Here is a 72,089-nt window from a genome sequence, read left to right on the forward strand (position 1 = left end):
TGAATGCTGTATGTGAAAGTAGAATATTGTTGCTAGAAATGTTCCTCTAATACAATTGATAGCACTATGTGAAAACCATAATTTGGTATTCTGTTTGATAGAGGATATTATTTCTGCTTTAAGAAACTATTGTCCACAACCTCATGATGCACTAAAATTAGGATCTCTGTTCCAGGTTACAGAAACCCAAATAGCAAGTCAAATGAGGAATTTATTAAAAAGATAACATGTCTCACAGAGGCCACAGACAGGAACAGATGAGGCTAAACTTTGAGAATACATGTACTAGGGACTCAGACTCTTAGGAAAGTTGAATCTTATATCTCTGTTCTTTCTAATCAGCTTCCTTTGCTTTTCTGATCCACATGAGGAAAAACATGACTGCCTATAGCTTTGAATGGGAATGACTCCAATTGGCCCAACTTCATTAAATATTCCCCTTAGACCAGCCAAATGCTGGAAGTGGGGTCAAAAATATGGGCAGGTTGTTGGGCAGACAATCCCATAGGTATGTCTACCACACTTCCAAGTTCTTAGTTTCTAAGGAAAACATCTGGTCAGAATGGACTATTTCAAATTTAATAATGGTAGTCCCTATAAAATATAAAGTTTTTGAAAGCACTAATATTCAAATGTAATTCTCTTAATAATACGTGGTACCAATAGAAAATTCCTGAGTATATATGCGTTTTCTTTGTTTTAAAAATAAATTAATTTTATTTTTTATAATATTGACAATTTATATCCAAGTTCATTTAATATATGCAAAACAATTATAAATACATTTTGAAAAAGATACGAAAATCCTCAGTTCTTTCTTGACATCAGACCTACCAGTTTTCAAAAGACACCATTAACATCTTAGGATCAAAACAAAATCCCCCGTCTGAATTGTCTTGAGAGATTCCTTTGGTCAACCAACATCAGTTCAGGAGAGAAAAAACATTTACGCCTTCTTTTTTGTTTTAAATGCTCAAATAAGCATTTGTTTCAAGTGTTCTCAGTATCAAAGAAGACTGAGAAAGAGAAAGGGCATGAAATGAGTCCAGAAGACTTGTAAAGAAAACATATACAACATAAATCAGCTGTATATAATCCTATTGTAAGAATGTCTAAGTCAGGAGGAAAAAAAAATAGGATTAGAAAATTATCAGTTGTTGACTTAGCTCTCATTGATATTTGAGCTAAATCCGTATTACATAGAAGCACAGCCTCAGTCTCACTCCAAACACGATGTGTAATAGAAAGTGATATACAGCTTTACCTTTTCTCTCAATACTCCACTTCACTCTAGGTATGGCATCTACACCGTAAATAAAATTTACAAAGATTCTGGAAAAGGAGCTGCTGGGCTGACAGGTGCAACAGCCAAAGTGCAGCAATTTGGGGATGTCCTCCATGTGTTTTTGTAAAAGACCTAGCCTGTCAATGTTGAAAGTTCAATATTCTATGGGATGTTGGTAAATGTAGGTTTTGCTTCTTCAGTTGTAAAGAGTCCTTATTAAATATACTAGGGAGTTAAAGGAGCATGTGGGAGATGGTCTCAAATAATAGTTGTATACACGAAATTTCATTGCAACAATATTCCACTGAGAGCAGTCACAGGTACTGCTTATTAGAAGGACAAAAACGAGGATAGGGTCACAACCAGCTTCTGCCTGGGCTCTGCTATGCTGTCACTGACCATTATCCTGGGGATAACTAGATCTTCCAGTGCTATTGTTGATACTTCAGTGAACAGACACACTTACCTGGGGCTTAATGACTGCCAGGCACTTCCTTTCCATAGCTCTATGCATTCTACTAGCTAGCGGGCAAATCTGTTTGCTTTACTAACCTAGAGTTTATTCATGTCTCTAAGCATTATAGGAAGGAGCAAAGGAACATAATAAAAGTCAATGCTGCAGAAAATATGGTGGTAACAGTAACATATATTCAGGACCCTGCATTCTGAGTTTCTGCAGGAAAATAGCCCCAGTATCTCAGAGTCATGACAAAACACAGTTCAGTAGAAAGTGTTGGGTTATCTAGTGAGTTAAGTTGTACCAACTGTGAGAAGCAAAAATGATGGTTCAGTGCACATACATTGAATGGGGTAAATCTTGGTTCCAGTTTCAGCTCCACCAATTCCCAACTCTGAAAATCTGGGTTAGATTATTTAACTTCTTTGGGTCTGTTTCCATATATGGGAAATAAGGATCATAATAGATATCTCAGAGATTCTTGCAAGGATTCAAGGAAATAACATATTTCAAACTCCAAGCACATGGTGTTAGATAAATGGTAGATGTATTATTAATGCAACTTCTAGGATCTAGAGTCCTTCCCACTATTTTTTTTTTCTTAGTTAACTAGTAATCCTGGTGACAAAGCTTAAGTGGAAGTTTAATAATATTCCCTTCTTAACTGGGTACTTTTTCCCAATTATTAAACAATAATAAAATTTATTATTATAATAAAAACAATAGTAAACAACACAAACTGTTACAAACAAAGGTAAATACATGATTTAAAATTCATTTTGTTAGCTGTTTTCCTGAGACACATTCTGTCATTTTCAGTTGAGCATGGCATTTTGTAGCTTGCAACCAACCTGGAGGTACCTTCAGAGACTGTAGGAAACAAAAAAGAGCAAGCATTTAAAAGAAAAATGTGCTATGAATATCCCCCCCCCCAAAAAAAAAAATATCTAGAGAGCCAGCATTTTTGTTTTCAATTCATTAGTGTTATCCTGGTAATAAGTTCAGAGAACATTATAATTTCTTGAGAGGCATTTACTGTACCCCATTAATCTGGGCATTTCTGGGAAAGGAGGTTCTTTGTGATGCTGGGAGACCTATGGAAAGTCACTGCCTCGCTCTTGCTGAAAGTGAATAAGGAAGCCTGTGGCCCTGATTGCTACCTGCCTTGGCGGAAGTCATCAAGGATGAAGTCGCCTCTTTAGACAGTGAGCAGAAAGAGAGAACTCGTGTTTCCCTACGTGGGAGTCTCGGATTGCCAGTTCATGTGCGCCAAACACTCCTTTGTTTTAAACCAGCTTGGTTGTGTTTGGCACTATCACAGCCAAACCGACCCAGTGATGGTTGTTTGCCCCTTCAGAGTCATTCTCTGCCTGCTGTGCCCTCCAAGGGGCTGACTCTACAGATTGCATCACAAGGGCTCCCTTGCCTTTCTGGTTCTTAGGTTTAGCTATTGGAAGGCTACTGCTGAAGATCTGAAGGCAGAAGGAGAGGAAGTTTGGGGTGTTTTTCTCCATTTCCTGCCTCCCTCCTTGTTTAGGTTCCAGCAGGGGCTAATTCCTTCCACAGCAACAGCTCCTGCCTGGTGGGCCCTCCAGCAGCCCACCTCTCAGGGCCAAGGGAACATAACTCCAGCCCTCGTGGGCATGGGAGGGGTACAGCCTCCTGCCATTGCTAGACTCTGGAGCCTCCATGTTCCTGTGAATTTCCTCAACCCTATCCCCCCCACACCCCACCCCTACCCCAGTCCCTTCATCAAAATCTTTTTATTGGTTCTAGCTGGTTTGGCTCAGTGGATAGAGCATTGGCCTATAGACTAAAGGGTCCCTAGTTCGATTCTGGTCAAGGGCACATGCCTGGGTTGTGGGCTCAATCCCCAGTAGGAGGCATGCAGGAGGCAGCCAGTCAATGATTCTCTCTCATTATTGATATCTCTATTTCTCTCTCCCTCTTTTTCCTCTCTGAAATCACTAAAAATATATTTTTAAAATCACTTTATTGGATCATCCCAGAGGATTTGTGATTCCTACTGGGAAGCTAACTGATACAACATTTAAAGAGCATAGAACAACAGTGTTTGGCATGTGGTAAATGCTTGATAAATGAAGCTATTAATAAAACATTACTATTGTTATTTCCTCTCAATGTGAGATGTCTTTCAACCTGTTCTTTGTGTCCAAAAATGAGGAAGAAAAAATATAAAATAACTACACAACTATGTAAAATTAGAAAACCGCTCAGCAGGCATGGCTCAGTGGCTGAGCATCTACCTTTGTACCAGGAGACCATGGTTGAGTCCTGGTCAGGGCACATGCCTAAGTTGTGGGCCAATCATTGATGTTTCTATCTCTCTCCCTCTCCCTTTCTCTCTGCAATCAATAAAAATATATTTTTAAAAATTAAAAACCAATTGATCTGGGTACCTTAGAAAAAGTATATGAAAGTCCTCTCCCCACATGCATGCATCTCTGTGATAACATGTGAGAGAAAGATATGAGAACATTTTATTTGACTTCAGAGTTTATGAAAAATTCTATTTATTTTTAGATGTTTTTAAACATAATCAAACTCCAATCAATGATTTATTAGATGCAATTAAGCCCCCGTTTTCCCAGATAAATGCCACCTGATTAGTTTCCCATCTACCAAGTTTATCATACTCACCATTAAGCAATACTAGTCTCTTGAATATCTTCATTTACAGGAGTTATATCTTTACCAAGATTTGGCATATCTTCTTTCTTTTTCCTTCGAAGGGGACTTGGAAAATGGTGTTAGAAATTAGCATGGGCCTGTTAGTTCATTCGAAGACAAAACTAATCATCAAGAAAGCTGGGCATGATTTTATTTGTAGACTGTTAAGAGTGCATAGGTTCCTTTTTTTCTTAAATATTTGAGGTTTTCTCTTAAATCATCTCTCTCCCTACGCTCTGTTGATCATTACAATAAGCAACAATGGGATAGAGTATGGCAGTAGATAGAAAGAATATGGCACCTGAGTGTTGATGGAGTTTGGTTAGCACAAGAACATTTTCCAAAACAAGTCATTTTACAAAGTAGACTGATACAGCATTATTTAGTGTGTATATAAGATATAGTACACATTGGAAACAAACGTAAGAAAACAAAGAGCACTTTTGGAATGTTAATTAAGTTGTCAGATACATTAGAAACCTGGACTGTAGTCCCATTTTTTTAAAGTATAACTCAAAATTAATGTAATGAAATAGGCCACCTCTGAGCTCTGTCCAACAGACACTCTGTCCCAAACCTGGCATTATAAAAGTTCCTTTTGCTATAAAGTAGGCAAAATAAAAAATAGTTTTCAATTTTATAGCTAGAAGGAATCCTACAGATTATCCTCTCTGCTTTAATCCTCTAATTTTATAGAAAATGTAACTAAAGGATTCAGATGTTAAGAAAGTCCTCCAACGCTTCAAAGACACTCAATGGCAGAGCTGTACAAAAATCAGTCACCCAGAAGCTCTGCTTGTGTTTCTCATCCCTGATGGCTGTGAAGAAAGGGATCATGAGATACCCTCTTCTGATGTAGACCGCAGACCAGAAGTAATTGTAGCAGTTTAGGAGGCTGCACTAGTTTCTCAAGACAGAAAGATAGCACTTGAAGACTTTTAGCATACTACCTGGGAGTTCTAGTCTAACAAACCATTCGATGGGTTTCCAAAAGTAACTATCTTAAGTAATATACCAAGCCACTCTCTCTCAGACAAAAGCAAAGTGTTTCTTGAGTTCCAAAATTGTGGCATATAATGAAAAGTAAATGAGAAGAACAAGAGTGTGATTATCTTTCATAAATTAAATTCATTATTTTGATGTGGAGAAAAAAATGTTTTGTTCATTTATTTCAATCTTTCAAAGTTAGTTTGTCATGGTGCAGCTTGAGAAAAGGAGTCTGATTTAGCCCAACAAACTCACATAAAATATAACAAACTTTAGGACTAAATAATAGTTTTCTTTAAGTTAGGAAATTTATACAAATTTGATTTTAAATTATAATAATTGTGCTCAGTAAAGTGACAAATATCATGTGTTTTACTATAAATAGTTTAAATAATTGATGGCAAGCCTGGAAATTGATTTATTTAAATAAAAGCAAAAACAAACAAAAAGTTAGGAAGGAGGGAAAGAATTAGGAAGATAGTTTCTCAGATTTACTTAAAATTAAATTAAAAATACTTACTGACAGCATGTGCAGACACCAATCACCAAAATGATCAATGTCACCATAACTGCTGTCAAACAAATCACCAGAATCTGTCCTGTGTCTCCTCTCAGGTAAAAAAAATCAACTCTCTCACATCTCGCCCCAGCATAGCCATCATCACAGCTGTAAAAATAAAACAAGAACAAAACAAGGTGAAAATGGGAGTTTTCTCAAAATCTCTACTATTTCTTTTAAGAAGAAACTAACACTGTTTTCATTCCTTGGAATTAATAAAAGACATAATTCCTTTAAAATGTTAAGTAGTTCATGTTCCTATGTTCACGAGTAATTTCTCTTTCTTTGCTTTGCTGAAAATCTGTCATCACTTGAGCAATATTAACAATATGCATAACATAAATAAATAGGGATGCTGACAATTTACTAAACTTTAGTTTGAAATTTGAGATTTTGCTTTTGAATAGAGAAGATGCTAAAATTCCTTCCATAACATTCCCAAGCAGTTAAATACCTACATGACAAGGGTTTCCCATTTCATCACAGGGCAATATGAACAATTTCAGTGTGCCCAAGTTCTCTTAATATAATTTATTTAAAAATTATACTGTCTCATATCATCAAAAATGGTAATGTGCATGAAAGTTCATAGACATCTACCTACATATAGAAGTTCCATAAATATTATTCAACAGAATTCCTCTCTCTCTGTGACTTCCACCCATCAGTTCTAGTTCTACGGCTTGCAGGTGTCACAGATGAGGTACTGCTCTTCTATTCCTCTTCTAGTCACCACCTCCCCAACTACACTCCCAAACACAATAGGTCATTATCCTCTCTGGTTCCTGGTTTCTGGTTCCTTTATCTGATCCTCTAAGGCCACATTTTCAGATCTGGTCATAATTCCCTCTACTCTCTTCCAAATGGCCTCCCTTTCTCCATGGCCTAATAAAGTGCAGTGACCAGAAATCAGCAAGTTTTCCGAGTGCAGCTATCACTCCCCTCCTTCTCTCAACTCTCTATCAATACAGTCCTAGGATTCACCTGAACTCAGCAGATGCCCCAAGTCTCAGTTACAGTTAAGGGTATATTTGACCAAGCCAGGGCTTGTCTGAACAACACTCAAGAAGCTCAAGGCTCAGTGATTTGGAGACTATTCCTAGTATTCTCTGAAGAGTGCCTATGCTTAAAAGGTATTTAAGAAGTCTGAGGACATTTGAAATTGAAATTATATGTTGTAACATCAATTACTTTCCCTTTTTCTCCTTAGACTCATTCAAAATGCAGAGATGTTGGTCATGATTATATACATCTGAAAAAGGGGAAATTATGCTTCTTGAAAAGACTTCCATACAACCTCTTTTTGTTTTGTTTTGCTTTGCTTTGCTTAATTTGGTTTTAATTTTGTAAAGAGAGATGAATTGCCAGGCTGTTCTATGGTTTATGTTTGACCAAAGAGTCAAGTCCGTTAATTCTCACAAAGCCTACATTGCACAAGTAAAGAGATTCCCTAAATGCCAATACTGCGGCTGATACAATACTACAAAAATTTAAACAAAAAAGCAAGCTTGGCTGGAGTGGCTCAGTTGGTTGAATATAGTCCTGTGCACTGAAAGGTTGCTGGTTCCATTCCTGGTCAAGGCACATACCTGGGTTGCAGGATCCATCCTCTGTTGGGATGATCATAGAAATCAACCAATGGATCTCTCTCTCTCTCTCTCTCTCTCTCTCTCTCTCTCTCTCTCTCTCTCTCTCTCGGTGTGTGTGTGTGTGTGTGTGTGTGTGTGTGTGTGTGTGTGTGTGTGTGTCTCCTCTCCCCTTTCTCTCTGTAAGCATGTCCTCAGGTGAGGATTGAAAAAAACAACACAAAAACAAGCTCAATCTCAACCCTGAGTTGAAAGGTGAGGCTCAATGCAGGCACAGGAGAAAGACACTTAATCAACTGCAAAAGGACCCCAGGACCTATGAGAGAAAACTGCTTCCTTCAAGAGAGCTGGGTGACTTTGTTGCAAAGTTAAAATCACGGAAAGAAAGCTTAGAAATATCTCAAAACATCAAAAAAATCTCCTGTACATGGGCCTGGAACTGGGGGAAAAATCACTTTTAATTGCATATGTGGGATGAAGGTTTTTAAGAATCTTTTTTTTTAAAGGTCATAATTAAAATCTTACAAATATAGTCTCTCCTAATTAGCTTAAATGTTTCTCTAACAAATTCACTAAAAGTGGCATTTTAAAACAATAACTTTGCCCATAAAATACACTGCAATTACTTAATGCTCTTTAGAATGCTTTTCTAATTATAAACTCCAGGTTTATAACTGAGATCCTGTGGTTTAATCACACTTTAGTTGAATTTCTCAGTGAGCAGTAACCCTCCCCGCAAGTTAGAACCCAGTGAGCCACGCTAGAAGGTGAAACCCTAACCAGTTATAGTGGCTCTCATGTTATTTCACTTCTCGTCAAATCAATAATAACCTTTGCCTCGGTGAAAATAAGGCAAAGGGAACAAGATTCCAGTAGATGTTTATAAAATGCTGAGTAACTAAACAAATGAGATTTAATAAACATGAAATAAAAATTTAAATAATTTTTAAAGATGCCCATGGCCCTTGAGGACTGCAAAATCAGATTTGGGATCACTTTTCTGGAGTAATCACCAGACACAATTCTAAAAGATTTAGAAGTATTAACTCAATTGATTCTTTTTTTAATATATATTTTTTATTGATTTAGGAAGGAAAAGAGAGGGAGGGAGAGAGACAGAAACATCAATGATGAGAGAGAATCATGGATTGGCTGTCTCTGGCATGTGCCCTGACTGGGAATCGAACCTCAACCTCCTGTTTCATAGGTTGATGCTCAACCAGTGAGCCATGCCGCCCGGGCTCAAATGATTCTTAAAACAACCTTTGCAGTAGTTGTTATTATTAACCCATTTTACAGATGGAGTAACTCAGCTATAGAGAAATTGAGTGAGTGGGACTGGGGCTCAAATGCAGGAAGATGGCTACCAAGTTAATGCCCAACCCCATGTAATACTGCTTAAATGAAATGTGCTGCATAAATAATTAAAAATTATGTATCTGGAAACAAATTATCTCCATCCCAAGAATATACAGAAGAGACTAGTAGAGGATTGAAGTTCTTTGAAACACTGTGGTATTTATGTAAAAACAGGAATCCACAAACTCCTGAGCTCAAGCAAAAGGAGATATTTCTGGTTCCCAGAATAGCATAGGCACCATGGGCAGGGCAGTTTCACCTGAATCCGTGGAAGTTACCCAAAAGGTCAGGCCTAGGTTCCATATTTCTCACTCATCTCATGGTACAATTTATGAAACATTTACTCTGTGCTAGGTACCATAATAAATATGTTTATTAATGTTTATTTTGCTTAGTTCTCAACACTTCAGATAAAGATATTATTATTCCATCTTACAGATGATAAAACTGAGACTTGGGAAAGATAACTGGTCCATTGTTAAACTTGCTTATTATTGATGGAAACAAAATTTTAACTTAGGTCTATTTGATTCCAAAATCTGTGTCCTGCCCCATATGCTTTCCCACCTCCTATTGATTCAGTATCATTCTACCACTAAGAAGGTGTTCCTGGTTCAGATTAAGGCCTTGGTTTGTGTTTTTTTTAATTGATTTTTTTAGAGAGAGAGGAAGGGCAAAGGATAGAGAGAGAGAAAGATCAATCAGCTACCTCCTGCATGCCCACTACTGGGGATTGAACCCACAGTAAGGGCATGTGCTCTGATCAGGAATTGAGTAGGTGACCACCCGGTTGTGGGTCAACGCTCAACAACTGAGACATATCACCTGGGCAAGGACTTGGTTTTGATACTTAGCATAGCATTAGATGAATTATAATAGAGGGACTCAGTCACTAATTCATCAGTCATTTCTTGAGCACCTAGTAAAATCTAGGTGTGATGCTTGGCACCGGAACACAAAAAGGAATAAGCCATGAGCCCTGCCTTCTAGGTATTCACAGTCACAGAAGTGACATTTACAGAAACCATTTATGCTCCAGGGGAAAGAGTTTTTATAGAAGTGAGACTAGATCCCAGAGAAATGGCATCTAGCCAACACCTGAATGTGTCTGAGAAGAGGGAAGATAATGCACGGGTCCAGGAAGAGCTGATGTTTGAGTTGCATGTAAAACACCAGTGAGAATGAGCTTTGCACCTTATGAAAAGAGCTTGTGTGATATACCATGCAAAGGAATGCAGGATTGTAGAGGGACATTTGACTCTATAATGAAGATGTGATTAGAAAGTTAAAGCGGGATCAGAGTAGCTGTGGAGGCTGAGGAAATGAGTTGGCAGAGGGAGCATGCTGTGTGTTGATTGATCTTAGGGAGAAGATTACACACTGTGGTTTTCATTTTAGAAGGCAGCAATATTAAAGAGCAATAAATGTACAGACATAGAGATCAGTTAGAAAAATGTAGTGCATTAATGGGCATTAATATTTAAAAGACTCAATATATTCTCCCAAACCAGTGAGCAATTAAATGAAATTGAAAAAAAATCAGCTGTCTTTCCCAACACACACACACACACACACACACACCCAGGCACATTTTTCTTATTCCCTTTGTCCCCACTAATTATGATCCTTATATATTTATTTTTTAATTAAATTTAAATATAATTAAATTTTGAAGAAGTCCAAAACTCATACATTTCACTAAATTAGGGATTAGAATTACTGTCCTGAGGTAATTATGAAAAAACAAACAAACACAAAAACGTATGCTGGGGGGAAATGCACATAATATAAATAGTCTATGAATTTTAGATCAAAATCATACTTAAGAAATCACCTTGCTACCCTATGAGGTAAGCTCTAAGAGCATTTTAGAGGGACATCTCTTTAGAAGAAAATGAATATTTAAATTATGCAAAAATGTTTATTGTGCCTGAATAAATTAAAATTTGGACTCTTAATGTACTAACAGGTGAAGATTTTTCTGCCAATTGCCTGCCCTATTAAACAAACTTTGAAAATCTATATTTATGGGTAAGATGGGGTTCTTAGCACTTAATTGACACCTGCAAAAGTAACTTTTAATTTGGCAGAAACTCTTTCATATTTAAATGAATTACAAACCACATAACTAATGCCAGAAAATGTTATTTCCATTCAAACCACATGGGAGATAAATTGAGCTTTTAAAACCATCCTTTAAAAAAATTATCTTTATTGTTGAAAGTATTACAGATATCCTGCCTTTTTCCCCCATTGACTGCCTCCACCCCACTTCCACCCCCTCCCCAGGCCTTTACTGAACTATTGTCAGTCCATGGGTTATGCATATATGCACATAAGTTCTTTGGTTAATCTCTTCCTGCCCTTGTGTGAGGCTCATATGATAACCACTACACCATAGACCAGGGGTGGGCAAACTTTTTGACTCGAGAGCCACAATGGGTTCTTAAACTGGACCGGAGGGCCGGAACAAAAGCATGGATGGAGTGTTTGTGTGAACTAATATAAATTCAAAGTAAAGGAGCGGAGGGGAGAGCAAGAGAACCGGATAGAACAGCCGGATCCGGCCCGCGCGGGCCGTAGTTTGCCCACGGCTGCCATAGACACAAGATGGGTTAAGGGTAAGGAATTACAAGAAGCACACAGGAGGATGTCACCAAAATGGAAGCAAGTCCCATGGAGATCCCCGGATTCAAAGTCAATAGTGTTAACCATTACACCATGGGGCCATAGAAGCAACCCAAGTGACCATCAGTAGATGAGTGAGTAAAAAAGCTGTGGTACATATATACAATGGAATATTATTTGGCAATAAAAAAGAATGGAATCTTACCATTTGCAATAGCATGCATGGACCTAGAGGCCATTATGCTAAGTGAAATAAGTCAGCCAGAGGAAGACAAATACCATATGATTTCACTTGTTTGTGAAACCTAAAGAACCATACAAATGAGCAAACAAAACAGAAACAGAGTCATAGATACAGAGAACAGTCTGATGGTTGCCAGAGGGAAAGGCTGGGGGGTTGGAGGGAAAAGATGAAGACATTTAGAAGTACAGATTGGTGGTTACAAAGTAACCAGGGGGATGTAAAGCTCAGAATAGAAAATATAGTCAAAAATATTGTCATAAGTATGTAAGGTGCCTTGGCATAGGGGGGACACTTTAGAAAGTATATGATTATCTAACCACTGTGCTGTACACCTCAAACTAACACAAAATAAATTGAATATAAACTATAATTGAAAGAAAATAATAAAACTATAGTGAAAGAGAAAAACACATTCTCAACTCTGGACAGAAACAGTCTTGCTTGTCTAAGGCACATCTGGACCCTCCGATGTGCGTCAGTTTCTCCATAAGCAGCTTTGGAAGGAACCCCTGAACAAGTGGCTGGGGTAGGACCAGGGGTCTCTGTGCTGGCAGATGGCTTGATTAGCTCAGACTTTCCAGTCCTGCAGAGCACCCGGCCAGCACCATCCTGCTCCCCTTTGCTTGCAGGCTCAGGGGGATCCACTTACAGGCAGGAGGGTGTCTGCAGGGCCCCCACGAAGCGACATTTCCCATTGATGCAGTAATGCTCATATTTCTTGGGGCATGGAGAGAAGTAGTCATTCCACTTTGATTGTGTGGTGGTAACTAAAAAATAAGAAAAAGTTCAATAAGTCACTTACCTTAAAAACACATTTCTAAGTAGTAGTATATTCTTATCTTTACTGCCAGGTTTTCTGTAGAATATACTCCCATTTCTCTTTCCTCTTCTCTACACTGGGATAAAAGTTACACTTTTGTGGCTCCAAAATAACGCTAGAGATTGTATAATGGGAACTGTGGTGGGAACATTTCATATTTTAATTAGATTTATGAACATTCTACCTCTCCGAAACATTGGTGTTGTTTAAAGGGTAGAGCAGAGTTGTGGTAAGAGAAAAGGTTACTCTTCTCATGAAGATTATTAGAGACGTGGGGCTGATGGCATTGAAGAGAGGTACGTATTTCTGTCCTTTTTAAAATTGTTTTAATTTAAACACAAAGCACTTACTGAAAACCAGATGCTGGTCTGTATACTTTGTTTTTATGAATGCATTTAATTCTCATAACACTCTTATAAGTAAACACCATTCTAATGTCCTACTTATTAATGAGCAAATCTCCTATTTATTAATGCGAGGCTAAGGCACCTTCCAGAATCACACAGCTAGTACTGGGCAGGCCTGGGGAGCAAACGTGGGCCATCTTGCCCCACAGTCCATGCTCTTGACCACTCCACTCAGCACTCTATCAAGCCAGCTGTTCATAGGTGGCTGTCATCTGCTCTACAGCTGAGGCCCCCAGAAGTCATGCTTCCTGAATGGGAGATTGTCTCTCTCATTTGACCCTTGGAAGGATGCTCATGCCCTGAAGAAGGAGGAAGATTCTGAAAGCTTCACATCCAGGATTTCAATCCTGTACTGCCCTGACCCTCTTGTCTCACCTTTAGGGTAGTGATTGCCTAATTATTTACCTGGACAGTAATATGTAACAATTTTCTCATCATAGAAAGTTTCAATGAATAAACATTGTCAAGAGGAACAGTACAGAAATACTAACTGGCTGTGTTCATTCACAGCAGATATGTGCTCACACCCAGAGAGAGCAGCTAACTAGCCAGGCCCAGCCCAGGGTCGGACTTTCCATATTCATGTCATGACCAGCAGCTTGCAGGAGTCAGACACCTGTGGAGCCAGAAAGACCACAGTGTTCGCTTCTGGAGGGCCTTTCACACTAGGTTTGGTGTGGCACCTGCCACCCCAATGACATCAAACAATCCTTTTATTATTAGCAAAGACTGCTAAACTTCTTCCTTCATATTATGTAATGAGCACATATAATTGCTCAGGGCCACCAGAGAGAGGAATCGCAAAGAGCTCTGATGATCCACACACAGCAAGTGCCTGCGATGCCAGGTCACAGTGTTAGTGGGTGGCAGAATGTTGCTGAGGAACTGGCTGACCTGGTTTTGGTTGGTGGCTTAATTACCAGCCATGCTCACTGCTGGTCCGTGCCAGATATTTCTGCCAGAAATAAGTGCAAATTGCCTCAAAGGTAAAGATCTGTGTATTTTGGCAAATAAATTGATTAGTCAACTTCCATTCATCAAGTACTTTCTATCTCCAGAGGCCTGTAGTAGACATTAGAAAACATCAAAGAAATAAGGGATATCCTATCTCTCTCTTATAATAAACCAAATTCAAGACAAGAATAAGCAAGCAACAAGCAAGAGCAACCACAGTAACTGCATAAACAGACATGGTCCACTGGAAACAGTGGAAAGAACAGTGGATTGGGAGGAAGGAACTTAGTGTTTCATTTTCAGCTCTGCCTTTCAGTTGCTTGGATGGATCTGGGAAAGCAAATTAAGCTGCCTGAGCCACATGGATCTGGGAAAGCAAATTAAGCTGCCTGAGCCTGAGTTTCCTCATCTGCAAACTGAGGATGATAACATCTACCATGTTCAGAGGCTCAAAGAAAATACATGTGGAATTCCTAGCAGAGTGCCTGAGGTATAACGCTCTCAGTAAATGGATCGATTATAGAATTTTGGCAATTCTAAGAAAAATATTGCATCAGTACAAAGGTGCTTATTTAATTAAGGGATCATTTCTGGGACATGTCGATATTTTATTTAGGAGGAGGTGAGTAAGCAAATGTCAAGGTCAAAAGGTCAGGGTCAAGAAAATGCAAGCCTTATACAAGGGGAAGATTTAATGGAAACAATGGAAGGGGCATGAAGGGGAGCAAAGATGGCTGTGAATAGAAGTTAGAAAACTCAAATTGTCTGAAGTGTTTGCACTGAAATTTAAGGCAGGAGAGAGCTGAAGAAGGTTCTTATGCAATAAATTCAATGGTACATGTAAAAGCCAAATGAGAAGCCTTTTATAAATATATTAGATAGGAGAGTGCAGACTGGATCTGAGTAGAAAGATACCAGTGCAAGCAGTCAACCAAGGCACAGCTGAGCCACACAGACATATGTGATGCAGGTCTGCAGCAGGTGAATAGAGGGCAAGGAGAAGAATTTAAGAAGCAATAACACTTAGTGACAGATCTGCTGTGCTCCAGAAAGGTCTTTTCTACTTTGCAAAACACTCCTGGCTTTAAATATTAAGCTGTATCATTCTGTGCTCTGACCACGACTGAGTCACTTAGTCGTTGTGCGTCTAAACATAGCCAGAGTTCTCATAAGCACCATACAGACCAGGTTCCCCAAACCTTCTTAATAGCAGCTGCTGGACACAGTGATTTGATCAGCCTTGGTTCATCCAACAACACACACCCGTGCCAGAGAAATGGTTGCCAGGCCCTGTTTTCACACCTTACAGAGCTCTCTTTTTTGCCAATAAGCTTGCTCTTAAATATTCACAGCATTATTTGGATTTAAAAACAGTTCCATACCATCAGGCAGAAAATATTCAATGATTTCTCTATGGAACTTTAAAACCTGGACGAAAATAACTCACACATACTGCCCCCCCCAAAGCCAGAGTGATCCTCTCTTCCTCTCTCCTGGAAATTAAAGGCTGATCAGCATCTCCCCTTTGGAAATGCATCTACAAGCCCAGTTGCTTTTATCTAAAGTTCATGAAGGTCACATTATTTGAAAGTTGAACAATTGTGAAATCTAACATTTTCTGCCTATTATGAGACCTGATGAGATAGGCAGGGGATGGCAAAATTATACCATTCCATTCCAGGAATGTGTCTCAAGAAGAAGAAAAAGTTAATCCTATGACAAAAGTAAAATTAGTTCCATGTATTGGGTTTCTCTTTTGAGAATTAAATGGCATGGTTTTGAACATGTCACAGGCTTAAAGCCTTCCTTGATTCTGGGTATGGTGGAATTAATTGTTTTTTGTCCTCCCACCTTCCTCTTTTCCAACCCATATGCCACAAAACCAAAACATTCTTCTGGGAGTGAGTCTGTCTCACAAAATTTCACTGGAAAACTACATCCATTGGTGAGCCAGGTTGCAACAGTCTCTTAACTGGATGGGCACAGGTAATATATTTCAATCTCTTCATGAGACACCACATCCCTAAGATTCTAATGCCAATTAAGTAAGAAACCACAAGGGTTACTGCAGGTCAGTGTATGTCAAAATCTGATTTAAGAGTTAGCACAAGGGATCAGAGTAAGAACATCTTTCTGTGATCAACTGGGCAGATAGACAAGAAGTGTATCTTCGTTGGGTGATATGGATAATTAGATGAGATGTAATGGATTCTCTCTAGCCAAACTCAAGTGTAGGAACACAGCAGACACCCAAATCACTTTGTTTAAATATAAATTTCCCCTCAATTTGATAGATGCTTTGATTAAGCAGCATTTTTTTCCCTTGGTCTTTCTGTGCATGATTCTTACTCTCAAGCCAAAACAGGTTTTGTAATATCTTGGTGATGAAAACTCTTCAGATTTGAAACATTAGGTCATTTTTTCATAAAACCTACCCTTACTTATTCCAATAGTGCTTAGTACAAATCTAAGTAATGATTTTGTAATGATGTTAATATCAACAGCTCTTCTGAAACAACTCTAAGGGTAATGTAAAATATTACAATTGTCATTACAATGTTTATAACCTCATAGTATATGTGACCCCTATTTTGACACAGTTAAATGTCTGTGTAGGGGACTTAAAAGGCGGTGTTCAATATGGAGGAAGATATCCCATAAATGTTTACAAGGAGAGAGGAAGAAAAACAAATACCTAGAAATTCATCTTCTGACTCAGATACCTGACCTCAAGATGGAAACACCGAGGACACAGAAAAGTTTAAGTGGTCCCAGCAGAGTTTAGAGAAAAGTTTCTTCTTAGTCTGTGAAGTAGAGCCCAAGGCTTCAAACTTCTGTCCTTGGATTCCAGACATCTTCCCAGTAGGGGTTTCTTAATATTACAACATTTTTAAGCCAAAAGGTGAGGAAGAAAGTTATATATTTTAAATGTTATTTTTTCTTATCTTTGTAATGATCTCCCTGAGAAGAGGAATGTAAATTCATGATGCCCTTCAAGTGCAAAATTTGACATTTATTGTAACTGAGGAATCCCATTTGTCTTACATCCAATGCCATTTCCTATAGAAATGTGAAAGGGTTGGTTGCTCCAAGACAAGAAGAATAGAAAATAGATCTCACAGATGTGCTGTCACTCCTCCCGTGCTACCAGAATATGCTTGAACAGAGGGCTAATCAGACCCTATAGCGTGTTTTTTAACCTGAGGACTGTGCTAACCATTCTGACCTGACAGGAGTGGGCCATCACTTAGAGTTGCCCTTTTTCATTCTATACCTTTCAAGGAAGAAAAGACAAATCTAGTGTTGAAGAGTGTATTTACATATATTTAAAATTATTCATAGCTGTAGGCAAATGAAAAGAACAATGGACAGGAAGAATACTTGTATTTCTTTTTGTTTTTCAAGAGTGCAGACTATGGAATTCTTTTGCCTATGATGCCTCCTTTGCTCATTCTCCTTTGCTGGTTCTTTCTCAGCTCCTCCATTTTCTAAATTTTGCAATGCATTGGGCCTCAATGTTCTTTCATCTTTTCTCCTTTCCTCACTTCCTCCCTCAGTATTTCTTGGCTTGCAACACCTTTAAGCTAACAACTCTCAAATTTATGTTTCCATCCTAGATCTCTTTTCTCAATGCCAACTGCCCAACTAACATCACTACTTGGATATCTGACTGGCATTTCAACTTAACACTTCCAAAATGGAACACCTGGTTTCCCTCTTCAAATCAGGTCTTTGCTCATGTCAGTAAATCTGTATCTACATTCTTTTATTATTCAGGCTAACAATTTTGGGGTTATCTTGATTTCTTTCTCTTTTACTCTATATCTACTCCATCAGAAAATTCAATTGGTTGTATTTAAAACATGCAGAATTGTCCCTTTATCTCCAATAACCTGATCTAAGCCCAACATCATCTCTAGGCTGGAAGTAGTCTCCATGGCAATCATCTGTAGGTAGTCTTCCTGTTTTTACCCCTTTAACTGTCTAATCTGCATACACAGAAACTAGACAGATGATATTAAAACTCACTCAGAGTAAAAGATGAAGGCTTTAACCTTCTCAGCAAGACCCTATATTATACTACCCATTACTTCTTTTTCCCATAACCTCTCCGATTTCATCTTTGACCATTGTGTTCATTGCTATATTCTTGGTATCTGGAACAGAGCCTGCTGCATAATTGTTGCCTATAAGTATTGGTGGAATGCATAAATTCCTCACTCAAAATAGAAAGTGATAAACTAAACATGGAATGCTTAAACTCGTAGTCATTTAGAAGTAGGAACTGCTCCTAAAGATCATATGATTCGCTTCTTCATTTTACAGGTTAAAAACCGAGTCTTTGAAAGCTTAAGTGATTTGTCAAAGGTCACATGGTTAGTCAATAGAGACAATCTGCTCCTGTTCCACATTAATTCCTTTCTCAAGAATTTTTGGCCCTTATTTAGACTTTAAGCTATTATTTTTCAAACTTTCCTTCATTCCTATATTCAGCATTCTGATCTTCCCACATGATTTTAGCAGTTTAGCATGGTGATTAACAACACATTCTAGAGCCAGTCTCCCTGAATTCATGTTACATGAGGTGGAGCAAAATTTTGCTGTCCCCAAAATATGGCTATTGTGATACTGATTTTAAGCTGGTAATTAAGGGAAATACAGACTCAGGAAGAACTTATGACCCTCCCTCTTTATTGCCTAAAAGGAATTTAGATAGAGGATGTGCTCCAGGAAGGGAGATATATGTCATCACAGATAACCATGGTTTAATATGGATTAGTGAGTGATAGACAGGGAGGAACCCAACAAGGCCTGCTTGATCAAAGTCCTCTCTGTGTCCCATTGAGAAAGATGGCCCAGCAAACATTTATTTACCAAGCATTTGCTTTTCTATATTCATGCGAATTGCTTTCCTTCCCTTTAAGTCCCAAACCTCAACATTTTTCTTTTCCTTAGCTCCAGAATGGCATATAAGCCTCAATTGCCATAGCAATGAAACTTGGTTCTTTTCTCCTGTTAATCTGTCTCTTGTAAATTTGGTTATTAGCCCAGACAGAAGAAATTAAAAAGGTGGGAAGAAAATTAATTTTTTGATCTCTACACAGACTACTCTGCTTACTGTGTGACCTTAAACAAACTAAATATCTTCTCCATATTAAACAAAGAATCAACGGACTAAAAAGGCAACCTATAGCTGCTATGGAAAATAGTATGTAGTTTCTTCAAAAAATTAAAAATACATCAAACATATGATCCAGCAATCCAGTTTCTGGATATTAATCCAAAAGAATTAAAATCAGTATAACAGTGATATCTTTACTCCCATATTTATTGCAGCACTATTCACAACGGCCAAGATGTAAAAACAACCTAAATATCCATCATAGATGAAGAAATTGTGTTATATACATAAAACGGGATATCATTCAATATTTTATTTATTTTTAAAATATGTTTTTATTGATTTTAGAGAGAGAGGAAGGAAGAAGGAGAAAGAAAGAGAGAAACATTGATTAGTCGCCTCCATAAGCACCCCAACCAGGGATCAAACCTGCAACTTGGGCATGTGCCTTGACCAGGAATCAAACCAGTAACCCTTCAGTACAGGGGATGATGCCCAACCAACTGAACCACACCAGCCAGGACTCAGTATTTTTTTTTTTTTAAGGAAATCCTTCAATATGCAACAACATGGGTAAGCCTGGAGAACATTATGCTAAGTGAAATAAGCCAGTCACCGAAGGGCAAATATTACATGATTCCACTAATATCTGGTATCTAAATGACTAAATCTATGGAAGCAGAGACTAGAATGGTGATTGCCAGGGAATGGGGAGAGGGGGAAATAAAAAATTTTTGTTCATGGGTTAAAATTTCAGTTATACAAGATGAGTAATTTCTAGATATCTGCTATACAATATTATGCCTATAGTTAACAATACTGTATTGTACATTTAAAAATTTGTAAAAAGGTAGATCTCATGTTAAATGTTCTTTATACAATAAAAAAATAGAAAATACATTTAGGATATGATGAAGCAGATTGTTTAACACTGTCAATCATCAAATTATGGAATAATCTCCCAAAGGATATGTGAAAATGCCATCATTTAAACCACTTGAAACCTAACTGAAGCACACAAACACATAAAGTTGACTTTGTTCTTCTCCCTACATGGGTGACAAGACCACACAAGCAGGACCTAGAACACGGGTGGATTCCACAGACATTCTCCACACCACCCACTAGTGTGAGGAAGAAAGAAGATAGGGCTGGAATTGATGACTCACATCAGGATGACTTGCTCAGCAAGTTCCTGGCTCAATTACAACTTCCTGAAGTCACCACACTCTCGGAAGTTTCCAGGAAATACAGGAGGTCCTTCTCCATTCTACCCTACATTTGGAATTGGCCTGTGTTTTGTTTTGTATCAGAAACAACTGGTGTAGAAGACCAGACCACACAATCTATAAAGCGCAGACAGAACCTTAGACCAGGGGTCAGCAAACTATGGTCCAAGGGTTAAATCTGGCCCACAGCCTATTTCTCTAAATAAAGTTTTATTGGAACACATCCAAGGCCACTCATTTGCATAGTGTCTATGGCTGCTTCCACAATATAGTGCAGAGTTGAGTAGTTGCAACAACAGTTCATGGCTCACAAAGCCTAAGATAATTATTATCTGGCCTTTTACAGGCTTGACCCCTGCCTTAAACTAATAATTTTAAGAGTAGTAATTCAAGCATTTCCAGGGGAAAATATGTAAAAATTATTGCTTTCTTCACATCTTTTAAGTTGGGGAATAGGAAAAAAAATAATTTGAATAGAATATGGGACCTTTTTATGAACTAGTCTAAGATAGAACATGCCAGAGCCTGGAGCACACATCTGTGACACTAAAGTAGTGTCATGATTAATAATGAAAGCACTAGCTCTGACCAGGTCACTCAGTCTGTTGGAGTGTCCTCCCATGAACCAAAAGGTTGTTGGTTAGATTCCAGGTCAGGACGCATATCTAGGTTGAGGGTTTGGTGTCTGTGTGGGAGGCAACTGATCAATGTTTCTCTTACATGGATCTCTCTCTCTCTCTCTCTCTCTCTCTCTCTCTCTCTCTCTCTCTGTCTCTCTAAAACTCAATAACCATATCGTTGGGTGAGGATTAAAAAAAAAAAAAAAAAAAAGAATGAAAGCACTAGGATCACAAAGGCCTGAATGTGAATCCCGACTTTGCTCTTTACCAGCTGTGTAACCTTTGCCAAGTTACTTAATATTATCCAGCTCATAGGGCTCTTGAGAGGAGTAAATTAATTACTTTATGTAAAGCACTTAGCACAGTACCTGGTATATTGGTATGTGCTGAAAAAAACTACCTAGTTTTATGATTACTATATAATAAAAAACTAAACTTAACAAGATTGAAGATGAAGATGATGAAATACAAATGCATTGCTTGTTAAGCATTACCTGCACAATCTTCTCTGGCATCTCCACAGAGAAGGCCATCATTCTCAGGACTTCTGGTTGAGTTCCCATCTGCCACAACACAGTGGAGGATCACTAGACCTTCAAGTTCAAAACAGAACCAAAACAAACATGAAGACTTGAATATTTCTTCAATGTGAAATACTCTATCAAAATTATGACCCATTTATAAAAATAACAATCCTGTGGCTTCCATTTCCAATTCATTATCCCACAGGGAGGGATGTGTACACAAGCCAGCATGTCTCATTCTTTTAAGCTCAGTGCAGAAGACAGAATTTTCAAGCCAGCATAACTATGCACCTTAAGTAAAGAAACTTGACCATAATTTGTGATAGAAACTTATCATACAAACAGAAAATAGAGTTATTAGCCACTGGATGAATTAATAAATGAGTTTCCAGGGAGAATGGATGACGAAACATATGGCAACGTACTTTCTACATTCCACACAGACCAAATGTTTCTCAAGTATTAACTATTGAGTTCCTTCCTCTTGGAAGGATGTGACCTAGACATGCAATTTATAGGATTTATTTACAAAATTTGCTTACATAAAACAAATTGATAATTGTTAAAGCTGGGTGGTGGGTATAGCAAGAGTCCTTATGCTGTCCTCTCTACTTTTATATATATTTGAAAATGTCTAAAATAAGACTTGGGAGGGCTTCCGGTAAAGATGGCAGTGTAGATAAATGTGGTACTTGCATCTTCCCACAATCACGTCAAAAATACAACTAAACTACAAAACAACAATCATTCAGAACTACCTGAAATCTAGTTGAATGGAAGTCCTATAACTAAGGATACAAAGAAGCCATATTAAGAATGGTAGGAAGGGAAAAAAAAGAATGGCAGGGGGGCCAGGGCATAAAATGAGCTAGTCCCACTCATACATGTGGTGGATAAAAATTGAGAAGGATATCTCAGCTATGGCGTTACCCCCTGAGGAGTGAGGGGTCCCAGTTGCACAACCAGGCTCCCAGCCCAGGGTTCTAGTACTGGGAAAAGAAGTACCCATAACTTTTGGCTGTAAAAAACAGTAGGGATTGTGGCTGAGTGAGAAGGCATTCCTCTTAAAGGGTCCACCTATGGCCTTACTCAGACTTACTCACTCTGAGCTGCAGGTACAGCAACTTGAAAGGAACCAGGGACATACTGTGATGAAATGAATTGTCTGGCATCTAGGTGTTGGCAAAGGCCATTGCTCCTTTTTTGAGACACTCCCTACCCCACAGAGCCAGCAGGCGGGTGCCATATCTGAGTCTCCATCAACCTGACTATCACTATTCACCCACCCTTATAATTCCGAGACCCTGTCCCACCAACTTTTGGGCACACCCAAGCTGATTCTAATGGTTTTTCCATATAAATGGCCTATCTTAGCTCATTCTTTGGACTCAAGCAGCAGCATCTGACCTCAGCACACCCTGTACTTCTCTCTAAGTAGCCCCAGGCCTGGCACTAGTAGCAGCCAGCCTTAGTTCTCAGCTTAGCTTCTCCTGGGCACCTTCAAGCCCAGCACAAATAACAGCCATCTGCAGATCACTCAGTAGCTTGTGCCAGGTGGCCCCAGGCAGAACAGGTGGTTGCTGACCTTGGCCTACACCTCCTGGAAGGCCCTGGAGCCAGCACACCCAGTGGACAGCTTCAGACCACATCAAAGCACCACTATCCAACCAGCTCCACAAGCGATACACGCAAGGAGTAGACTCAGCATGCACCAGACCCCTGCTGAAGTAAGTCCTGCTCCATGGGGTGGGCCCCTGCACAGCTGATCCTCCACTCTGGTCATAGCCAGTCCTTGCAGCTGATTGGCCTAGGGATAAGTCCATCCCATTTATATGCCAACAGCAATCAAGGCTCAGCTATAATAGGTGGGTGTACATAGACACACCTCAAGTACCCAGTTCTGGTGAATAGGGAGGCTGTGGAGGATAGTGATGGAGCATCTAAGACAACTTCAAGTGTATCAACATTTACATCATGAGGCTGCAGGAAAGACAAGAGAGAGCAAGAAATTGATAACATATTTAATAAAATAATAAAGGAAAACTTCCCTAACCTGGTGAAGGAAATAGATACAAGTCCAGGAAACACAGAGCGTATCAACAAAATGAACCAAAATATACCCACACCAATATATATCATAATTAAAATGTAAAATATTAAAGAAAAAGAGAGGATCTTAAGAGCAGCAAGAGAAAAGTAGTTTGTTACCTATTAGGGAGCTCCTATAAGAATGTCAGCTGATTTCTTAACAGAAATATTGCAGGCCAGAAAGGACTGGCAAAAAACATTAAAAGTTATAAAAAGCAAGAACCTACAGCCAAGATTACTCTCCCTAGCAAAGCTATCATTTAGGACATATAAAGAGGTTTCAAGAAATAAAAAAGCTTAGGGAGTTCATCACCACCAAACCAGTATTACATGCAATGTTAAAGGGTCTTCTTTAAGAAGAAGAAAATAAAAAAATAAATAAAAATATGGACAATAAAATGGCAATAAATACATATATATCAACAATTGAATCTAAAAAAATAAACAAGTAGAACAGAAACAGACTCATAGATACAAAGAACATTTTTATATTTCCCAGATGGAAGGGGGGTTGGAGGCTTGAGTGAAAAAGGTGGAGGAGATTAAGAAGTACAAATTGGTAGTAATGGAAAGTCATGGGATATAAAGTACAGCATAGGGAATATAGTCAATAATATTCTAATAAATACGTATGATGCCAGACGGGTACGAGATTTATCAGGATAATGAATTAGTAAGATACATAATGTCTAATCACTGGGGTATATACCTGAAATGAATATAATATTGTATGTCCATTGTAGTTAACAATTCTTATTAAACCTGGATTTTTCTGCTTCCACTGAAAAAGCAGAAAGTCTTGCAACAAAGCTCTGAAACTCCTACATGGCAAAACTGGCTGGAGCTAAGTAGTAGGTGACACCTTTAAATGCCACAGACTCCATCAGGCTTGCCACACTCATTTATCTGAACTGCCTAGACCTGGACATGAATTTCAGCTTGTAAACTGTGTGAAATGACTCAGAAATTAGAGAAATGCTCACAAAAACATCTAATCAATCCTGAAATCTGCTTCAAAGAGGGTACTACTGTTCCATCCAAAATTCAATACATCTATTAAGCACTATGTGTTTGGCACTGCTGCAAGACACTGAAGGTTTAAAGATAACAGATATCATCACTAACTTCAAGGAGCTCACATTCTGATAATGATGAGACACACACAAATCTTTAAAGTGTAATAAGCACAACAGCAGAGGTAACAGAGGAATAACACAGGATGGAGAATGAACTCTGCCTGGCAGCAAAGGCTTCACAGAGAGGGTGAGGATTTATGGTGAGTTTTTCATGAGGGAATAACTATTTTTTTTTAGCATCAGTTAATAACTTCTATGAAATAAAAATTGTGTAAGCAAGATAACATCATAGTATATTTTTCTGTCTCAATAGTGGATCATCTTCACATGGCAATAATAATGTAAATACTGATAAGTTAACAAAAAATTGTCATAAAATCAGGGCCAGTAACTTGCCCACATACACCATTGTGAGAAAACTCGTGATTGATCAGTGTCTATGCTGTGCCAATTCTTAAATGTTTTGATTACCACCCCATTAGTAACTATACTGGAATTATGAGAGAAGAGAAACCTAACAGGTAAAGTCTAAACTAGACAAATCAAGAAATAGCATTACAAGTCATTTATTTAGCAAGACATAGATGAATACAGAAGAAATACCTAAAAGAGTTGAAAATGGCTGCTTCTCAGGAGGTAGAGAGGCAGGAAGGCATGGTACAATGATCTGCTGTTTGCTGCTGTACACTTCTCAGCACTATATAATTTTTAAAAATCCATGTATATTTATTACACCATTAAAAATAAAGTGAATTTTTAAGAAAGGGATAAAATTGTAACTAACCAGGAGATACATAGTTGATGATAGATGATAGATAGATAGATAGATAGATAGATAGATGATAGATTGATTGATTGATTTCAGAGAGGAAGGGAGAGGCAGGGAGAGATAGAAACATCAATGATGAGAGAGAATCATTGATCGGCTGCCTCCTGCACACTCCCTACTGGGCATGTGCCCTGACCGAGAATCAAACCATCAACCACTGAGCAATGCCAGCTGGGCCAGACATTCTAACCAAAAGGTACAATTTGTAAAAAGACTTGGCAAAAATAACACGACATGTCCAGCTTGTCTGGAGGGTGGGCGGGGATTGTGATGGAACAGGAGGCTGGAGAGCAAGGAGGAAGCACATGGCCTAAGAGTCAAGTTAATTAGTGTGAATTCTGTTATGCAGCTAAAATGGGTCATTGACTATATTGAAAATCATTTGTTTGTTTTTTAGTTTGAAATATTACTTTAATGATACAGGTGAATCAGACACACCTAACTCAAAGTGGTGTCACTGGGTATGGAGAAGAAGAAATGATTATGAGAGATATTCACAAAGTAAAATATAAAGGACTTGGTGACTAATAGGATAGGGTGGGAAGTGAGAAAAAGGGAGCCAGAGTTTGTGGCTTGAGTGACTGTCTGGATTGTCACAGATATAAGGCATGCAAAGAAGACAAACAGGTTGAGGATTACTATAACTGATTTGAAATGTAAATCCCATTGTGATGGTGTTAGGAGGTGATTAAGTCATGAGGATAGAGCCTTCATGAATGGGATCAGTGCCCTTATAATAGAGACTCTGAGAAAGCCTTTACCACTTTGGCCATATGAGCACAGAGAGAAGATATCTGTCTATAAATCAAAAAGCAGGTACTCTCCCTACCCTGAACCTGCTGGTGCCTTCATTTTGAAAATTGCAGCCTCCAGAACTGTGAGAAATAAATGTTTGTGCCTTACCCAGTCTATGGTATCCTATATAATAAAAGTCTAATATGTCAAGCATCTGGTCGGCCATTCAACCAATCAAAGCATAACAGGCTAATGATATGCTAAGGCTGATCAACTGCTTGCTATGATGTGCATTGACCACCAGGGGACAGACACTCCAACTGGTAGGTTAGCTTGCTGCTGGGGTCTGGCTGATTGGGACTGAACGAGAGGGGCCAGACACACTCTGGAGCCCTCCCATGGTCCCTCCCTGGCTGGCCAATCTCCCACATCCCTCCCCAGCCCCAATCATGCACCCGTGGGGTCCCTCGGCCTGGCCTGCACCCTCTCACAATCCAGGACCCCTCAGGGGATGTCAGAGAGCCGGTTTCAGCCCGATCCTGCAGGCCAGGCTGAGGGACCCCACTGGTTCACAAATTCGTGCACCAGACCTCCAGTTTTGTTATAATGGCCTAAGTGGCTGAGACAGGAATAGAGAGAGAATTTCTACTTTGCATTCTGAGACTTGAAATAACTATAGTTTATCTAGGAGATAGTAAATGGATATTAGATCTGGAACTCTAGAGAGAAGGCAAAGCTACAGGTTCTACATTTGGGAGTCATGGAAAAGAAACTGGTATTTCATGCCATGGAAGTGGGGTTCTCAGAAAGATCTATGTGAGAAGGGAAATATGATTAAGGACAGAATCCTGAAGAACATCAATATGATACAGGGGCAGAAAGAGAAACATCTTTAAGTGACTGAGGAGAAGCCACAGAAGTAAGAAGAGAGAGTTTTTCTAAAAGAATTTGATCAACAGTGCAAAAAAGATTGATGGAGAATTACAGATAAGAACTGAAACACATTCATTGGATTTGCAACCAAAAAGCACTAGTAATATGTTGCTAGAGAAATAGTAGTGGCATGAAGAGGATGCAAATAATTAGAGATTATGCTTCAAAGATGTGGAACTGAAGAAAGGAGTGAGAAGATTAGTCTATATATAGGAAAACAATTTTTTCTTGTTGTTGTTTCAAATGCAAGAGAAAATGGACAAAAAGAAGCCAAAGGGATAGAAGAAAGGCAAAGGATGAAATGTCAGTAGATGCAGAAAACCCTGGAAAGTTTAGCAGAAAGGCAGGGACTCTTCTCTAATTACAGAAGTCCCCTCTTATCCGCAGGAAATGTTCCAAGGCCCCCTATGAATGCCTGAAACCTCAGATAGTACTGAACCCTCTATTTTTATGTTTTCTCCCATATATAGATAAAATCTAATTTAGATAGGCACAGTAAGAAATCAATGACAATAACTAAAAATAAAACAGCTATCACAAGATACTGTAATAAAAGTTACATGGCATTATTAAGTAAAATGAGGCTTACTTGGACACAAGCACTGCCACATCTGGTCAGTTCATTTAATAATTGAGATGGGTGGGAAGTGTGCACAGTGTGGACATGCTAGACAAGAGGATGATGCACTGCTCCAGGCAGGACAAAGACGGAGGGCAAGAGGTGATCATGCTACCAGAATGACAAGCAATGAAAAGTCTTTAGAGAATAGAGCTTAAATGTATTTTATATTTTGGATATCTCATCCCATTGTTCAAAGAAATCCAATTCTGGTTTAAAATGAATGGGAAACATCAAATGGGTTTCCTAATTTTCACACTATTGATATTTGGGGCTGGCTAAGTCTTCGTTGCAGGAGGCTGTGCATTGTGGGGTTATTAGCAGTGTCCCTGGCTTTTACCCTCTAAATGCCAGTAGCACCCCTCCTTTCACTCCTAAGTTGTCACAACCAAAAATGTCTCCACACATTGCCAAATATCCCTGGGAAGAAAATTTTTGTGGTTGAGAACAACTATAATTCTTTCCAAATCCTTTCAGTATTTTTTATCCAATATATAGCTTTCATTTTGTATCTACTGCTTTAAGTCAATTGCACATAATCAAAGTCTCAAATTTTGACTTCTTAGGGAAAAAATTTCTCAGGGAAAATACCATTATTGTGGAAAGATCACCAAACTCATTATAATTGACTATGTAATTTTGAGTTCATTAACAAACTATCCTGACCTTTTCCTCAAGGAAAATTAAAATCATAGGTTCCCTGCCCTTCCCATAATCTAATAAATGTAAATAAAATAAAAATACAGTAAAATAGTTTGTAAAGGAACATACTACACTATAATAATAATAATTATCTTTACCAGAGAAGGTACGGGTTATATTTTAGAGAAAATATGGTACATAGATATGGAAAACATTAGATTTTCATTCAAGAGAGTCACTAATTATATATTTCAGAATTAGTAAGAATATTAGAGGCATTAATATTTTTTACCCACTAACTCTCAACTCCCCTAAAATCATTTCTTGGGAGAATTAATCTATCCCACCTTTAATATTTCAGTATAGAGATGTCACTCTCTTCAAAAGCATCCAATTTCAGTGAGACCATTCCTCCATTCTATCAATCACAGTCATTCATTCATTCAAAAATTTATTAAACAGTTGTTTCTAAAGCTCTATAAAGGCATCTTGATATTGACCTGGTTTTTGCCTTCCTGTAATTTTACTCTGCACATTAGAATCACTTAGAATAAGTGCAATATCTTTTTGTTGCCTGACAGATTATCATATATTTGAAGCCAGCTATCAAGTTTTCCTGAAAGAATTTATTTTCTTCAGGCTAAATGCCCTAGTTCCTTCAACTGTATTTTACCTGACATCCTCAAGACCTTCATAAGCTTTGTCACTGTCTCCTAAATGCAAGGTCAGAATAAGTGTCATTTCACCTGGTCTGGCAAAGACAGAATAGAGTGGAGCATTTAGCCTTCACATTGTGGGCACCATATTTCTAATAATGTAGCCCCAAAGAGTCAGCTTTTTTCAGTTGCCCCATTAAATACTGGGGGTTCATTTGGGTTATATTAAAATGAAGTTAGATTGTTTTTGTACTGCTGGAAAGCACTGTATTGATGGGATTACTTGTTCTGTTTTGTGTCATTTTTATTTTTTTTCCTTTTAAGTGTTATTGTGTTAGATTTCTCTATCATTCAAATATTTTACAATCTTTTTGCTTTCTTATTTTTTCATTCAATCTTACCTCCCTGCTTCACATGACCTGAAGAATTTCTCAGATGCATTAAAGCAAAGAAACAATAAAATAAAATAATGTTAGATTAGCTTGTTTGCTAAGTGACTAAAAATTGAGTCCCTATTTCCAGGGTTACTTTTTAAATATCAACTCCATTCATAAAATTAAAGACAAAAAGGAAAAGAAACCATTTTCTCCTTTAGTGAGTCAAAGCTCCATTTACTAGTGCTGTTATGCACTTTGAGATTCTCAAATTAAAAATTACTGAATGTATTAAAGGTATTATCCCTGTCAGCCAGCATGGGGGATGAAGTCATTGAGAACAATACAGGCATTGAAAGAGACACAGCATGACAAGAAGCATGACCCACTGTCTCAAAGTTACTGCTGATGCTGAGGTAAGTCGTATACCAGCTGGGTCAACTATTTAAAAACATCAAATGTGACCAACCTAAACAGTCATGTACGTTGTATTTGCCTCATCTCTGAGCTGACTTTTCCATTCTTAAAGCCAAGAGCATTTTAACCAGGGCAGGGCAAAAGTAGGTTTATGGTTGTTTATATGGCAAATAATACAATAATTAATAAATAATGATACAAGAATAAACTGTAAACCTACTTTGCCCCACTCTGTATTTCAAAAATAAATATAACATTATCACAAAATGTCAATTAATCTATATTCTGATAATTTGGGACATCTTTTTTAGATATTCTCATGTCTACTTGTGTCTAATAAACTCAGTGATTTCCTATGATATCCCATCAATATTATTCTAGGATTTGAACCTCACTCCATCCCCCATTAGAAAATCTAACTGTAAATTAAAGAATAATGTACCAAGCTATGAAGTTGGAAGAGTCTTTCATAGTCAAATACATTTTCATGTATTTTAAAGGGAAGCAGTAGATTAATGGTACAAGGATAGGTTTCAAGACAAATGAAAATGGATTTGAATCTTGATGTACCTTTTAATTATGAGCTTTATGATTATGATTAAGTTATTCAACATTGAACTTCAGGGTTCCCACTTATAAACTGAGGCTCACAATATATAACTTACATGGTAAAGATTTAGCTATGTGCTTAAAGGAATGAAAAAAATAAATCATGAATTAATAAGCTTGGTAATGTCTGGCACACGGTAGTCACTCAACAAAATAGCAGCTATAGGAGACCTGAAGTAAAAAAAAAAAAAGAATTCTAATTACTCTGATAAAACATTCTCCCTCTCATAAATGGCTATTGAAAAATTCCTACATTTATGGTGTGATTTGCCTTCTGTATAAAACACATCTATGAAATAAACTACATAAGACAAATATACCTACATATACAGTACACACTAAGCAGTGAACTTATATGTATGTACTCAGTGAGGCAAAACCATTTGTTGGTCTTTCTTCATGCTATTTCTTTCCAGTGATTTTTTATTTATTTTATTTTATTATTTTTTAATAAATCTTTATTGTTCAGATTATTACAATCGTTCCACTTTTTTCCACCATAGCTCCCCTCCACCCGGTTCCCACCCACCATCCGCCCTTACCCCCCACATTGTCCTCATCCATAGGTGTACAATTTTTGTCCAGTCTCTTCCCACACCCCACACACCCCTTTCCCCCTGAGAATTGTCAGTCCACTCCCTTTCTATGCCCCTGATTCTATTATATTCACCAGTTTATTCTGTTCATCAGATTTTTTTATTCACTTGATTTTTAGATTCACTTGTTGATAGATATGTATTTGTTGTTCATAATTTTTATATTTACCTTTTTCTTCTTCTTCTTCTTCTTCTTAAAGAATACCTTTCAGCATTTCATATAATACTGGTTTGGTAGTGATGAACTCCTTTAGGTTTTTCTTGTCTGTGAACCTCTTTATCTGCCCTTCAATTCTGAATGATAGCTTTGCTGGGTAGAGTAATCTTGGTTGTAGGTTCTTGCTATTCATCACTTTGAGTATTTCTTGCCATTCCCTTCTGGCCTGCATAGTTTCTGTTGAGAAATCAGCTGACAGTCCTGTGGGTACTCCCTTGTAGGTAACTAACTGTTTTTCTCTTGCTGCTTTTAAGATTCTCTCTTTGTCTTTTGCTCTTGGCATTTTAATTATGATGTGTCTTGGTGTGGTCCTCTTTGGATTCCTTTTGTTTGGGGTTCTGTGCACTTCCTGGACTTGTAAATCTATTTCTTTCACCAGGTGGGGGAAGTTTTCGGTCATTATTTCTTCAAATAGGTTTTCAGTATCTTGCTTTCTCTCTTTTTCTGGCACCCCCATAATTCTGATGTTGGTACGCTTGAAGTTGTCCCAGAGGCTCCTTACACTATCTTCAACTTTTTGGATATTTTTTTCTTTTTGCTTTTCTGGTTGAGTGTTTTTTGCTTCTTTGTAATTCAAATCTTTGACTTGATTCTTGCGATCATCTAGTCTGCTGTTAGATCTCTGTATAATATTTTTTATTTCAGTCAGTATATGCTTAATTTCTAGTTGGTCGTTTTTCATATCCTCAAGGGTCTTGCTAAATTTATTGGCCTTTTCTAGAAAATTCTTGAAAAACCTTATAACTGTGGTTTTGAACTCTATATCCAGTCATTTGCTTTCCTCCATTTCTTTCATTTGTGATCTGTTTCTTTGTCTCCGCATTTTGGTTGCTTCCTTGAGTTGAAAGAGTAGCTTTGTGTGCTAGGTGTTCTATAGGGCCCAGTGGCTCAGCATACTGCTTATGTCAGATGAGATTACTGATTCAGTTAGTTGGTTAAGTGATTCAGTGACACAAATATAATAGACTAGAGGCCTGATACACAAAATTCATGCAAGAGTAGGCCTTCGTAGCCCCAGCTGCCTCAACCCTCACAGCCCTGGCTTCATCCGGAAGGTCCTCCGGATAGTCATTCCGCTGTTTGGCCGTTCAGTCGATTTGCATATTACACTTTTATTATTATAGATAAAGTCAGATCTTAGGCAATATTATTTCAAAACCCAGTTTATTATAAATCATCTCTCTGGCTTTGGAAAAATAGAGTTAATAAAGTTTTTAAAGTTTAAATCAACATTCTGGGCAATTTTCCCACTGTATCTTTATTGTCAAGAAAAAAAATCATAACCTTGAGTATGCAGTATAGACATAGAGCATTTTCCAAATTCAAAAAGAGATCCCATCTAACATGAAGTTGACAAAATATCAGGGGGTAGAAATGATGTTTAACACTGGGCTGTGGTTGGCTGAAACAAAAACTGTGAAATAGGTGAATTTGATATTGGTGTTCTTCTCCATCTTTTTCTGTAATTATCATTTTTGTTGCCTTCCTATAAACCAGCATCCTTATACTACTTCAATATTCCCCCAAATAGAATATAATTCTTTAATGTATTACCATTTCTAAATGTATTTGATTTTAAAACAGACCTGCAAAGGAAAAAAATGACTTAACTCAAAAGAGATACATGAGCATCAAGTGTCCCTACCTGAGTCTTTTAGAAAACAGAGACTGAGATACAGATTAAGGGATTATCACTTTATTTGGGAGGTACAAGCTCTGGCTGTGAGAATGAGAGAAGAGTAAATAAACTAAAAAGAAGGAGGCAAAGCAAAGCAATTTGTGTAACCTTCATGCTGGATGCAGCTCCAAAGTGAAACCCAGAGACACAAATTTGCTCAGACAACATGTTCACCCATACAGGAGCTAGGCTAAGCATTCCAAAGGAACTGTGTCTTCAATGAGTCCACAGAAAAAGAATGAAGGAAGAATTTGTCTGTTCCAATCACTTTCATCATTCATTTTCTATTGGACAAAATGTCCCCCACTGAGTGCTAATTTCCTCAATCTCTGGTCCCTTGGTGAGTGAGAAGCCAGAACTCATGTTTTGGGAGATGATGTTGTACAAAAAGAGGGGTGACCTGGTATGGTTGGGGAGCAGAGTAAGAGACAAAGAAGGTAGCTGAAGGGGTTTGAAGAGATGCACAATGTTTGTGTCCTGGTACAGTGAGGGATATCAGGACATCTCATGGAGAGCCATGTTCTCGGACAGGGAAGGATTTTTCCAAGGTCTCTCAAATCGCGGCACCAGGAGAACAGCCTAATCTGTGAAACTGAGAGACAGGTTTTTGATTTCCAGGGTCAGGAAGGGAAGCAGAGATGAGGGCAGAGAAATAAGAAGAGGGTCTTCATAAACAGCTTATGTCCATTCAAAATTAGGAAAGTAAAATATGAACTCCTTTCTCCTCCAGTGTAAAATTCTATTCCAAATAGTAGAAACAATATCTTGCTGTTTAAGATGGAGAATGATGGATCACACTTTTTCTTAACTCATCAAAGTACTCCACAATCATATTGTTAAAGCCCGGAGAGGAAAGTAATTTAACAACCTGTCATATATAAACGGACACATATATCTGAAAGCTGTCAACACCACAATAAACGCCTTAGCCAGTAAATCATGCTCTTTTTTTCACCATGATTGTTATTAAATCTGTGACAACAATGACTAAATTGAATGGGACCCCATAATAACCTATAGCTAGTTTCTTAGAAATCATCATTGTCAAAACTTGACTTTTTGATTCCTAGTCCTTTATGACAGGAACAGATCAGTCAGACATTGTAATACTTTAAATGAGAAGCTCAAGGTCTCACTGAATTTCCACAATAGTTCAAAGAGAGGAGGCAAAAAAAAGCCAAGAAAAAGAACAATTTGATCCCAGGGAGGATTATCCAAGTGCAAAGTGAGGAGGAAGAATGCAGTTGGCCTTTGGATCTAGTGATAACACAGCCTTTGACCCACGAGGAAGCAGCCATCAGACTCTAATAGTGGTACAGAAGAGAACATAGAGTTTGAAGTAGCTGCTTAACCAACCTGAAAACCACACACAAACCCACCCAGAATTTAGGTTTGTAAACTTAGGTTAATCAACCCAACTTAGCACTTAGCATTAATCATTATTATCTTTATTAATAAAATCATTGCAGAGACCAGAAATAAATAATAAATAAATAAATAAATAAATAAATAAATAAATAAATAAATAAATGTATGTCAGGTAGTATCTTTAAAGTACCAGGTATACAAAAAATAAATTCTCTTGGAATTACAAAAAGAGGCAATGTGTTAAGTGAAGAAATCATAGGGAAATGTTTCACAGAAGGTAGGAACTAAACAGGACTAAAGGCAATGACATAGAAATGAGTTTGGTATGTTTGGGACACAATGAGTACAGCTGTCCAACTGGAAGAAAAAAAATATATAAACAAGAATTTTTTTAAAAAGGGACTTATTGATGTGTATGGTGGGACCATGAAATAATTCAATTGATATTCTTGTGTGACCTATGAAAGTAAGACTCATTAAGAAATGGTTATACCACATATTTCCAGTTGGAGCTTTGTAATGTCTATTCACCACATTCTGAAAGATAGATTCCCAATTAAGGATCTAAGTAGTCTAGAAACCCTATCAATAAGTATTTAACAGAGGTGAATGCTGTTGAATAGAAATTAGTAAGAAAGAATGGGGTGTGTTTCCTTTGGTATGCTTTGCTAAGGCAAATGAGAAACATAGCTTATTATTCTTGTCTTTAGTTTTATCTGGAATATAAATCACACTTCCAGTCACTCTTTTAACCCTAAATTACAGGATAATTGTGATTTATTTTTTGCCCTAGCTGGTTTTGCTCAGTGGATAGGGCATCGGCCTGTGGACTGAAGGGTCCCAGGTTTGATTCCAGTCAAGGGCACATGCCTGGATTGCTGGATCAATCCCTGGTAGGGGATGTGCAAGAGGTGGCCGATTGATGATTCTCTCTCATCATTGATGTTTCTATCTCTCTCTCCCTCTCCTTTCCGCTCTGAAATCAATTTTATATATATATATATATATATATATATATATATATATATATATACACACATATATATGTGTATATATATATATATACACATATATATATATATGTGTGTGTGTGTGTATGTGTATATATTTTTTGTTAAAGAATGCAGTTTTAAAGGCAAAAACTGAGCCTGTGGCATAGGATCAGTACTACACCCCAAGATAAGGATCATGCGAAGGCATGTTCACTGTATCCAGTTTTGAGGAAAAAATCTCAAGTAATTTTCTTTTAATTGTAAAAAAATTCTTCACCATTTGTTTCCCCAGTCTCCAAGTGCCCTACCTTTTTGTTTCTTCCCAGAGAAATCTACTGACAATTTCTTATCTTGAAATTCTACCTACCAATTTCCAAAGTACAGTAACATCATCCTGAGTTCTTAGAGACATAAGAACCCTTGGTAGTTATTTGGTCCACCTCCCATCTCACCTAGGAATCACCTCTGTTCAACTTCCTGTAGTGTCATTCAGACCACAGACATGTCCAGGCACATCCCAAGTCAGCGGTTTCCATTTTTTCAAAGTTCTACTTGGAAGAAAATTCTGCCTAAATTAAGGCGAGAGCTCTGCTTTCTGGAATTAATTAATCCAAGTACGCTCTCTGAATTAAAGTGAGGAAATCTTTGTTGAGACAACTTTTCAACTATTTGAAGTTGGTTCTCATAAACCAAAACTTTCTCTTTTATACCCACCACTCCATCTTCTATTCTCTTGTGTGTGTGTGTGTGTGTGTGCTTGCCTTCTTCAGTTACCATCAATCTGTCTCTGGTCTTTCAAGAGTACCAATGATTTCTTCATGGCTCACTCTTCATGAGCTTCTCCTTGAGCCTCCTCCATTCCTGCAGTATTTGATACAGTTGACCTTCCCAAATCTTCCATTTACAATCCACTCTTGGCTTCCTGAATTGTCCATTCATTTTCACTCAACTCTGCTAGCTCTTTTCTTTCATTGTGGTAAAATACACATGACATAAAATTTACTATCCTAACCAGTTTTAAATGTACAGTTCAGTTAGATCATTCATACTGTTGTGCGACATCATTCATCTCCAGGACTCTTTTCATCTTTGCAAAACTGAATCTCTAGACCCACTAAATAGTAACTCCCCAATCCCTCCTATACTGGCCCCTGGCAACCACCTTTCTACTTTCTGTTTTCTATGATTTTGCTTTTGTCTTCTTTTAATATAATGCTATTCAATCTCACAAAATACCCATGGACTCAGATTTGAACACATATATACTGAGGATTTATTATGTCCTAGGTACTGTGCTAGATCCTGAAATTTAATCAGTTAAATTATTTCTTTATATTTTCAGCCATATTTTTTAGTTAGGTGATTGTCCAATCTCCTGTAGGACCTTTAAAAATATATATAATAAACTTTATTTTGAAAGACTGGTTTCCCCCATTATCCAAAAATATAATATTCCTATGAAACCTTTCGTAAGCTAAAATGGCATAAAGTACAGAAGCAATTACCTCAGAACAAACACATCTTGCTAATGGATGCACAAAAGAAATAGAAATAAAGCCCAGATGCTCACAGACACAGTAAAATTTTATGGCCATTTGATGCTGAGATGCTGAGTGTAGTTCCTGGGTAAGAAGCTTGGGGGCACTCTTACCGCTCAGAGTGCTCACTGCCTCTATAATGGCTGGCTACAAAACAAATACTGAATGCTATTTTCGGTTTTCACAAAAACGAAAATTTTCTTCAGATTTATTTCACTTAGTAAAAACCAGTACTAAGGTAGGTCTTTTGTAAAAGTGGAGCAGTGTAAAGTGAACTTTTGAAAAGCAAGGGAGACCTGTACATTTAGATTTACAGGAAATTGGTAAGTATAGGGCATCCCCATAGTACACTCTCACTCACTCCCATTTCCTTTGATGTTATCATTTTGCAGTATTGAGGTACATTTATCAAAACTAAGAATCAACATTGATCCATTAATATTGACTAAACCCAAGGCTTTATTCTGATTTCACCAACTTTCCATTAATGTCCTTTTTCTGTGTCAAGATTCTTAGCAGCCTCTGGTCTGTGACAGGTTCTCAGCTCCACCTTCGAAAGGGTCAGTGTCTACATATATTACTTGCAACTGTTCTGTTGAGGAAAATGTTTTTCCTTCTCTTGGAAACTCTTTAAACAGTTATATTTATAGGATCATATTAACTGGACTTTAGTAGGTCTGGGGAGAGGCCTGATAACCTTTACTTTTTACATTCCTTGGGAGAACAATCAGATTTGGAGTCCAAAATAGTTCACATCCCCACAGGGGGAAAATAAAAAAGCTCTAATTCACATGTGGTACCATAAACTCCTTGTCTCTCTCTGGTTAACAGTCTCAGTCTCAGAGACAGTTCTACTTGTTCCTTCCCCTTCCTAACCCACACATGACTTGTCATTATATCCTATCAATTCTTGCTTAGAAATATTTATTGAGTTTATTCCTTTCTCTTCATTGCCTGGTCCAGACTTTCTGGACTAGTTAACAGTAGCTTTCTCTTTACTTGCCTCTTATTGTATTAGTTTCTCTTTTTCTGATCTACTCTGCACACTATAACCAATATTTAAACCACTGCATACTCTGCATTATTTCCCTACTGAAAAATGCCGCAATAGCTACCCATTATCCATTAGTATTGTACTCCCAAAAAGAGGTCCTCTGGCATGAGTTAGAGGTCCTCTGATATAACATTACTAAGTTAAGCAAGGCTAACTGAATTGATAAACCCATGATTTTCCAAAGGGAAATGTTACATTAGTAACTCAACCAACTCAGTCAAATTGAAATAAGGCAATAAGGCTAAACACAAATGCTGTTCAAATTTTTATCACTGTTTTGGAATTAATGTTTCTAATCTACAGGTCAGGTAAATAATATACTACATATTCTCAAAAACAATGTAAAGAATAAGTAAAAGTATTTCATGGCTATTTGACTTAGCCTTGCTGATAATCAAAGTAGGTTATTACCTAATTGATGTGACCTAAGATTAAATACCTCATCTCTGTCAACCATCTAAAAAATTACCTTATTTCTTTGAATTTTAGCAATTAGAAATTCATTTGAGCTACCAAGATTCCCTTTTCAAGATACAAATATGCTTGGGAAAGCTAGCAGCCATGAGCAGTATAAAGCATACCCATTTCAAGCAAATTGCTTTCCTCTTAAGTTGTAGTCTGAAGGACTCCTGACTGGACTTCAGATTATTTGTGGACCCAGGGGTCTGTCAGAGCAATTTGGAAGTGCATCATGATCATGGCTTCAGCCTAAACTGCACACAGCCCTGCTTCCGGCTTGTCTGGCCCCTCCTGGAAAGACACTGATCCTTAGGGAGATGCTTATGAGCATGGTTCATGGATATTCATGTCTATATCCTGGCACGAGCTGACTACAATTAAAGGGTGAGAAAAAACAAGATGAGGTTTTCCCTTGAGGCTCTCTGTGGACTTAAGGGGCACAGGAGTACTGGGGTGAATAATCTCCACAGAGAAGAGGCAGTGCCAGAGGCTTGCACCCCTGGGAGAGACATAAGTATCCTCTGTCCTCTGCACCTTCCATTTTGGCACAGGCATTGGCAGGCTAAGCTTCAGCAGGGGCATCACGAGGCATGCCTGCAGTATTGGGCTCTCCCAGAATTATTTGGGCATTTCCACAACACAGGAGAGAATCATGCAATGGCGAAAACTGATTTGTAACAGTTGTTAATATGCAAGTGTGGCCTGTGAAACCTGAGGTTTCTGAAGAGGAAAAAACACATGCAAAAACTCGATGCTCTTTTAAGTCAAAATCACGTCTGAAGAGGCAAATCCTAAAATCTTCGGCGTTTGGGGCTTCAATTACATCATTTGTACAATGGGAATTTTACCTGCTGCCACCTTCTGCTTTATAACTTCAAAGCTAGATATTATGATCATGAATACATTCATGTTTTCTAGCAGAACTTAAAACCAACTTGCAACTCTAGATTTTAATAAGGAGAGCATATTTTTTACCTTAAAACACACTCATTTTTTCAAAAGAAAAGTTTTTCCCCTTTTTCATTGGTTATAATTTCAATGTTAGTGTTATATAGCAAGTAGATTTGAGGTAGAAACTAAAAAAAAAAAAAAAAGAATTACAGAGAAAGACTCAATTTCTTTAAGATAAAACCCCCCTTAAAGAAAGTTATTGCCCCTTTACCATATTTTTCAAAGAATCAAGCATCCATGATTATCTCTGTGATGATAATGTTTGCCTAAAACAGAGATCCCATTACATAGTTAATGGAAGTTAAGTGATATTGTAAAAATATTTTCTCTTAAATTTCCCAATGGAAATGTTGGTTACAGATCACTACAATGTCAGGTTGGTAAGAACTTTAGTCTCATCTAAAACAACTGCTTCATTTTGCAAATGAGAAAAACAAAGCCCAGAAATTTATAACTTGCAGGCATCTCCGAGTCACGGAATAGAAGAGTAGAACCACGTCTTGTGCCTGCTCATTGCCAGTTCTCAAGGTACTTTTCACTGTCACACACACACACACACACACACACACACACTAACTAGTAGGATCACACAGTACTAGTACATTGCTCACATTCCGGGAACACTGATGCCAACAAATGACATCCTTTGGCATTTTGCAGCGAGTGGAGCTTTAGGGGATCTAAAGACCGAGTTCAATTCCCTAAGCCTGTGGTCGGCAAACAGCGGCTCGCGAGCCACATGCGGCTCTTTGGCCCCTTGAGTGTGGCTCTTCCACAAAATACCATGGTTTGGGCAAGTCTATTTTGAAGAAGTGGTGTTAGAAGAAGTTTAAGTTTAAAAAATTTGGCTCTCAAAAGAAATTTCAATCATTGTACTGTTGATATTCGGCTCTGTTGACTAATGAGTTTGCCGACCACTGCCCTAAGCCAAACATTCAACATGGCAATTGTACATTTAGGTTACTCTGAGTATACAATAACACTAGATTAGGGTTTTTCTGCTTTTTAACAGGTTTTGAGAAAAAAGATAAAGCACTGTGTGATAGAGGAAGAATGTCCATTAACCTGGAATAATAATTTCTATCATAACATTTCACCAGACACATCATCCTAATTTAAGATCTGAATTAGCTCATGCCTGGACCACAGTCTGTGAGATAATCAGGACTCTGGCCCCCAGCACCTCTCCCCCATCCCGCTCCCACACTGTACCCCACTGATGGATTTACCTCCTTGAATCTTTGTTTGCATTATATCATTCTGTATTCAAGACCTATGATGGTGTGTGTTTAACTGTTTATTGATTCATGTCCAAATATTTGAATGTAGCTTTTTTCGGCTCTTCATAATCCGTCTGCCTCTCATAAATTCTACTTTCTGGCATGCTGACTGACTGTCTCTCAGTAAAACAATCTTATTTCCATCACCAGCCCTTGTATATCGTTGGTGTCCTTTCTCTACTATTTTAAATCCTACCCAGGCTTCAAGGCACCCACTCGTGTCCTCCATGCAGCTGTTCCCCACTCCCCCACCCTTCATCGTTGAAGCTTTGGTAGAGGTAGCTCTCCCTTCCTGGTTTCATAAATTTTTCTCTTATTGTGTCATATCTGTTAGTCTTGTATCCCCAATTCAACATAACATCTTTTAGAGCAGAAATCATGCCTTAGAAATTATATCTTGGAGTTTCTTGAGCCCTCATCCCACTCCCATTTACGTATACTCTAGCATCTTGCTGACTGTAGCCGATTCTCAGTAAATACTGTGAGTGTTGGACAGTCCATATGAGTTGTAAGGAGAAAGTTCCACCTTCATCCAGAACTGGTATAGCATCAGCACTGGTTCTGGGCATAACTCTCAGACCCACTGCTCTTCTTGGAGGCTCCACCTCACTCCACCACTAACTTGTTCCTGACTTCTTCCTCCTCTGCAGGATTTGTTAAATCAGTTCCTTCTCTCTAACCATGGTCTGTCCACTTCCAGCCAAGGTCACAAACCTTGTTAGCTACCTCTCTTACTCCAAGGACACAGCCAAATAAAAGTTTCCATTTCTTTTCCCTCCGTAGAGAAATCCCAGCCCTTCCTAGGCTGTAGACACTTCAGCTGTGAAGACTCTCCTCTCCCACATGAATGTCCCAAGCTCAGGTGTCCCTGCCCCTCATCCCAGCTAAGCCTGCAAAATACTAGTTTTCCCTCCCTCCACGCCCCCTCAAAATGACTGTGATGTCGATGGGATGCCCTGAAGTGGTAGGGTTTTCCTGCTACCTTATCACACGAGGGGCCAAGGGAACCTGACTCCCAGCTGCGTACACCTCCCCCAGCACCTGAAGTTCCAGGTCCTTGTCTGCCAACACGGACTCCCAAGGCGGTGGGCACAGCCTCCAGGGGTTTCTGGCATCCTGCAACTCCTCCCACTGGCCTCTCCCCACTCTTCCCTCACACAATGGGACCACACCCAGTGGTCCTTAACCTAACAACCCAGATTAAACCTTCGAAATGAAGAAAAGTTTTCCCTCCTGCAATTTCTCCTTAAAATAAAGAATATAAGCCACATGCTGCCTAAGGAGGTTCGGCCAACGACGGACCACATATAGGATTACTGGTCCCCAAAGACTATAATGAAGCTGAAAAATTCCTATCAGCCAATGACTTCATAGCCATCATGATGTCATAGAGCAACGCATTACTCCCGGGTGTATGGTGATGCTGACATAAGCAAACCTAGTGTGCTGCCAGTCTTATAAAAGTATAGCACATACAATTATGTACAGTACAGATCACTTGATGATGATAAGAAGTGACTGTTACTAGTTTATGTATTACCTATGCTACACTTTTTATTGTTATTTTAGACTGCATCTTTCTACTCTACTCCTTAAAAACAAGTGTCCTGTAAAACAGTATGCTTTGTTACACTAGCAGTAGTCTCATACATCTGGTGTTTACCAAGTGACCTGATTGCATGGCTTTCTCTTTGCTGAGTTAATTTCATGTTGCTTTGTACAGTAACACGTTGTATAGGCTTGGGACCTAGGAGTACTAGGCTATACCATCTTGCCTGGGTGTGCATTAGGCTATACCTTCTAAGTTAGTGTAACTACACTCTATGATGTTCACACAATGGTGAAATCCCCTAACAGCTCCTTAGAATACGCATCCCTGTATAAGCAGCACATGACTAGATTCCCAGTACAGCATCTATGCATTTCATGGACAGTGCCCTAGTGAAGCATGTCATTTCCTTTATCTGTGCTTCCCTATCAGCAACAGGAGATTCGGGTCTCAGAAGTTGTCTTTTCTCTTCCAGCTCCCGCAACAGCCCCAGCAAGAAATAGGTGTTAAGAATTCAATCCCAAACCTAGGCCAGCTCGAGTCTCCCCAGGGGTAATCTCTCTCTTACCTCTGGCACACACACCAAGCAAAGACCCACCCACCTTGCCCTGCACTCCCAACCCACTTCTTAAGCCAAGGAATTCTCTTTCCAACTACTCCCGGGATATCTTTCTCTTCGTCTCCCAATGCTCCTGCTTTTCCTCCCACCAATTCTTACTCATGAGCACGGAGCCCCCGCGGGGGCCCCCCAAGGTTTTGAAGGCAGCCTGCCTGGTCCTCCGCTCTGCGCCCACAGCTGCAGCACCAGACGCTGGGCCCGGGATCCCTTCCGCCCTCTCACAGCCCTGCGCGCCCAGGGACAGCCCCAGCAGGTGCCCCATTGCCAGCCCCTTAAAACGTCGCACTCTCCCAGCGGTCCAAGTTCCCTGACCTGCCCCTGTCAGCCCCACGGCGCCCTGGGTCCAAATGACAGCTCAGATCAGAGTTCGCTCTCCAGCGACTTCACCCCAGCTTTCCTCCTGGGTCTCCAGCACCCAGTGCGGCCACTTACCCAGGGCCAGGAGCAGCGGCAGGGAGCCAGCGCCGCTGCCCGGGGCGGTCAGGTCCATCAAACCCGCGCTGCAGGGCGGGCAGCCCCTAGACGAGCCTCCCGCCTCCTCCTGAGCCCCTTTTCCAGGCCACGGGCGTCCAAGGAGGTGCCTGGAAACTAATCTGGAGCCAGAAGGAAACGAAACTACTCTTCAGGCTGGAACCCTGGCTACAGGGCAGGCAAACACCCAGGGCGGCGGCCTCCGGATCCCTGAGTGTCGCTGGGAGGAGGGAGCCTCCTATTTATTTCTGCTCTTTCTGCACACACCCCATCAGGGAGGCGCAGGACGGCGAGGTGGTAGTCTCCAGGTTGTTCCCACCCAAATTGCCCCACACCCACACTTAAATTCATACTGGGGCTGCCCTGGGGCCAGCTCAGCCACTCCACCTGCTGGGTTGCCCCTGACTGTTCCCGTCCCTCCGCCTGGGGGAGTAAACAGGTAGCCAGGGAGCAGGGAGGGAATGCATCGCAGAGGAGTCAGATGTGTCCTGCAAGGCCTGCAGGCAGCCCAGTGAGAAGCCTGCGCTAAACTCGCTGGGAGAATCAGAGATTCAAATGTGCTCTGGAATTCTAACTTTCCTCCAGCCAATTGCTAGTCTCTTGGAGGGACTGGAGCCAAGCAGTACTGTGGTTAACCTCAGGCATTTGACAATTTACAAGCCCTCTATTTACATGTATCATTTGTTGGCTATCTGGGAGTTTGGACTCACCAAGAGCTACTTTAGAAATTTCATTTATATATTTATTTACTCATTTATCCGTTGTATTTTTACTTATTTAATTCGTTTACTCTATTGGATCTGTAAAAATAAGAAGAATGCTTTTTGCCTGTCTCTATTTCATCACACCTCCTCTTTTATGGAGAAGAGGAATCTGATCCAAGCAGTTTCTGGAACACAAAGGCATCCTCATAGCTTTCAAAGACAGAAAGCAGCACCCAGTATTACCTTTCGAGATTAATAAATTTGCCTCCAAAATAACTAAAGGGTACAGCTGTGTTCAGTCTGATCTATATTCCTCTTGCAAGATCAGTGTGTGGAAGCAAGCCTCCTCAGTAGAGAAGTTCTATTTCCTGGACATCCAAAAGGCCCATATGTAAACTGCATTTACATATGAAATGCAGTTCAGAGGTCTGGCCCTTCCTCCCCATTGTTTAAATTATACAAATTATGATGCATTTTTCCCCCCACACCATTTTATTGCCCCAAGCAACCCATATGTCCGGAGGAACAAAAATCAACTGTTAATTTTCAGAATCCCATGCTAGCCTCCACATGGCAGTTCATAAAGTCTTGATAGAGAGGTTATGGGATAGACTATTAATGTACCAGATAAAAGGAGAGGAGCACTCTAAGCCAAGGATTTGGCACCATCTCCTTCCTCTTGCTTTCTTACATTCTCTCCTTCCCTGAGTATCAGGGTTCTATGTTAAAGCATCTTTCACACTGAGATGACACCCTAACCAGTAACAGTCATGCTATCCTCCAGCAGAGCATTATTTGATTTTTATTTTCCATTGACACTAGTAAACAATTAGGCACACCTAAGTAAAAAAAAAAAAAATACTAAATCTTTGTTCAGTATTGTGAAGTGCCAGGACTTGGTGTAAGTATTCATCATTCATGCCATTCAAATGGTAAATTAACTTTTTCAGGCCACTAGAGTATGAAATAGTGTAATTTAATGTACTAAATAGGCCAGATAAATTAATAACCTTCCCTAAGGGCTTTATTTACTACCAGAAATAAAATAAGTACCCTGGAGAATATGCCTTCCAAATTTCCTGACACTGGAGGTTCAATATCTTCCAAGATCAAGAAACTTCCTTCCTTCCTTCCTTCCTTCCTTCCTTCCTTCCTTCCTTCCTTCCTTCCTCCCTTCCTTCCTATTCCTCCTCTCCTCCTCCTTCTTCTTCCTTCCCCCCTCTCTCTTTTTCATTTATTCACAAGGGAAGGTAAATCTGGGATCAAAGCATAAACTTTGGAAGAGTGGAAAGTAAGAATTGACCTCTCTGGGGCCTCATCCACATAATGAGGTGTGTCTCAATGCTTTAAGTTGTAAGGTGGGCGGTTGCTAAGAGAAGAATGTGTCAAAGCTACACTGGAATCACAAGGTAGAACTTGTATCCCCAATCTAGGGATTGCTTGAATGGTGTCTTGCGTGTTCCAATTTTAGGCAGGTAAAACCAGCCCTCTCAAATCTGGTACGAAGCTTAAGTGAATTCCTTTAGAGGGCCTGTAGCATCAGTCTTTTCTCTTCCTACACAGAGCAGTCTTCAGCAGGAACACCCTACCCCACCCCTCTGGACAGGACAATATTTGGTTATTTGTGAGGACAACACAGACACACATGTGGTGGTAGAAAGGAAAATGTTGAATGTAGTCGTTCTAGGTCAGCCTATGTTCTCCAAATTATTACTGTAAGGCATTTGGTAGTATAGGAAGATTTCCTCTTGGTAATTTACATTATTTAATTCAATAAGAATGGATGAATGAAAAGAAATATGAATGATGAAAGATTTAAATATGTTTTTACAGTAATGATAGATATTATGCATTATTTTACAGTAATGATAAATATGAATTATAAATTATTAAAAAGTAGTAGTACAATATATGTGGAGAGCTTTCAAATATTCTATTTGAAATTATTGAATTATTTTTAAAGAAAAACCAGTGAAAAATCATTGCTCAAAAGCTGTATTCAAGGGATTTTGTTTCATGATGTAGTTTTTCTGGGGAAGGGGATTATTATTTTTTTTCTTACATATTTTATTGTACCTTCTTTTTCAGTCTTTTAGAAAGAGAAAAGACTGTCTTATTTTTCTAAGTAACAGCTCAATACAAGTTTAATAAATCTCAGATATAATCTTTTCTGTAATATTAGTTTCAGCTTACTCTTATGATCTTTTTCTTTGACCATATTCATACATACTCCAAAAAAATAATTTCTGATTTTTTTTTAATATGAGCTTTTGTTCTGGCCCTAGTTGTAAACTAAGTAGGAAAACACTTAAGTGACATAACTTTAATGCTATAATATGACAAGGCCCAAACATCCATATCTAATACACCTACCACAGTGGCTTTATCCTCTCCTACATGGTTCCAGATTCCCATCAATATAGACAATCCTCTGGGTGGGACAACAGAGGTGGAATATTATATAAAATTGATTTTGGAGTCTATTCAGTCTGTTTAAGTTGGAGCTGTATTACAGAAAACCTGGATCACAAACTGTTCACATTTCTGAGCCTCAGTTTTCTCATCTATAAAATGTGATGGGAATGATTTGCACAGCTTTAATGATTTGCAAGGCTATATATCTCTAAGACAAAAATCTTGCACATTAGAAATTATTCAGTGTATTATAGTTGTTATCTATATGTTTAAAAGCCTAAGCGACTGAACAGCCGGACAACCGAATGACCGGTTGCTATGATGTGCACTGACAGGGCAGATGCTCAACACAGGAGCTGCCCCCTGGTGTCAGTACACTCCCACAGCAGGAGCGCCACTCAGTTCACTGACAGGTGCCAGATGCAGGGCTTATGGCGGGCCACTGCAGCCTGGAGACTGCAGTGGAGTGGCAGCGAGCCTACCAAGTGGCGGTGGCAGCAGTCAGAGTGGGGATGGGATGAGCAGGAGCAGCAGGCAGGAGCAGCAGGTGACGTTGGACTGCCAATTTCGGCCCAATCCCTGCAGGCTATGCCAAGGGACCTCACCGGTGCACCAATCTGTGCACCGGACCTCTAGTATTATTATAACAAGAAAGACTTGTTAGAGGTGGTTGCCATGGAGACTACTTCCAGCCTAGAGTGGATGTTATGCTTAGACCAGGATAATGGAAATGGAGGGACGATTCTCTATATATTTGAAATACAACCAATTGGATTTTCTGATGAATTTAATGTAGGTAAAAGAGAAAGAAGTCAAGACGACCTCGAGATTTTTGGCCTGAATAACAAAAAGAATGTAGACACCATTTACTGACATGAGTATATGAGTAAATGAGTAAATGAGGAAAAAGACCTGATTTGAGGGGTAATCAGGTCTTCCATTTTGGAAGTGTTAAGTTGAAATGCCAGTTGGACATGAAGGTGGCCATGTTAGTTGGAGAGTTAGCATTGAGAAAAGAGGTCTGTGATGGAAACATAAATTTGGAAATTGTTACCTTAAAGGTCTTTCAAGCCAGGAAACAGTAAGGGAGGATGTGGGGAGAGGTGAATAAATAAGAGAACATTAAGGCCCAATGCATTGCAAAACTGAGAGGTTGGAGAAGCTGAGAAAGAACCAGCAAAGGAGAATGAGCAAAAGAGGCATCATAGGCAAAAGAATTCCATAGTCTGCACTCTTGAAAAACAAAAATAGAAATACAAGTTTGCCTCATGTCCATTGTTCTTTTCATTTGCCTACAGCTATGAATAATTTTAAATATATGCAAATACACTCTCACTTCAACACTAGATTTGTTTTTTCTTCCTTGAAAGGTATAAAATGAAAAAGGGCAGCTCTAAGTGATGGCCCACTCCTGTCAGGTCAGAATGGTTAGCACGGTCCTCAGGTTAAAAGACATGCTATAGGGTCTGATTAGCCCTCTGTACACATTCTGGTAGCACGGGAGGGGTGACAGCACATCTGTGATATCTATTTTCTATTCTTCTTGTCTTGGAGCAACCAACTCTTTCACATTTCTATAGGAAATGGCATTGGATGTAAGACAAATGGGATTCCTCAGTTACAATAAATGTCAAATTTTGCACTTGAAGGACATCATGAATTTACATTCCTCTTCTCAGGGAGGTCATTACAAAGATAAGAAAAAAATAACATTTAAAATATATAACTTTCTTCCTCACCTTTTGGCTTAAAAATACTGTGATATTAAGAAACCCCTACTGGGAAGATGTCTGGAAGCCAAGGACAGAAGTTTGAAGCCTTGGGCTCTACTTCACAGACTAAGAAGAAACTTTTCTCTAAACTCTGCTGGGACCACTTAAACTTCTCTGTGCCCTTGGTGTTTCCATCTTGAGGTCAGGTATCTGAGTTGGAAGATGAATTTCTAGGTATTTGTTTTTCTTCCTCTCTCCTTGTAAACATTTATGGGATATCTTCCTCCATATTGAACACCGCCTTTTAAGTCCCCTACACAGACATTTAACTATGTGTCAAAATAGGGGTCACATATACTATGAGGTTATGAACATTGTAATGATAATTGTAATATCTTACATTACCCTTAGAGTTGTTTCAGAAGAGCTGCTGATATCAATATCATTATAAATCATTACTTAGAATTGTACTAAGCACTATTGGAATAAGTAAGGGTAGGTTTTATGAAAAATAGAACTAATGTTTCAAATCTGAAGAGTTTTCATCACCAAGATATTACAAAACCTGTTTCGGCTTGAGAGTAAGAATCATGTACAGAAAGACCAAGGGAAAAAAATGCTGCTTAATCAAAGCATCTATCAAATTGAGGGGAAATCCATATTTAAACAAAGTGATTTGGGTGTCTGCTGTATTTCTACACTTGAGTTTAGCTCAAGAGAATTTGTCACATCTCATGTAGCTATCTATATCACCCAAGGAAGATACACTTCTTGTCTATCTGCCCAAATAGTCAAAGAAAGAGGTGCTTACTTCTGATCCCTTGTGCTAACTCTTAAATCAGATTTTGACATACTCTGACCTGCAGTAACCCTTGTGGTTTCTTACTTAATTGGCATTAGAATCTTAGGGATATGGTGTCTCATGAAGAGACTGAGATATATTACCTGTGCCCATCCAGTTAAGAGACTGTTGCAACCTGGCTCACCAATGGATGTAGTTTTCCAGTGAAATTTTGTGAGACAGACTCACTCCCAGAAGAATGTTTTGGTTTTGTGGCATTGGGTTGTAAAAGAGGAAGGTGGGAGGACAAAAAAACAATTAATTCTACCATACCCAGAATCAAGGGAGGCTTTAAGCCTGAGACTTGCTCAAAACCATGATATTCAATTCTCAAAAGAGAAACCCAATACATGGGACTAATTTTACTTTTGTCATAGGATTAACTTTTTCTTCTTCTTGAGACACATTCCTGGAATGGAATGGTATAATTTTGCCATCCCCCGCCTATCTCATCAGGTCTCATGATAGGCAGAAAATGTTAGATTTCACAATTGTTCAACTTTCAAATAATGTGACCTTCATGAACTTTAGATGAAAGCAACTGGGCTTGTAGATGCATTTCCAAAGGGGAGATGCTGATCAACCTTTAATTTCCAGGAGAAAGGAAGAGAGGATCTCTCTGGCTTTTGGGGGGCAGTATGTGTGAGTTATTTTTGTTCCAGGTTTTAAAGTTCCATAGAGAAATCACTGGATGTTTTCTGCTTGATGGCATGAAAATGTTTTTAAATCCAAATAATTCTGTGAATATTTAAGAGCAAGGTTATTTGGCCAAAAAGAGAGCTCTGTGGAGTTATCAAAACAGAGCCTGGCAACCATTTCCCTGGCACAGGTGCCTGTTGTTGGATGAACTGAGGCTGATCAAATCACTGCATCCAGCAGCTGCTGGTCAAGGCATTCTTTGGGATTCTAATCTGTGTGGTGTTTATGAGAACACTGGCTAGGTTTAAGGGTGCACAGCTTATATTTAAAGCCAGGTGTGTTTTGCAAACTAGGAAGGACCTTTGTGGAGCACAGCAGATCTGTCACTAAGTGTTATTGCTTCTTAATTTCTTCTCCTTGCCCTCCATTCCCCAGCTGCAGGCCCACATCACATATGTCTGCGTGGCTCAGCTATGTCTTCGTTTTCTCCTAATCCTGGCATCTTTCTACTCTGATCCACTCTGCACTCTCCTACCTGATACATGTATAAAACACTTCGCAGTTTAGCTTTTACATGCACCAGTGAATTTAATGCATAAGGACCTTCTTTAGCTCTCTCCTGCCATCATTTTCATTGTAAATACTTCAGCCTATTGACAATTTGAAGTTTCTAACTTCTATTCACAGCCATGCTTATCTGCTCCACTTCATGCCCCTTGCATTGTTCCCATTAAATTTGTCTTCTGCATAAGGCTTGCATGTTCTTGACCCTGAGCTTTAGCTCTTGATGTTCTCCTAGCCTCAACGGCCTACTCATAAATAAATAAATAAATCTATATTTTCCAGAATTTTTTCCTTAATTAAATAAGACCTTTGAACTAATACAAGATTTCTCTTAGAATTGCCAAGATTTCCAAGATTTTACAATCTATCCATTTTCTGAGGGCCTTATAGTCGAGGCACTCTGCTAGGAAGTCCACATTTATTTTCTTTGAGCCTCTGAACATGGTAGATGTTATCATCTTCAGTTTGCAGATGAGGAAACTCAGGCTCAGGCAGCTTAATTTGCTTTCCCAGGCCCATGTGGCTAGTGAAAGGCAGAGCTGAAAATGAAACACTAAGTTCCTTCCTCCCAATCCACTGTTCTTTCCACTGTTTCCAGTGGACCATGTCTGTTTATGCAGTTACTATGGTTGCTCTTGCTTGTTGCTTGCTTATTCTTGTCCTGTATTTGGTTTATTATAATAGAGAGATAGGATATCCCTTATTTCTTTGATGTTTCCCAATGTCTACTACAGGGCTCTGGAGATAGAAAGTACTTGAGGAATAGAAATTGACTGGTCAATTTATTTGCCAAAATACACAGATCTTTACCTTTGAGGCAATTTGCACTTATTTCTGGCAGAAATATCTGGCACGGACCAGCAGTGAGCATGGCTGGTAATTAAGCCACCAACCAAAACCAGGTCAGCCAGTTCCTCAGCAACATTCTGCCACCCACTAACACTGTGACCTGGCATCGCAGGCACTTGCTGTGTGTGGATCATCAGAGCTCTTTGCGATTCCTCTCTCTGGTGGCCCTGAGCAATTATATGTGCTCATTACATAATATGAAGGAAGAAGTTTAGCAGTCTTTGCTAATAATAAAAGGATTGTTTGATGTCATTGGGGTGGCAGGTGCCACACCAAACCTAGTGTGAAAGGCCCTCCAGAAGCGAACACTGTGGTCTTTCTGGCTCCACAGGTGTCTGACTCCTGCAAGCTGCTGGTCATGACATGAATATGGAAAGTCCGACCCTGGGCTGGGCCTGGCTGGTTAGCTGCTCTCTCTGGGTGTGAGCACATGTCTGCTGTGAATGAACACAGCCAGTTAGTATTTCTGTACTGTTCCTCTTGACAATATTTATTTATTGAAACTTTCTATGATGAGAAAATTGTTACATATTACTGTCCCAGGTAAATAATTAGGCAATCACTACCCTAAAGGTGAGACAAGAGGGTCAGGGCAGTACAGGATTGAAATCCTGGATGTGAAGCTTTCAGAATCTTCCTCCTTCTTCAGGGCATGAGCATCCTTCCAAGGGTCAAATGAGAGAGACAATCTCCCATTCAGGAAGCATGACTTCTGGGGGCCTCAGCTGTAGAGCAGATGACAGCCACCTATGAACAGCTGGCTTGATAGAGTGCTGAGTGGAGTGGTCAAGAGCATGGACTGTGGGGCAAGATGGCCCACGTTTGCTCCCCAGGCCTGCCCAGTACTAGCTGTGTGATTCTGGAAGGTGCCTTAGCCTCTCATTAATAAACAGGAGATTTGCTCATTAATAAGTAGGACATTAGAATGGTGTTTACTTACAAGAGTGTTATGAGAATTAAATGCATTCATAAAAACAAAGTATACAGACCAGCATCTGGTTTTCAGTAAGTGCTTTGTAAGTGTTTAAATTAAAACAATTTTTAAAAGGACAGAAATACGTACCTCTCTTCAATGCCATCAGCCCCATGACTCTAATAATCTTCATGAAAAGAGTAACCTTTTCTCTTACCACAACTATGCTCTACCCTTTAAACAACACCAATGTTTCTGAGATGTAGAATGTTCATAAATCTAATTATAATATGAAATGTTCCCACCACAGTTTCCATTATACAATCTCTAACGTTATTTTGGAGCCACAAAAGTGTAACTTTTATCCCAGTGTAGAGAAGAGGAAAGAGAAATGGGAGTATATTCTACAGAAAACCTGGCAGTAAAGATAAGAATATACTACTACTTAGAAATGTGTTTTTAAGGTAAGTGACTTATTGAACTTTTTCTTATTTTTTAGTTACCACCACACAATCAAAGTGGAATGACTACTTCTCTCCATGCCCCAAGAAATATGGGCATTACTGCATCAATGGGAAATGTCGCTTGTGGGGGCCCTGCAGACACCCTCCAGCCTGTAAGTGGAGGCCCCTGAGCCTGCAAACAAAGGGGCGCAGGATGGTGCTGGCCTGGGGCTCAACTGTTCTGGAAAGTCTGAGCTAATCAAGCCATCTGCCAGCACAGAGACCCCTGGTCCTACCCCAGCCACTTGTTCATGGGCTCCTTCCACAGCTGCTTATGGAGAAACTGATGCACATTGGAGGGTCCAGATTTGCTTGCAGGCAGGGCCGCGTCCTCTGCTGACTTAGACAAGCAAGACTGTTTCTGTCTAGTGTTAAGAATGCGTTCAATAGCTTAATTCATTTCCCATCTGTTTCAAGTACAAAGAAAGGCTTCTTGCATTAGATGTATGAGTTGTCATTAATTTAAATATGAAGGAGTTTCTGCCAGATTACAAGTTGCATTTACAGGTGTCAAATTAAGTGCAAGAAAATTAGTCCTATTTATAGAGATTTGCAGAACTTGCTTATTAGAGCAGGAAATTGGGTAAAAGTTATCTTTCCAACTTTTAGGAGATTAAGAATCCAAGTTCAATTTTACTGGGGCACAAGTAACATTTTGTCATAATTTAAATATTCATTTATTTATCCTTATTTTTAAAAGTATTACAGATGTCCCCTTTTTTTCCCATTGAACCCTTCCACCCCACACGTGCCCTCCCTGGCCTTCATCACACTATTGTCTGTGTCCATGAGTTATGCATATCCTATATAATAAAAGGCTAATACGCAAATTGCCAAAAAAAAACCAAAAAAAAAAACAACGCAAATTGTCCCCTGGACTGGGAGTTCGACCAGGGGGCAGCGTCTACTGGCCAACCACCTGTGGCCTCTCTCCGCAGCCGGCCCGTCCCCTGATTGCCCCCCCCCCCCATCAAGGGAGAGGCCAGCTGGCCAACCTGCTGCATCCCCTTCCCCCAGCTGGCCCAGCTTGATGGGCCTGATCGGGGTGGGCTAGCCAGACCCAACCTGTGCCAGAATTCATGCACCAGGCCTCTAGTATGCACATAAGTTCTCTGGTTAATCACTCCTTCCCCACTCCTCCACCTCTCCAACCCCCTCCAACCCCCCCTTCCCTATGAAATTCGTCAGTCTATTCCATGCTTCTGTGTTTCTGGATCTATTTTGTTCATCAGTTTATTTTGTTCATTAGAGGATTTTTTAAAGTATAATTTTGACCTATAATTCACAAAATGTTTATATTCTGTGTAGTTCCACTAGTATACATCTTTTTATTATTGACACTATTACAGATGTCCCCCATTTCCGCCCCCCTTTTGCCCAGCCCCTGTCCCTCCTCTTCTGGCCTTCACCACACTTTTGTCTGTGTCCATGAGCTATGCATATATGTTAATTGGCTACTATCTTCACCTTCTTTTATCCAGTTGCCCTCTCACCACTCTCCCCTCTGACAAGTACTATCTGAGAACAGTGATTCCAAATTCTAGTTTAGTGGAAAGTTTGAAACATGAACTTCCTCAAAATTTAATTATTTTTAAGTTTAATTTAGGAAGTAAATATACATGGATAATTCTTAGAATGGAGTAAGTATTGTTAACAGTGTGTGTTGAGAAAGATAGCGCTAACTTTTTTATATGATCTTGTCCATTTCAGAGAGAAGAAGGGACAGGGAAAGAAAGATAGGAACATCAATGATGAAAGAGAATCATCCATCGCCTGCCTCCTGCACTCCCCCTGCTGGGGATTGAACCATCCATCTAGCATGTGCCCTGACCAAGAATTGAACCATGACCTCCTGGTTCATGGGTTGATGCTCAACCACTGAGCAGCACTGGCTGGGCAATAGAGCTTTTTTTTTTTCATTGAATTGCTCACTGGTGAACATATTGAGTTTTAAAAATATAAACATGCAATGAAACTAAAGCAGTCATATTTTTGTGCAAAAAATTAAAATTTAAAGTTATCAAGACTGCATTATAAAAGTTACAAAAGCCTCCATTAATCAAAAAAGGGGGAATAGAAGGGTAATATCATGTAAGGAAAAATATCCTATAAGTAAATTACATCTAGAAAACTTTTACTTTACAAAATTAGTTTTCATTTGTAATGCTAACAGCAAGACACCCATGAAAAACACACATGGTGTCTAAATAAGACAAAGGAAAATTGTTTGGGCAAAAATAAAAAGGATCCCAAATCAATTATATAGAACAGATTTCTTTATTAACTTTTGGTCGAGAATATGTTTGTATATTTTCAGAAAACAACTCCAAGACCATGTGGATTCCTGCAACAGAGAGAAATTGACAGGTCTGCTCCAACCACGAAGACAAGAGGAGAAACAGTCCAGAGATGGAAGACGCTGACGACGCCTTTGCACGCTAGCAGTCAGAAGCTGTGCGATGCAGCAGGTTGCCTAGGACCAAACCAGAGAGGGTCGGACCTGCATTGCCACCATGTGCCCACCATCCAGATATCATTGCTGACATGTACACTTAAGGAACTGTTTGACATTGAAACGGGGAGTCAGAACTGTTGGACATGGAAATTGGGACTCAAACACTTTTTGTTATTATATTTTTATTTCTAGTCTGCAGAGGCAAGATTTTTTCAAAAAATGAAATGGAAAAAAAAATAGATACAGAGGCAAAGAAGCATTGAACAGACTGTCAAACTACAGCGGGAAGGCAGAGGAGGTTGCAGTTGGCGGGGGGTGGGGGGGTGGCTGTAGGAGATCAACCAAAGGACTTGCACGCATGCATATAAGCATAACCAATGGATAAAAGACACTGGGGGCGGGCAGGTAAAGGCATGTACTGGGGGGAAGGGGAAACTGGGGGAAGGTCAATGGGGGAAAAAAAGGAGACATATGTACTACTATTCGTAATACTTCAAACAATTTAAAAAATAAAAAAAATAAAAAATGAAAAAAAAATATAAATGCCCTTAACCTAAGTACATTTTTCTAACATTTATTGCTCTTTAATATTGCTGCCTTCTAAAATGAAAAACACAGTGCCTCCCTAAGATCAATACACCCTGCCCCTTCTGTCTGAGGTGAAAACTCATTTCTTTGGCCTCCAAAGCTCCTCTGATCCTGCTTTAACTTTCTAACCACATCTCCATGATAGAGTCAAATGTTCCTCTGCAATTCTGCATTCCTTTGCATGGTATATCACACATGCTCTTTTCATAATCTACAAAGCTTATTCTCACTGGTGTTTTACATGCAAATCAAACATCAACTCTTCCTGGATCCCTGTATTAACTCCACCTTCTCAGATACATTCAGGTGTTGGCTAGATGCCCTTTACCTGGAATCCAGAAAACTCACTTCTATGGAAGCTCTTATCCCCTGGAGCATAAATGTTAGTTTATTTAAATGTCATTTCTGTGTCTGTGAGTACATAGAGGGCATGGCTCGCGGCTTTTACTTTTTGTGTCCCAAGGACAAGCGCCATGCCTAGATTTTACTAGGTGCACTAGTGAATAAATGACTGAATCCCTCTATCATGGTCCATCAAATGCTATGCTAAGTGTCAAAACCAAGGCCTTAATCTGAACCAGGAACACCTTCTTCGTGGTAGAATGATACAGAATTAATGGCAGGTGGAAAAGCATAAGGAGCAAGACACAGATTTTGGAGTCAGATAGACCTATGTTAAGATTTTGTTTCCACCAATAATAAGCAGTTTTGACAATGGGTCAGTTACCTTTCCTGAGCATCAGTTTTGTCATTTACAAAATGAGATAATAGCATCCTCTGAAGTGTTGAAAATGAAGCAAATAAAGCAGTAAGTAAAAAATACTGATTATATTAAGAGCACAGAGTAGATGTTTCATAAATTGTACCATGAGTTGAGTGGGCGATATTGAACCTAGGCCTATCCTTTTAGGTGACTTGGTGTAGCAAAGATTCAGGCAAAACTGTCCTGCCTGTGGTGCCTATGCTATTCGCGGAACCAGAAATATCCTTCTGCTTGGGTTCACAGGAGTTTGTGGATTCTTGTTTTTACATAAATATCAGAGTGTGTTTCGAATAACTCCAATCCTTCTATTAGTCTCTTCTGTATTTTCTTGGAATGGGGATGATTTTCTTTTCCAGATGCATACTTTTTATTTATTTATGCGGAATACTTCATTAAAGTGGTATTACATGGAGATTTGGGCATTACTTTGGGAGCCAATTTCAGGCATTTGAGTCCCAGCCCCACTCACTCAATTTTTCTACAGCCCAGTTTCTCCATCTGTAAAATGGGTTAATAATAGCAGCTATCACAAAGGTTGTCTAGAGATCAATTGAGTTAATACATTAAATCTCTTAGAAAAGTGTCTGTTGACTATTTCAGACCAGGGATCCCAAATATAACTTTGCAGAATCCCCCAAGGGTCACAAGTATGTTTAAAAATTATTTTAAATTTTATTTGATTGATTTTTATTAAATAAAAACTCATTTATTCAGAATTAATAAACATCTACTAGGAACTTATATCCTTTGACTCATTCCCAATGAAATACCATCAATGTATAGGTTATTACTGGTTTGATGAGAAGTGAAGTAACATAAGAGCCACTATGACTGGGTAAGGTTTCACCTTCTAGCGTGGCTCATTGGGTTATAACTTGCGGGAAGTACTTCTACTGAGAAATTCAACCAAAGTGTGGTTAAGCCACTGAACCCAGACCTTATCATTACAAAAGCATTCTAAAAGAGCAGAAGTAATTGTAGTGTATCTTATAGGCTAACTTATTGTTTAAAAATTCCATATTTAGTAAATTTGTTAGAGAAACATTTAGGCTAATTGAAAGAGACTATATTTGTAAGATTTTAATTATAACCTTATAAAAAGACTCGTTAAAAAGTCTTTATCCCACATATGCAATTAAAAGTGATTTTTCCCTAGCTCCAGTCTTATGTGCAAGAGATTTTTGATATTTAAACATATTTCAAAGCTCTTTTCCTATAATTTTAACGTTGAAGTGAATATAACTAGTTTTTCTGCAGGAAGCAGTTTTCATTCATAGGTCCTGGGGTCCTTGTGCAGTAGATGGCATTAGGTGTCTTTCTCCTGTGCCTGCATTGAGCCTCACCTTTCAACTCATGGTTGTGACTGAGGAAGTTTTTCTTCATAGCAGTGTATAAGCTACAATATTGAGGATCTACAATCAAAGGATCTCCTTACTTGTGAAATATAGGATTTGTGGAAATTAACTGCCTTGGTTCTTGTCAAACATAAACTATAGGACAGTCTGACAATCTTTTTTTAAAAAAGAAACTATAGAACAAAGCAAACAGAACAAAATTAAATAAAATAAAAGGATGAATACAAGTCTTTTCAAGAAACCAAATTTATTCTTTTGAGATTTAAATATTTATCTGTATGACCAAAACTCTTGTTTTGAATGAGTCTGAGGAGAAAAAAAGAGAAAATATTTCTTAATTTAAAGGCACTGATATTACTACATGCAATAAGGTTACATTTGAGGTTTTAAATGTCCTCAATTTTTTTACTTGGCTTTTAAGCATATGGCATACTTCAGATAATACTAGGAATAGTACCCAAGTCATGAGGCTTGAAATTCTTGAGTGTTGCTCAGACAAGTGTTGGCTTGGTTAAATACACCCCTAACAGTAGCCTCAGACTTGGGGCATCTGCTGAATTGAGGTGTATTGATACAGAATTGAGAGAATGAGGGAGTGATAGCTGCACTTGGAAAACTTGCTGATTTCTGGTCACTGCACTTTATTAGGCCATGGAGAAATGAAGACCATTTGGAAGAAAGTAGAGGGAATTATGACCAGATCTGAAAATTTAGCCTTAGAAGATCATATAAAGGAACCAGAAACCAGGAATCAACGAGGATAAGACCTACTGTGTTTAGGTGTGTAGTTGGGGAGGTGCTGACTAGAAGAGGAACAGAAGAGCAGCAGTACCTAATCTGTGACACCTGCAAGCCGTAGAACTAGAATTTATGGGTGGAAGTCACAGAGAGAGAGGAATTCTGTTGAAAATATGTATGGAACTTCTATATGTAGTTAGATGTCTATGAACTTTCATGCACACTAATTATCATGTTTGATGATATGAGACAGTATAATTTTTAAATAAATTATATTAAGAGAATGTGGGCACACTGAAATTGTTCATATTGTCCTGCGATGAAATGGGAAACCCTTGTCATGTAGGTATTTAAGTGCTTGGGAATGTTGTGGAGGGAATTTTATCATCTTCTCTATTCAAACTCAAAATCTAAAATTTCAAACTAAAGTTTAGTAAGTTGTCAACACCTCTATTTATTTATATTATACACTAGAGGCCTGGTGCATGAAATTTGTGCACTGGGGGGGGGGGGGGGGCGGTTCCCTCAGCCCAGCCTGCTCCCTCTCACAGTCTGGGAGCCCACAGAGGATGTCCTACTGACAGCTTAGGCCCAGGAAGTGGTCCTAAGCCACAGTCTGGCCTTCCTCTGCAGGAGGCGACCAGGCTGATCAGGGAAAGGTGCCACCCCCATCACCCTGCTGATGCTGCCACTGCTGGCCGCCGCAGCTGCCAAGGTGTTTTCATCAACATGTACTCCAGTCCCTTCACCACGAAAAAATGACAACTTTCTTTAGGCATTTTCAAGATGTCTCTTTCATATGATATGACATTTCTTTCTTTCTTTTTTTTATCCTCACCTGAGGATATTTTTCCATTGATTTTTAGAGATCGTGGAAGAGAGAGGGAAAGACAGAGAGAAACATCAATGTTAGAGGGACACTTCTATTGATTGCCTCCTGCATGAGCCCTGACCTGGGCCCCAGTCAGGGAGGAGCCTACAACCTAGGTACATGCCCTTAATCAGAATTGAACCCAGACCCTGCAATCCACAGGCTGAGGCTCTATCCACTGAGCCAAACCGGCTAGGGCAGGATATGACATTTCTTAGCTCCTCCAACAGCAGACCTTAATTTTTTCCTCCAGGAGTGAGGTGGAAAAACCCTAGATCACCTTCTTGGATTCTTATTACCCAAGTTACCAAGAACATTGCGAGTGATGTACTGGGAGCTTAGCCAATGAGCAGTCAGAAAAGGTGTTTCCCCTGCAGCTCATGCACAGAGGCAGGACTGCTGTAGTGCAGCGGCTGGCAGGACCCCCTGTCTCCGCTCAGGGCCTGCTCAAGCCACCGCAGTTGGCACTGCAAGCCCTTCTGTCTCTCTCTGCTCCAGGCCTGCTCAAGCAGCCACGGCATCTGTGGCTTGCCTCACCTCCCACACAGTCCCCTCCTGCCCACGTGCATGTGCAGCCTCCTCCTGAGCGGTCATGACATTACGGCGTCCCAGACAATTTGCATATTACCTCTTTATATATATATATATAGATTTTGTTAATATTGTTCAGTGATGACAGATTTTCAGCAAAGCAAAGAAAGAGAAATTACTCATGAACATAGTGGTATACAGCTATTTAACATTTTTAAAGGAATTGTGTCTCATATTAATTCCAAGGAATGAAAACAGTGATAGTTTCTTCATAAAAGAAATAGTAGATATTCAGAAAACTCTCGATTTTTCACCTTGTTGTGTTCTTGTTTTATTTTTACAGCTATGCTGGGGCGAGATGTGAGAGAGTTGACTTTTTTTTTTTTACCTGAGAGGAGACACAGCACAGATTCTGGTGATTTGTTTAACAGCAGTTATGGTGACATTGATCATTTTGGTGGTTGGTGTCTGCACATGCTGTCAGTAAGTATTTTTAATTTAATTTTAAGTAAATCGAGAAACTGTATCTTCCTTCCTTCCTTCCTTCCTTCCTTCCTTCCTAATTTTTTCCTTTTGTGCTTTGATTTAAAATGTATCACTTTTCCAGCTTTATCATCATTTATATTGAAGTATTTATTTATAATGAAACACATGATAGATGATATTTGTCATTTTACTGAGCACAATTATTATAATTTAAAATTAAATTTGTATAAATCTCCTAATTTAAAGAAAACAATTACTTAGTCCTAAAAGTAGCCATATTTTATGTTTCTTAGTAGGCTAAATAAGACTTCTATTTTCTCAAGCTGTTCCATGGCATGATGACTTTGAAAGTTAGAAACTAATTTTTTTTCTCTTGAAAACTTTAAAATTATAAATTTAATTCACAAAAGGTGATCTCACACTTGTTCTTGTCTTTTAATTTTCATTATATATCACAACTTTGGAAATCAAGAAACACCTTGCTTTTTCTCTGAGGCAGAGTGGCTTGGTACATAACTTAAGGTAGCTTTTTTAGGAAACCCATTCAATTTTTTATGGGACCAGCACTGTCCGGTAGTATGCTAAAAAGGCATTTTCTTCAAGCGCTATCTTCCTGTCTTGAGAAGCTAGCCTAGCCTCCTACACTGTTCCAAATATTTCTGGTCGGTGGTCTAGACCAGAAGAGGGCGTCTCATGATTCCTTTCTTCACAACCTTCAGAGATGAGAAACACAAGCCCAGCTCCTGGGAGGCTTTCATTTTTTTGTCCCAGCTCTGCCATTGAGTATCTTTGAGACCTTGGACAAATTTCTTAACATCTTGAACCTTTAGTTTAATCTTCTGTAAAATTAGAGGATTAAGCCAGATAATCTGTAGAATTCCTTCATCTAAAAAATTGAAAGGTATATTTTTGGTTTTACCTCCTTTGGCAAAAAAAGGAATTTTTTAATGCCAGGTTTGGGACAGAGCTTCAGTTAAGCAGACCAGGGAAATGGCCTATTTTATTACATTATTTTTGCGTTATGCTTAATGAACTTGAACTGTTGTCCAGATATCTAACACAGTTATTAATGCATCTGGCAGGTCAATTAACATATCAAAAGGTTCTCCTGGTTTTCTTAGGTGTATCCCTGTATTGTACTATTTCTAATTTACGTACTAAATAATGCTTATCAGTCTATTTTGTAAAATGACTTGGCCTGTGTCACTTAACTAGCTATTTGGATAAGGCCCTGGTTTGTGCAAATTCTGTGAAGGAAATCCAGGACATATTTCAGTGCTCATGGCTTTAAGACCAAGCATTACCTTAAGGAGAACTTCATCTATATATATATAAGCCAAGTGACTGGAACAATGGAATGACCAGAATTACCAGTCACTATGATGTGTACTGTGGCAGCCAACTGGACTAATTGGGGCCCCGATCGGCTCCCCCACAACACTCTATGGCCCCTCCCCCAGGCTGGCCCAGCCCCTGATTGTCCTTCCCACCCTGATCGGGGGCAGGGCCAGCCAGCCAACCTCCCACATCCCCTCCCCTCTGCTGGCCCAGCCCGATCGGCCCCCATCAGGGTGGGCCGACTAGACCCTACCCGTGCACAAATTCATGCACCAGGCCTTTAGTTTTAATATATTCTGCTTATATGCTGTAATGAATTCATCCAAAAAATATTTATTAAGTACTTGTTAAGTGCCAAGTACCTTAGGTGCTGGGGCTACATCAATGAACAAAATGGTTAAAAACAAAACCTGTGACCTCATGGAGTTTATATCCTAGTGAATATAAGTTTTTATAACATGAAATTTATTTATTTATTTATTTATTTATTTATTTGATCCTCACTTGAGGATATTTTCCCACTGATTTTTAGAGAAAGGGAAAGACAGAGAGAAATATTGATGTGAGACAAAAACATATCAATTGGTTGCCTCCTGCATGTACCCTGACCAGAGAGGAGCCTGCAACCCAACTGAGATACGTGCCCTTGACCAGAATCGAACCTGGGACCCTTTGGTCTGTAGGCCGATGCTCTATCCACTGAGCCAAACTGGCTAGGGCTAGCATGAAATTTAAACAAGGCTTATCCAAGAAGGTATGTTACCCAGCAGACTTTGTCATCAGACTTTTACTAGTAACCTGTCCCCCTGTCTTGGAGAATGGAACTCATGTTGGGCACTCACAGAAGTCAGTATATGGAGGAATCAGCAGATTTCCCTGTCCCAAAATAATTTACATATTTTAATAATGACTCTCAAGAGCAAAAAAGTTAAACTATGTTTCTTAGGTATAAAAATCTTGGTTTATACTTTGGGGTGTTTGTGTGTGTGTGTGCGCGCGCGTGCGCGCGCTAGAGTTGATGTGTATGGGTTCTGTATCTGGGCATCTGTTCTTCTTCAAAGAATCCTTCATACTTCAAAGCATTTTTCTGCAAAGGAACCTGATCCATGTGATCAGCATTGGCAGCTGAGTGTTAATGCTGTAACGATGTGCAATAGTCTACTCCTGCCTGTTTGCTAATGTTGCTGTGCCTGGAAATGTGTATCTTACAATAATATCTAGTTGGCACTTTGGTAAACTCTTTCTTTCCCAGAACCTTGTCAGCCACTGGCGTTTGAAGCAGTCTGAAATTCTATATTAGAAATAAACTACATAACTCCAAAATGACTTCAGCAATTATATTCAAGAGAAATTGTTAGGAATATTTCTGCTATTGAAAAATTCAAAATGTGGATACACAGATATGTTTAAAGTCAGTACTTGTATTATAGATAAATGTTAGCCAAACATATTTTAAAAGACATTTTCCTCAAATTTTATTATTCTTACTCCTTTAATTTATAAAACAAAACAAAAAAATTGTGCAACAGAAGTACTTTAAGAAGTGTTTTCTTTTTGTCTTCTTCAGTTTATTTAAAAGAAGTCAAACTTTTTCACAAACAGAACTAAGTGCTGCTTGTTGTGGCAAGTGTAATTATTCTTGTAAGACATCTGCAGAACAAATAATACTTTGAAACTCTGTGATCCAAGCTGAATAACACTTTGCCATGTACTGGGTTTTAGGAAGAAGTGAGAGAGAACCGTTAACTGACTTGCTCTGTTAAACCTTTTACGAAATACTGCAATGTGTCAACTAATTTTAATAAAACTCTTTCTAGCATATCTTCTTTTTTAACAACCTAGGAACATTTGTTTAGTCAATGAACCAGAACTAGCAATACTAAAAAAAATCACTAACACGGTGTTTTTGGTTGGTTGGTTGGTTGGTTTTATTCCCAAAGTAAATTGAGTCTTGGGTACTGTACCTAATGCTCTGCTTCCTAACTCTGACTGCACATCAAAGTGTCTGAACTCAACCACACCAGTGCTCCTGATTATTCCATAGATGGAATAGGGATGGGGGAATCTTTATTCAGACAGATCTGGGCTTCAATCACAGGTCTGTCACTTACTGTGAGGCCCTGGGCAAGTTGCTTATCCCCTCCTCCGTTCTCATCAAGGTGAGAATAAATAGTGTGGGCTGAGTGAATTAGATGAGATTATGCCAGAAATAAATGCTTAGCCAGCACCTGAAATACTTTAAGGACTCTTAAGATAAGGTTTCAATTAATATTAGTTATTAGTGGTATCATCAATAATAGGAGTGATGATGATGATGATGATGATGATGATGATGATGAGCATAATGTTCTCTAATCAGTCTTATGGAAAACAAGGAATTCATTTCTAAGTGAAGTCACTGCACTGACACCATGAAAGTTCTCTGTATTTTTAGGGATTCGTGATCCCTGTGGAAAGAATGTCTTTCTGCTTTTATCTGAGCCAGCCATGGTTAGCTGAAGAATTCCAACTCAATGACTCTATGAAACTGCCTCACTTCTCTCCCTATATTCTTCCTCTCTCACTTCCAAACTCCCCCCTTGGAAGTACCCAATGCAAAAATTAAGGAAGAATTGATATTGAAAATAATTGAAGGCCTAATCATTTTTAAATAATGCTAGCTATTTCTGAAGGTGAAGTTGGACTTCACTACTTGTGGACACAACATCATTGGTTGTATTAGAAATAGGCTAGGCCAGAAATTAGGAATAACCTCTCATATTTGTTATTCACCATGAGTGTCTCCATCTCCTCCTATTTCTCTCACTAAATTGGTGTGCAGGGGATGAGGAAAGGGGCATAGGCTTCATGCGGGCCCTTAGAATGTTCTGGCAGGCATTCACTGGTATCTAGGGCTATTACTTCTAACCCACCTGTTCTGTGTTCTGCTGACATTGGATGCTGATTTCCAAGGCAGGTGACCTCATGGTCTCATCTTCTGGCCCAGGCATGATCCCAGGAAGCAGTGATCATCCTGACCTTTGATTCACCAGGAAGACTCCTCTACGTGGACACCCACGGAGGTTCTGTTTCCCTGTTGAATACCAGAATGAGGCCCTGGGGCAGCGGCAAACCTCAAAAATATTACTTCTTTTTGCTTTAATTAGCAATAATTATTATTAATTAATTTAAGTATTAATACTATTTTCCAGATATGTTGAAGCCAAGAAGGGAATACCTAGTGTCTTAGGTTCCACGCACTTAATTAAACATAGACTTTGTGATGAGTATTTGTAAGTCCATGATACACAAGTGAGGAAGTAGGAGACATGACACTGAGAAGGGGAGGAGCTCCAGAAAGGTAGGTTACTGAGAGAATTATGGCTTTGGACAACTGAGCTTATTCTCACTGGGGTCCATTTGAGGAACCATGTAGTGTGCCCCTTAGAAATGTTCCATCAAAGTGTGAGTCAAATGGAGTTTTTATCCACAGACTCCAACCCTTCATTGATTGAGGGGTACATTTGGGGGGTGACATTAAATAACCTGTACTTTTGGAATGTCCTACTCACAGAGCAATCCACCTCTATGTGGAGAAAGCCCTCAGACAGAGAAGCAGACAACGGGAGGCACCTGAGGTGGAAGGTAGACTTTCTAGATCTGTGGAACTGACCTCTGGCAGGGGTGGTGGTGTGGGAATGTGGCTTCCCTGCAGGTCCACCAGCCTGTCTCTTCTGTTTCACTAAAGTGACAGAGCAGAAGTCAGGGAGCAGAAGGATGAGAGAGGAGGGGAAGTAGATGAATGCCCTGGGAGTATGAAGGCAAGCAGGGAAAATTGCTAGAATTTAGCTAATTTCTCTGAGAATATCCACACAGCACAGTTGTGTTTACTCCAGTCCTCCTTCCCTCCCTCCCTCTCATCTTCTCTCCCTTCTCTCTCTCCTTTCCTTCCTGTTCCTCTTCTTCTTCTTATAATTAATTTTAATTTAATTTAAGTTTCAGCTATTGCCTCTCACAAAGTTTGAGAAATTAACTCAGTTACTTTTAAAGACCTCAGCCTCAGAGTTCCCACAAAATAAAGCAAGATTTCTACTTCTAAATGACCTCTCTCAGACTGCTTTCTCTCAGTCCCTGCACAATGCCAGACTAAGCAAAGCAATCATCTGCCTTCAGCAAATACACACAAAATTACCCAATAGGTTGCCATGGAAACCAAACCAAAAGAGAATAGAAAGACAATGCTAAATATTAAGGATTTGATATGCCTTAGTGACTACATTTTCAGATCTGAAATTCTTTGGTCTATGACAATGTGAACCACAGTTCCCTTTCAGAGATGCACCAGGTAAGTCCTAAAGCCATGCCTAACCCTAGGTTTCTGTGCACTTCAGTGCTTTTTTACCAACCCCTCCTCTAACTCTTTTTTCCCTCTCCAGGAGCTTATAAAAGAGCAATTTCAAGTGGCAGCATGTACTGGTGGGAGATGTGGACAGTACAAGGGATTTGAAGTCAGACAGAACTGGGGGTGCAGCTCAGCTTTGGGTGGTATTTTCCATTAGCATTTTGATATGGGAGACTTAATACATAAGGGTATTGTGACAATTTGTATGTTGAAAAGCTCTCATTTCTTAAAAGATGAAGAGATGAAGAGTGCTTCAAGGACCAGTGAATTTTTCTCTGCACTTCTTATATATCATATTAAAATCTGAGACTTATTTCCTGTTGATAAACATACATTGATTCGTGCCAGAGTTAAAATATTCTGTCATAGGTAATTCAGAGTGACAAGAATGCCTACTTATTTCCCATAGCTCAGAAACCTCTCTGGAAATTCATCTTCACTGATTTGGAAAGGACCGAGGGACATTATTAGCAATGGTAATACTATCATGTCAATTAGTCAAGAGTTGTTCCTTGAGTTTCCAAGGAAGCAATTTTTACTGGAGCTTAGAGAGGCCTTATGCAGTGAGGTTAGAATCAGAAATTGTGTGTTTGAGTTTCAAATCATGGATTTCATTAGCTAAGTGAATCTGGGCAGCTACTTACATTTTTTTATTATTTTTAATTTTTTAAAAAAATGTTGTTTTTGTTATTACATTCACTTGTTGAGTCTTAATTTTCTAAACTCCATAGAATAACTTATAAATGTCTAACTGTACCGTTGCAAGGTTTTTTTAAATTCCCAATACAAGCTAACATTCGTGTAGCACATAGTACATGCAAAGAATCATTCTATTGCTTCACAGAGGACCTCATGGGGTCCTCCCAACAACCCTCTGCACAAGTACTTAGTGTCACCCTGAACAGGAAGCTGAAGGACAGGAGGTGAATGTCTTGCACAAGATCATACAGCTAGTTAGTTAAGTGATAAATCTAGGACCCAAACTCAGTAAATCTAGCTCTAGTCTGTTACGATCACTAGAAAATAATAATTATTTTTTAAGACTTACTAATGTCCTAGATTCTGTATTAAGCACTTTACAAAAAAATCTAATCTGTTCTTCATAAGAATGTTATGGTATATGTACTATTGCTGATCCTATTATGCAGAGAAGGACATAGGTTTGGAATCTGAGTTCAAGGAACTTGCTCAAGGCCCCATAGTTCATAGATAGAAAATATTCCCTTTGCTTACAATAGTGTTCTTTCCCTTTCTTCCCGTCTCCTGGCTAAATTCTCATTATTCTTCAAGTCTCATTTTAACTGTTGCTTCCTCTAGTAGTCTTCTCTGAAACTCTATATGCACTTTGCAAATGTGGTTTAAAATGGACAGAGAAACTTTAAAATAAAAATGTTTCTGGGAGAGGCAAGATGGCGACCGGCAGGAAGGTAGGGAGAGTGTGTGAGAGAGTAAGGGAGCGATAGAGGTGTGTGTGGATGTGTGTGAGTGAAATAGGGACAGTTAGATCCTGCAGGTCTTCCAAGGGGCTGCCAATCCAAGCAGTCTTAGATAGCAAAACCCCGCTGCCACTGCAAACACTCCAGGGAGGACACTGGCGGCACAGAGACCACGCCATCTTGAAGAATGGAACTGCTTGAGACTAGGATCCTAGCCTCGCCACCACCCAGTCTGGTCTTGGAAGCAAACCTGGACCGTACAGCTGCTCTGGTAGAAGACCTGCCACCACAGCTGCAGACCCAGGGACACCAGGACTCCAGGCACCCGGCCACAGATTTCTGTGAGTCACAAAGCCAATCGCCCTCCCCTGGCGCCCCCATGTCAGCGGTATAGGATCTGCCAGACCCTGGCCGCACATTAGGGCTTCCTGCACACACACAGCAGCCGCAGCTCGACCTGACTTTGAGCCTTGGTGTCCGACAAGGGAAATTTGTTTCCCGCGACCAGGCTCCACGCCCAGGCAGGGAGACTGAGCTGAATTTGAGCCTAGCTGCGCACCCTTAGGGAGGTTTTCTGAGACCAGATCCCGCGCCCACACAGGGCAGGGAGAAAGCGCTGAATTTGAGACTGGGGGTGCGAATCCAGGGAGTTTTTTTCCCATAACCAGACCCTGCACCCAAGCAGGGAGAATGCACTGAATTTGAACCTGAATGTGCGAATCTGGGGAGTTTGTTCCCTACAACCAGACCCCATGCCCACACAGGAGGGCAGAGCTGAATTTGAGCCTGGGTGCATGGACACGGGGAGTTTGTTTTCCACAGTGCACATCCATGTGACCGGACCCCACACCCACACTAAGCGGCAGTGCCACCTGACTTTGATTCAGGGCAATTGCACACAGAAGGCTGTTTATCGCAGGGCAGAAGTGAATCTCCTGCAAACACAGTGCGACTGTGCAATCCGGTCTCCCAAGCAGATCGGGGACCCTGAATCTCCATCCAAGAGACAGCAATGGGCACCAGTGACTAGACTCTGTTCCTCATTGCTTGCGCCTGGGATCCCTGATTCCCAGTACATTCACACTAAGAGCCAGCGACTCCAATACTTGGCGCATGTGCACACAGGGACCCTGATTCTCAGTGCGAGGTAGCACCAAGCAACAGAGACTCTGATACTCAATTCTTGGCATGGACACAGGGAGCCTCTGACCCCTGACATGCACAAGAGGACTTTGATTTTTGGCACACACCAGCAGGTTCTCTGTTTCAACATGGCGCAGGCAGGGTCCCTCATTCTAGGTGCACACAAGAGGCCACACTAAGTGCCTGTGACTCTGACCCGGGGCGAGCGTGGCTCCCACCAACCCACAGCAGCCGCACATCTTGGTGTCAGAGCTCTTCAGTGACACTTGGGGGTGCAAAACTCCCACTACACATGGCCCAGGCCCCTGCAACTCGACATTTGAACCTTCTGGTGATAGTCAGAATGGGGAGACAATGAAACTATCCCCAGAGGAAAGAAAAGGAGGAATCACCAAGAAAGGAAATAAGTGAAATGGAAGCATGCAACATGACAGAAAAATAATTCAGAGTAATTGTCATACAGTTCATACACCGGATGGATGAGAAAATCAACAACCTATGCAAAAATCAGGAAGAAATGAAAAATGATATAGCTACAATCAAAAACACCATGGAAGGCTTCAACAGTAGACTGAATTAGTGAGTTAGAAGATAAAGTACAGAAACAAGCCCAATCTGAACAGCAACTAGAGAAAAAAAATTAAAAAGCAGGAGGAGAGCCTAAGGGAGCTTTGGGACAATGCAAAACGAAATAACATACGTATAATAGGGCTGCCAAAAGGACAAGAAGAGCAGCAAGGATTAGAAAATTTATTTGAAGAAATAATGACAGAAAACTTCCCTGATATGGGGAAGAAAAAAGTTACACAAGTACAGAGAGTCCCAAGCAAGATGAATCCCAAAAGATCCACACCAAGACACTCCATAATTACAATGGCAAATGTTATCGACAAAGAGAGAATCTTAAAGGCTGCAAGAAAGAGACAGAGAGTTACCTACAAAGGATCCCCCATCAGATTATCAAATGATTTCTCAACCTAAACACATCAAGCTAGAAGGTAAGGGAAGGAGATATACAAAGTGATGCAAAGCAAGGAACTGAATCCAAGAATACTCTATCCAGCAAGACTATCAATCAAAATTGAAGGAGAAATCAGGAGCTTTGCAGACAAAAAAAGGCTAAGGAGTTTATCACTACCAAGCCAGCAATGCAAGAAATGCTAAAGGGATGCTGTAAAAAGAAGAAACAAAAAGGTAAGAAGGAACCCAGCCTCAAAAAAAAAAAAAAAATGGCTACAAACAAGTACCTTTCAATAATAACTTTAAACGTAAACAGACTAAATGCTCCAATCAAAAGACATCGAGTGGCTGAATGGATAAAAAAACATGAACCATATATATGCTTTCTACAAGAGACCCACCTCAGAACAAGGGACACACACAGAGTGAAAGTGAAGGGATGGAAAAATATCTTTCAGGCAAATGGAAATGAAAAAAAAGCAGGGTAGCAATAATTATATCAGACAAAATAGACCTCAAAGTGAAGGCCATAACAAGAGACAAGGAAGGCCACTTCATAATACTAAAGGGATTGATACAACAAGAGGATATAAAACATATATGCACCCAATGCAGGAGCACCCAAATACATAAAAAATCTCCTGGAAGATATCAAGAGAGAGATTGACAACAATACAATCATAGTAGGGGACTTTAATACACCACTGACATCACTGGATAAATCCTCTAGACAAAAAATCAGCAAAGAAACAGCAATCCTAAATGACTCACTAGATCAGATGGACTTAATTGACATCTTCAGAACATTTCACCCCAAAGCCACAGAATTTACGTTCTTCTCAAGTGCACATGGGACATTTTCAAAAATAGACCACATACTGGGTCACAAGCAAAGTCTCCACAAATTCAAGAAGATTGAAATAATACCAAGCATCTTCTCAGACCACAATGGCATAATATTAGAAATAAACTAAAATAAAAACAATCCAAAACATTCAAACACTTGGAAGCTGAATAGCATGTTATTAAATATTGATTGGGTTACCAATGAGATCAAAGAAGAAATTAAAAATATCCTGGAAACTAATGAAAATAAAAACACAACAATCCAAAACCTATGGGAAGCAATGAAAGCAGACCAGAGAGGGAAGTTTATAGCTCTCCAGGCCTACCTCAAAAAAAACAAGAAAAAATGGTAGTAAATCATATAATGCTACAACTCAAAGTATTAGAAAGAGAGCAACAAGAATAGCCCAGAGTGAGCAGAAGGAAGGAGATAATAAAGATTAGAACAGAAATAAATGACATAGAGACCAAATAAACAATCCAAAAGATCAACAAAACCAAGAGCTGGTTCTTTGAAAGGATAAACAAGGTTGATGAACCTCTAACCAGGCTCACCAAGAAGCAAAAAGAGAGGACCCAAATAAACAAAATGAGAAATGATAGAGGCAAAATAACAACAGACCGCACAGAAATACAAAGGATTGTTAAAAAATACTGTGAACAACTCTATTCCAACAAACTAGACAACCTGGAGGAAATGGACATATTCCTAGAAAAATACAACCTTCCGAAACTCAATCAGGAAGATTCTAAAAATCTCAATAGGCTGATAACTATGGAAGAAATTGAAGCAGTCATCAAAAAGCTTCCAGCAAACAAAAGCCCAGGGCCAGACAGCTTCACAGGAGAGTTATACCAAACATTCAAGGAAGAACTAAAACCTATCCTCCTCAGACTATTCCAAAAAATTCAAGAGGAAGGAACACTTCCAAGCTCATTCTATGAAGCCAGCATCACCTTAATACCAAAGTCAAATAAAGACAACACAATGAAAGAGAATTATAGGTCAATATCCCTCATGAACATAGATGCCAAAATCCTTAACAAAATTCTAGCAAATTGGATCCAACAGTACATCAGAAAGATCATACACCATGACTAAGCGGGATTTATCCCAGGGATGCAATTATGGTACAATATCCGCAAATCAATAAACGTGATACATCACATAAACAAATTGAGAGATAAAAATCACATAGTCATATCAATTGACGCAGAAAAAGCATTTGACAAAATCCAACACCCTTTCTTGATAAAAACTCTCAGCAAGGTGTAAATAGAAGGATCATACCTCAACATAATAAAAGCCATATATGACAAACCCACAGCAAACATCACACTCAATGGGCAAAAACTAAAACCATTTCCCCTAAGAACAAAACAAGACAGGGATGCCCACTCTCACCACTCCTGTTCGACATAGTACTAGCCATTGCCATCAGACAAGAAGAAGAAATAAAAGGCATCCAAATTAGAAAAGAAGAAGTAAAACTGTCCTTATTTGCAGATGACATGATTCTGTACATAGAAAACCCTAAAGACTCCATCAAAAATTATTAGACTTAATAAATGAATTTGGCAAGGTAGCAGGATACAAAATTAACGCCAAGAAATCTATGCCATTTCTATACACCAATAGTGAACTTACAGAAAGAGAGACTAAAAAAGCAATCCCATTCACCATCGTATCAAAAAAATTAAGATACCTAGGAATAAACTTAACTAAAGAGGTAAAAGACCTATATGCAAAAAGCTACAGGACACTGAAAAAAGAGATAGAGGAAGATATGAACAGTTGGAAGAACATACTGTGTTCATGGATTGGTAGAATCAACA

The 72,089-nt window shown here is 39.2% G+C and overlaps 1 protein-coding gene across 2 annotated transcripts; it reads right to left on the reverse strand.

Moving 5' to 3' along the window:
- Window positions 1–2,345: 2,345 nt before the first annotated feature.
- Window positions 2,346–43,539, reverse strand: BTC (betacellulin). 2 transcript variants are annotated; one of them, XM_080663922.1, is made up of 6 exons: window positions 43,184–43,539; window positions 21,443–21,541; window positions 12,446–12,563; window positions 5,941–6,087; window positions 4,404–4,499; window positions 2,346–2,612 (listed from the first exon to the last, which is right to left on the reverse strand). In XM_080663922.1, the coding sequence occupies exons 1-5, from the start codon at window positions 43,239–43,241 to the stop codon at window positions 4,406–4,408; spliced, it is 516 nt and encodes a 171-aa protein (XP_080520048.1). In that variant the 5' UTR covers window positions 43,242–43,539; the 3' UTR covers window positions 2,346–2,612; window positions 4,404–4,405. The 2 variants fall into 2 exon arrangements, with proteins under 2 accessions (XP_080520048.1, XP_080520049.1); XM_080663923.1 differs by lacking the exon at window positions 2,346–2,612 and adding an exon at window positions 4,185–4,207 and having other exon boundaries at window positions 43,184–43,407.
- Window positions 43,540–72,089: the final 28,550 nt, after the last annotated feature.

Source organism: Plecotus auritus (assembly GCF_963455305.1).
Source record: "Plecotus auritus genome assembly, chromosome: 1".
NCBI lineage: Eukaryota > Metazoa > Chordata > Mammalia > Chiroptera > Vespertilionidae > Plecotus > Plecotus auritus.

Excerpts from the sequence above, each read along its gene's own strand:
- BTC (XM_080663922.1), bottom strand. The coding sequence starts at position 43,241 with ATGGACCTGACCGCCCCGGGCAGCGGCGCTGGCTCCCTGCCGCTGCTC. Across the intron at positions 21,542-43,183 it reads GCCGCTGCTCCTGGCCCTGG|GTCTAGTGATCCTCCACTGT; the intron begins GTAAGTGGCCGC and ends TTGAACTTGAAG. Across the intron at positions 4,500-5,940 it reads GGTGTCTGCACATGCTGTCA|TCCCCTTCGAAGGAAAAAGA; the intron begins GTAAGTATTTTT and ends CCATTTTCCAAG.